This window comes from Triturus cristatus, chromosome 5_2, assembly GCF_964204655.1.
Source record: "Triturus cristatus chromosome 5_2, aTriCri1.1, whole genome shotgun sequence".
NCBI classification, from domain to species: domain Eukaryota; kingdom Metazoa; phylum Chordata; class Amphibia; order Caudata; family Salamandridae; genus Triturus; species Triturus cristatus.
This window is the reverse complement of record NC_140588.1, coordinates 344,901,315-344,973,403: the sequence shown is the minus strand read 5'-3', so window position 1 is coordinate 344,973,403 and position 72,089 is coordinate 344,901,315.

The window sequence follows — 72,089 nt, the reverse complement described above, 5'->3', positions numbered from 1 at the left end:
TTCACAAACTAAAAATATTCCTAAAAAATAGTCTGTATGACTTAAACACATTCTTTCAACTGTTTACAGGAGATGCACCAGTGCTGGATCCAGGATCCACCTCTGAGTAAGAAAAAGTAATGATAACACTACTTACCTGCTAAGTGAATTTTGTGCCATAGGATAACATTGGTGATTCTATGTGAAAACATTTCGAAGTGTCAAGTTTTAAAATACAATAATATTCCTTAAAAATCACTACTGTAACCAAAACGCTTTTACTCAACTGTTTACAGGAGATGTCCAAGGACTGAATCTAGGATCCAGTCCTATGGTTAGAAAAGTAATCCATAAAGTAACTAATTGCATTTCACTAGAAAATCACATTGAGCTCAATGTTACATTGTGTTTGAAATTGTGTTGCCCATTGCAACAACTGTAACTACTGTATTTAAAAGTCTATTGCCTATTTGCAAAGTATTTAAACTAAAGTAATTCATTCTGAGAAAGTATATTTTGTATTGCAATGTATAATGTAATTATAATGTAATTAAAAAAATAAAATATCTAAAAATAAATAGTTTAAAAAATGTAGTAAATCAGTATCAAAAAAGTCAGTATAACAATTAATACATTAAAAATTGTCATTTACAAAACCTTTGAAATTCACTGAACAAAACATAGGTTTCAGGCCTGATATAGTTAGGAATTAGCATTTAAAAAACCTTAGAAATTCTCAGAAAAAAACATAGGTTTTAGGGGTGTTATAGTTAGCTGGACATTTCACTCGAACAAAACCATTGAAATTCCTCCGATATAGTTAGTTGTACTAACTAAATCTCGCGCGCCCGCAATCCACTGCTGATGATGTCACATATTACATAATTCATGACATGGTCAGTGACATCACTGATGACATCTCAAATGACATCATGGATGACATCACAGATGACATCACTGATGACATCACTGATGACATCATCCACGTGACAATTAGATACACCTCATCATACACTAGTATATTTAAAACCATTGACACACCAATACAAGTTTCTAAACACCCACTCAGTGATTCCTAGATCTATACACACATCTAACACTTACCTATAGATTCACTCATACATGCTGTCAATTATCAATAGAACACTATCAAATATACTTATACACCTATATCGACATTACACACCAGCACACATCCTAATCACTTATGAAGTCATCCTACTCACTTATGCAAACAATGGATCATAACTACTTTTACTTAGCTATACACTTATAAAAACACCACTTCATCTATTCATATACATAATAACTCATACTTAGTGTGTTATAAAATCACTATTACAAGTATACAGTTATCCATACAATCACTCATACAATCACTGAGTCTTATGTATACTTATTTATATACAACAACTGACACATACACTGGCTTTTATTTTTCTAGTTTGTTGGACATGTACCATTGAGACATATATTTGCTCATCACCACACCCATAAAGATATTCACTCACCCAAACAACTGTTATAACATGTAGTTTTAACTTCATATACCTACTGAATCAACTATTCACACATCTTTGGGCTGTCAAACACCCTCCACGCAAACACACACACATTTACTCTCCCATACAAATACTCAATTAACTAATCAATAACTAATAGAGACTTTCACGTAGCTAGTAACCAACTGGTGCAGCAGTTTACACAACAACTGACAAAGTGATACAGATATTCACACAGTTTAGTCACTATCCAATATATTTAGTGAGACACTATAAATTAGTCAAGTAAACAGACAATCACACTGCTACTAAATCCTCTATCCAGATATTTATATTTATATATCCACTCATTCTTCAATGCAAATTGCTATATATATATATATAACACATATTTAAATAACGAACCAAACCACATTCACTGGATGATGTCATCAGTGATGTCATCAGTGATGTCATTTGAGATGTCATCAGTGATGTCACTGACCATGTCATGAATGATGTAATATGTGACATCATCAGCAGTGGATTGCGGGCGCGCGAGATGTAGTTAGTACAACTAACTATATCGGAAGAATTTCAATGGTTTTGTTCGAGTGAAATGTTCAGCTAACTATAACACCCCTAAAACCTATGGTTTTTTCAGTGAATTTCTAAGGTTTTTTAAATGCTAATTCCTAACTATATCAGGCCTGAAACCTATGTTTTTTCAGTGAATATCCTTGAATCTGTCTTTTGAAACTGTGAAGTGCAACATATCCACTGCCATCTCCAAAAAAGTGATATGTTCCTCTATGCCTTCTTCTCTTCATTTCTCTCCAGACTCCTGAACTAATTACATTGCACCTCAACCTAAGTTGCTTGTGTAAGATTAAACAACAAAATCTAGGCGCAAGCCAAATATTCTGACCATTCCACAATTTTGCGTTCTCTATCCACCAAAGTAAATCCTTCTCTGCATCTTGCATAATGACTGATGACCATACAAAAGACCCCTTAACTGACTCAAGTTCTTTAGATGTTGTGAAACCCTGTAACGTAAAGGCCCTTAAAACTCAATCCAATTCCCTCAAACTCACTTCTTTGTTTTTCCAACAAATATCATACCTCTCTCTCAATTATACTTTCTTTCCTTACAGCTGAAGCTGAACCCTTACAGTATCTATTGTGAAACCTAGAAACTTCAGTGTCTGAGAGGGTAGCATGAAAATAGATTTCTACTGATTCACAATGAACCCAAAGGTATCCAACAAGTCCTTCACCAAAACCAACTGTGATTTTAACATATCCACATTCTGAGTCATAATCAGAATATAATCCACATAAATTATCATTCTTATTTCTCTTAAATTGCCTACTTCAAAAAAAATGCAAATCCCAAAAAGTGAGTGCTGGTGGGCCCCACCAGCAACCACTGGCTCAAATTAAGTATGGGGAGGAATCTAACTCTATCACATATCCTGACACCTCCTCAATGACCCAAGGATCTTTTTTTTATTTTCCTCCATTCCTCTAAATAATGTCTCTGTCTGCCTCCCACTTCTCCATGGGAAAGAAACAGATATAATCTTTGTACTCACCATGTTCTCAAATTGAACTCTGCCCGTCCTCTTGAGGATCTGTTCCTTCTTCCACTGCTCCTCTGAGGAAAGAAACCTGCTGATTCTTTACTTCCTCTGTATGATCCTCTTTCTTATCCCTATTGGGATTTATAATATCCATGACCGAAAGGTTGCGCTCTCTTTCCAGCCCTGCTATATAAATTATTTACACCAAACACCTTTCGCATGGATGTCTGATATTTTTCTAGGGCAGTAAAAGTTTTTACATATTTTCTGAGGGATTTCACCATCCCTTCTCAAAATTACAGGCCTCTAGCTTCTTCAGTAGAATGCCAAGAGTTGGGCTTATGCGTATCAAAATTGCTTTGCACCTTTCTGATATGAGGCTCACATTAGCATATTAGAGAAAGCAAATTGCTCTCTGGCTCCAACCTCTTGGTAAATTTACATTTATTTCACTACCCTTTAAATAAGCATCCTCGGGGGGGAGGAGCCTAGCGCGCAACCAAGATGGACGCGTAGGCACAGGGCTCCCGAGACCCTCGCAGCCTCCCACGTCTATCCTGGCTATAATCCTGCTATCTTGAAGGAATACTACGGGTGAACCGAAGCTGAGGTGATTCCTGTTTTCGGAACTTAAATCGGACTTTGGGAACTCGACTTATTCTGCCCTCCAGAAAGAGGCCTACCCCGCTGCGCCACCCCGGACTCGGTTTGGCACTGTCCCCGAGCTCCAATCGAACAACAACGGTTCCAGAGTCTCGGGCGGGCCCGCCCCCCCTGGTTTCACTTTCGTTTTTGACTTTCCTCTACGAGTCTGGTGGCGGGCGCTCACAGTGGCTCTACAGTTGGACCGATCTGTTGCTGTCGAGTGGCATTGACAAAGGGGGCTGTCCATCACTGAGGTGGACTCCCCGGGGAGATCGATACGCCTCACAGGTATACTGGATCTGTTCTCCCTGCTGTGTAATGGCGGGCCGGCTGGACGGTGACAAGCAAAAGTCTAGAGCTACCCGGAGAGGTGGCTACGTGCAAACGAACAAAATGGACCGTTATGCCCAGCAGAAGGGATCTCCCGGTTCGAGTGGGCTTTCGGATGTGGTCAAGGAGGGCCCGTCACCCTCGACGGAATTGACACTGCAAGATGTCATGGGTGCCATCGACGCCATGAAGGCTTCGGTCGGCCAGCAATTCGACTCGCTGGCCCACAAGCTGGACACTGTGTTGAACGATGTCAACTTACTTAGGGCGGACCTGTCGAAAACCAGTGAAAAGGTCAAATCACTCGATCTCACGACTTCGGGCCTCAAGACAGATGTCTCTGAACTACAGACGGAGATCCGCAGTTTGCGGGCCCTCAACGACCTCTCTGTTAAGAGACTGGAGGATTTTGAAAGCAGGGCTCGGCGGAATAACGTGCGCATCATCGGTGTGCCGGAGAAGTCGGAGGATGGGTCGGTTGATCTCTTTGTGGAAGATCTGATCCTGAACAAACTAGTGCCGAAAGGCCTCAGCAAATTCTTTACGGTGGAGCGGGCACACAGAGTTCCGGGGGGCCGGCCGAGGCCGGGGGCCCCATCGCGACCTATCATTGCCAGGATCTTCAACTTCAGGGACCGTGACACAATCCTGCAGGCCTCCCGTGTGAATGGCCCGATGAAGTATGAAAATGTGGACATCAGTTTCTATCCTGATTTTACACAATCGGTACAAAAACAGCGAATGGGATTTATGACTGTCAAGCGGCGGCTGAGAGACATGGGATTGAAGTACTCTATGCTTTTTCCGGCCAAGCTACGTATTGAACTGGAGGAACGGACTTACTTTTTCGACCGGCCCGAGGCGGTTGAGGACTGGCTTGACACCTTGCACCGTCGGCGCGGCAGGGAGGAACGAGCCGAGGATGAGGGTGGTGGATCAGCGGATCAATTGTGAACGAATGACTGGTGGTTCCTAGACAACTTTGCGTTCACCTCCGACTCCTGTTTGATGTGTTTTTTTTTTTTTTTTTTAGGATTGTATCACCCTTCCTTCATCATTGGGAGGCTGCGGGGTATCTGGTGAGATTCTTCCTCCTCGGGGGGTTTTCTTTCTTTCCGTAGAGTAGGTTCATGTTGGGGCGACAGGCACACTGCGAGTTGGGGTGGCTGGATGGTCTTGTGCAGGGGTGCAGGGTGGGGGGGGTGTGACGGGAGTTGGGGGGGTGGCGGTAGGGGAGTTGTTTTTGGGTGGCGTTTGTTTTGTACCAGGCAACCAGTGTGCTGTTTTTTGCTCTCAACGTGGGTGGGGTGACCGTTGTGGTGGGAATGGGGGGTAGGGGATTGCGCATTTTACCATGGAATGTCAATGGTTTGGGGGACCGATTGAAGCGAGGGGTGGTGCTGCAATATCTGAAACGTCTCTCTCCTGATGTAGTTTTGTTGCAGGAGACGCATTTGGTGGGACACTCATACCATGCTATGAATAGAAGGGGCTACCGTTTGGTGGCCCACTCTGGTTTCACTACCGGATCCAGAGGGGTGGGCATTTTGGTTCGAGCCTCTCTCCCGCTGCAAATTGATGAGGTGATGCACTACGACCGGGGGCGTTACGTGGTGTTGGTGGGCCGGTGGGAAGGACAGACTTTGTGTTTTGTTTCAGTTTATGTCCCCCCTGGGTTGCAAACCACCACCTTTGCGGATTTGGGAGGGTTACTGCTTGGGCTCCCGGAGGGCCTCCTGCTGGTGGGTGGCGACTTCAATTCTGTAGTATCGGGTAGAGAGGATCGGCACCCTCCCAGAGACCTCCCCGGGGCGCACTCTTGGCTGGGTGGCTTTATCGACACTATGGGGCTTGTGGACTGTTGGAGATCGATGCATCCGGGGCTTGCCCAGTTTACATTTCACTCTGGCGCCCACGGCTCCTTATCTAGATTGGACTATGTGCTGATGCCGGCCGCCCAAGCTCAAATGATCGGGGAAGTCAGACATCTGGCTCGTGGCATTTCTGATCATTCCTCGGTGCTGCTACACTTAGATGTTGCCTTGGGGGCAGGGGGGAGGGTGGCACCGATTAATCCCTGGTATTTGCATGACCCCACAACTCGGGCCCTTTTGGTTAAGTCTCTTGACCGTTATTTTGTAGAAAATCAGGGTTCAGTCTCATCGGCCGTAACATTGTGGGAGGCTTTCAAGGTGGTCATCCGTGGGCAGGCCCTATCCTTGATCTCCCTTGCTAAGAGACGTAAAAACAAGGAGGTGGTACGCCTGGAATCTGACATAACTGACTTGGAAGAGGATCTCGGGCGGGGGGTCACACGGGATAAACTCCATGCCCTTTGCCTTAAACAGTCGGATTATAGGGCGTTGGTTACGGATGCGGCCAAGCTCACTAGTCGGGCACAACAGGGGCGCTTGTATGACGTTGGTGACAAGGCTGGAAAGTTGATTGCATGGCTGGAGAGGAGAGAGCGAGCGAGTCGTGTGGTCCCGGTGATTGTGCGTGCTGATGGTGTGAGTGTTCCGGGGGAGATTGTGCGCTGTTTTGCGGATCATTTGCGTGACGTCTACTCTCCGGTCTCGGAGAGGCCAGAAGACGACTCTCGTCAACTGCTACGAGATATTGCATTGCCGTGCCTCTCTGTCGACGATAAAGAATTGATGGATGCGGCGTTGACGAACGATGAGATAGCATCGGCGATTCGCTCGGTCCGTTCAGGAAAGGCCCTCGGCCCTAACGGTCTTCCGATCGAGCTTTACAAGCTTCGTCCAGATAGGCTGGCGCCTTATCTCCGCGAGATGTTTATTGCATCCAGAGAGGTCGGCTCCCTTCCACGTGATCAACGTCTTGCAACTATTGTGGTGATCCATAAAGAGGGCAAGCCGCGTGATTGCTGTGCGTCTTATAGGCCTATCTCACTCCTAAATGCTGAACCTAAGATTCTCGCTAAAGTGCTCGCTAATCGTCTGATTAAAGTCATTGGTGACCTGGTTCACCAGGACCAGTCTGGTTTTATTCCGCATCGCAACACCGCGCTGAACCTGCGGCGCCTCCACGGAGTCCTTGCGAGAGTTGATTCTATTCAGGAGCCCACCATTTTGGCGTCCTTAGACGCCACGATGGCGTTCGACATGTTGGAATGGTCGTATCTCTGGGCGGCACTGGCTAAGTTTGGTTTTGGACCCGGATTCATTGGATGGGTGAAGTTGTTATACGTGGAACCGCTGGCGCAGGTGGTGGTGAATGGTAGAGTGTCTACCCCCTTTGGGCTTGGGAGGGGCACGCGGCAGGGTTGCCCCCTATCCCCGCTTCTTTTCGCTCTCGCGTTGGAGCCCCTGGCGGCGTGGCTGCGGTGGGAACCCTCCATGACGGGTATTCGGTGGACACCGACGTTTGAGGATCGCGTGTCACTCTACGCAGATGATATTTTGCTCTATCTCACCTCCCCGCGGAAATCGTTGATAGTGTTATTTGATGTATTAAACTCCTTCGGTCGCAATTCCGGGCTTGTCATTAATTGGGTGAAATCCTGTGTTTATGTGCTGGTTGGCGACCCCCCTCTTCTCCCCCGTGGCTGTCCGATTCAGATTTCACATTCTGGATTTAAATACTTAGGTATCCACGTGTCCCTGAATCCGGCGGTCCGTTATGCTCTGAATCTGCTGCCCCCGCTCCAGCGGCTTCGGGCCGATGTTGCTCGATGGCAAAAGCTCCCGCTATCGCCGCTTGGCCGGGCAGCCTTATTCAAAATGATGTCTCTTCCACGCTTTTTGTATGCATTGCAGAATACGCTGGACGTGCTGCCCGCCCGATATTTTAGTGAGGTGGAGAGCCTACAGAGGCAACTAGTTTGGGATGGGAGATCGCGTATTGCTCTCGCTAAATTGACCCTTCCGTGGTATGACGGTGGCATAGCTCTTCCTGATATTATTAGGTATTATTGGGCGTCCCAGTTGGTGGCGGTGAACCATGGGACATATGGCCCGGCGGTGAACCCCGCGTACGAGATGGATAAGCTACTGTTGCCGGGCAGAGATTTCAATAGAGCGCTTTATTCTACGAAGGGAGGCACTAAATTGACAGGCCATACGAAAAATGCAGTGTTGCCTGGCACTGCGCCACCGCTGCTACGGGTTGGACGGGCCGTCTGTCTCGTGCGACTCCACTGTACGCGTCTGATGTGTTGGGTGGTTTATGACGTACTAAGGGCTTTGAGAAATGGGATTTGATTGGAATTAGTCGTGTGGGGGATCTCTGGGTGAAGGGCGCTTTTAAAACGTTTGAAGCTCTTCGGACGGAATATAAGCTGAGCGATAGGGAGTTCTTTCGCTATGCGCAGATTCGCCATGCGCTACTTTCCGCTTTCCCGAATCCTGCAGATATCCCTGAAGCCTCCCCGTTGGAAGATCGTTTACTTGATGGCTACCTGCCGGATAGTACTATTTCCCTGATCTACAAAAAACTAATCAATACTCGCGCGGACCTCCTCACACATTTGCGAGAGGTCTGGGTCGCCGATGGCCTAGAATTGGATGATGAGGACTGGGTCGCGGCCATAGCCTCACCGAGGGAGGTTGCCATACCGGCTCGCCTTCGATTTGTGCAGTTAAAGATATTACACAGGGTCTATGTCACCGGTCCCCGCTTGCTTCACATGGGTTACACAAGTGATGGTTTATGTCGGCGTGGTTGTGGCCTGCTTGGTACTTTTCTTCATATTCTGTGGGAGTGTCCGAAGGTGCTACGTTTCTGGACTGGTGTGCATGCAGTGATGGAGGAGGTTACGGGGGTGGCTCTGCTCCCTGAGGCTCGGCGATGTGTGTTGAATGTGTGGGAACCGACTGACTGCAATGTGGCACAAGAGCGCTGGGTGACTTTGGGCAACATGATCGCTAAAAGAGACATTGCACAACTCTAGTGTTCCGGTAGGCCTCCCACAGTTTCGAAGTGGAAAGAGAATATGGATTGGTGCATGTTCCGAGAGAAGACTGTTTACGTGGCCAGAGGCAAACCTAAGAAATGGAGTAAGATGTGGGGTCCGTGGAATTCCTACCGTGGGGATATATGCACTCCCCCCTTGGTGGTCACACCAGACGTAACGATGTCCCCTTGACTTTGATGTTCCTGGTCTTTCTCCCTTTCGCATTGCAGGATTGATGACTGATCTCTTCCCTGCCCCCCCCCCTGCCTTTCTTAACACGAGTTGATGTATAATGTGCTGCATTGTCGCTGTTGTCCCCCGCTCATGAGAGAGCAAGTCCCTGCTAATGGAGTTCCTATGCCTGGTCTAAGTTTCCTTTTGTTGTCTTTTTTTAAGAAAACAGTTAATAAGAAACCTTTTTGTAGTGTTGGGTTCAGTTGTGGGCGTCTGCAGCCGTTACACGTGCAGTTTGCTCCTGCTCTCATGACTGCTGTATTATTGTTGTCCTCCTTTTTCTATGTTAGCGGCCGGCCCAGGCGGTTGTAGGCCCATGACTGTGGATATTTGATGTGTAAATAAAGGTTTTTAAAAAAAAAAAAAAAAAATAAGCATCCTCAACTAGATCAAACATTCTAGCCAAAGGACCCAAAATAGCTCATCATTCCTTTAGCGACTGCTCCAAACCTTTCCTAGAATCCCTTCTTAATTGAAAAAGGTAAGTAATTCATTCTGGATGCAAGCTTGGTGTACTTGTTTCCTTTTCACCAATAACGGGTGAGAACACTCTCTCCTCATTACACTTCTCTCCTCTCTTTTCAAGGGTCTTCTTGTCCAAAACTTAATATACTCTGACACATTATCTAGTGGCCACTGGTCAGAACTTTGAGGGTGTCTTAAATCACTTAGATCAAAAATATTTAAGAACCATGGAGTCTTTTACTGTTTTATTTGTATCAGATTTAAGGTAATCACTGTCCCCAAATGTAGTACCCGAATAAATCTCATTATTCAAATTAAGAATATACTCCTCCATATCTTTATAGATATCAGTTTGTTCAAAGGTATGTTGGGAAAACCCTTTCCTTCACAGGGATATCCTGTAGTCTTTTTGTGTCTCCTACGACACCTACCCCCTGGGAGTCGCTTAGAACTCCAATCTCCTTAAAACTGAAACATTTGTTTCAAAAAATGTTTTCCCTTTTTACACACATTCCACACAGGCCTTTGTGTTAGACACTGAGTTATTGGTTGTGAAGGATGCGAGTCTTTCACAAGTAACAGGTCCACAATTGTCTGCTTACTGGAACCAAGTACCCCATTTTAGCATTTGAATCTCTCAAGGTGGCAAAGTAGGGCAGTACAAGGCCTACTCTGGGGAGATGGTGTGGACTAGCAATCACAATACGCTGGCATGCAATAACGTCACCACTCAATAAATGATTGTCCAGTCAGTTCCTTTACTTTTAAAAAGGAAAAGGACATTACATACACACTACTTAATACTACACAATAATTTACAAATATGTACATCAGGTAAATACCTCTGGTGGTACCCTCAGGAAATATTACGCCTCTAGTGGGTGCAGAGCCCCATAATCATAATGCCCCCCCCATACCAGACACGAGATCCCAATATAAGGGGGTGTAATTTTAAATATATGGAAGACCTATTGGCTTTCCGAAGAGGTTACCACATCATTACAAGGCAAGCCTATTGGCTTTGTCAGGGGCTCACCACATCACTATGTAAGGCAGGCCTATTGGCTTTTGTCAAAGGGTCATCACATTATTAAATCAATAAGCACCAATGATATCCTGAACCACATTCAAATGCATTGTTCTAGATGTAAACATTGCATTGTTCACCAATAATTTGACAATAGAGATTTTGTATTCATAACGACACCAAATTTGTCAGAATCTTGCTTTTACCCTCCACAGGCCACGTAATGTAGCCATAGCCCAAATTCAAGAGGTTGCCACCCTCAAGAAACAAGGAATAAACGCTCCAGCTCTCTGAGTACTTCAAAATGTGCCTACCTACCTTGTAAGGGTGTCATAATTTCAATGACCACAAACACTTATGGTGATTTGTAAAATATACTCCTGGGGACCCTGCACTCCCTCAGCCCCCACAACATAGTCAGCATTTGTTGATGGTGCCCCGCCACCCTCGGACTACCAGAAGCAGCAGCACATATGCAAATGAAGACCACCCAGAGCATTATGGGGCACACCAGGCTGGGACACATGAATAATTGATGGGTATCTTGCTCCACTCTGTTCTGCGGCCTCCACAGATTTTTCTTTTACTTTTTATATGCAAATTCCTGTAGCCCATGCCCACAGGACATCTGTGTGTTGTGCCACGTTGGGAGCAGGATGGGGACCGCAGTCCTGGCTACCCCAGCCAGCTCCCCACCTGGCTGGCGATGCTGGTTGCCGGCATCTCCATTATCCCAGCCTGATCCATGAGGGCAGGGTGTCGATGCTGCTGTGTGTGCCCCACTTCCCTGGGACTCAGGCACAGAGAGGGATGGCACACCTCCACTGGGGGGGCATGACAGTGCTTCCCACTCTCTAGAATTACTGGAGTATGGAGATGGGATCCAAAGCTCCAATTAATGCAATGCCAGACCTTCTCCAGGTATCGGGAATGGGGAGTCGTGGGCCCCTTCTTTGTTGCACCAGCTGCCAAGGAGATGGGAGCCTCCAAGGGGCAATCTAGAATTGTGGAGGACCCAATGCATGCCTGCTCCCCCAGGTAAAAATATTAAATATAGATGTATGGTCCTCTGGCCCTGGGGGGTATCTAGAGAATTAGTGAAGGATCGCCGTAGGCTTGTTTTCACCTTTTTCCTATTGTTAAAAGGTCAGATGTTTGCAGGACCATAATTCGGGCCCTCTTAGACGCATTTCAGTGCTGCCTGGTTCATTTTTCTCCTGGTGACTAGGGCTAGAAAGGAGATTTTCAACAGGCCTCCTGGCCTCTAGAAGGGCATGCTTTGCGGGGAGCTGCATCTTGTTACTACCATTGTTACCTTTCTCGATTGCCTGACTGCTGGTGCTCCTCTCCTGCTGGTGGGGCATCTTGCTCAACCTCTTTGGCACCAGCCAGCAGTACACCCTTCTCTCGCATACTGTCTTGCAGAGCACCTAGGGTGGCAGTGGAGGTCAGTCTTACACCAACTTCTCCACAGGAGGCATAAGCCCCTGGAGAGACCCATCCTAGTCCGGGGGGGGTCAGTTGGTGACAAAGCCCTTAGTCCATCTTGCAGTGCATCAGGTGGCTCCTGTTTCCAGCTAGTCATTCTTCCGAAGTTGTCGCTGCCCAGGTCAAGGACCTTCTTTACTGTCTCTACCGTGTGCAAAGCTTTTTAAGTGGAGTGGAAAGTTCTAGATACCAGGCACCTCGACCAATCCTAGGATGCCACATAATCCCTCTACCTCGGTCCCAACCCTCCTGCAAGCATTCTAGGACAATCCAAAATGGTGCAGTCAAGTTTCACTAAACAGAATTCCTCCGAGAGCCTCATCACCATCACTAGCTGACATCACTGCCATTTCACTTTGCACCAAAACTTCAAAGATGATCCCCTCCTGTGTTGGCAGTGGAACCAGCTAATTTTTCCCACACCCCTTTCCTCTCTCAGGAACTGAGTCAATCACTGATAATGGCTCCTTTTGAGTGAGGTGGCCTTTGTTCCATCTGCTGGGAAACAGAGTAATTAACTTGGCCCAGTAGTGAGACAAGGGCCTAGAATCGGATTATAAGTTAAGCCAGAGAAATACAGTGATTCTGGAAGTCCCATAAGATGTTGATGTGTATTATTGGGAACCTCAAATTCAAACTCAGTGTGCATGTTTCACCCCAGTTTGACTGGACTGTGAGGCCTAAGTGGAGCGAAACTGCACTTTAAGGCAGATTTGACCAATATATATAATACAGTGAAAGAACTCCACTTTTTCCAGTAAACCATACTGACCTATCTATTAATGCTGAATTATGTTATAAAGTCTACCCAAGGTCAGCACCAATCCTTACAGAGTCGCTTCTATGCCAGGCTACCTGTGCACAATTACCAGACTGAGCAAAATGGTAGTCTCACATGCGCGGCCCACACGAGTGCACACTTGTATTAACATGCAACCAGCCCACAGCCCCTATCTGCATCAAAGCAACCTTATCTTAAAAGCCAGACATTGGTTGTAAACACGCTAGAACAGATTGTCAGGAATTTACAGTGCTGAAAAGGAGGGGAGTACAATAATTCTCACAGGCGTAGAATGTCACCGCTAAACCAAATAGCGTCATCAATATAAAGACTCTACCAAGTGTATGCGGTGGAGTAAGCAGTCTAATGCCAATCACCGAGGCGAGTACGCCAGCACGTCCCATAGCGTTTCGGGATCTCAAAACGCTACGAGACGTGCTGGCGTACTCGCCTCGGTGATTGCCATTAGACGGCTTACTCCGCCGCCTTGTCCTGTGCAGTGGGCACTCAGATTCTGAGCGCCACAATAAGGGCCAGAAGTTATCTTTTAAGAGGCTCGGACCACACTTTATTTGAATCAGAGAATTGGAATTAATTTTATATGAGAACAAAAGACAGTTACATGCCCAACCGGGTTGGAATTATCACCGGTGGAGAGATTGGGAGCTCCGACTTACTGTGCAGAAAGCCCTGAAGAAGTCAAGGGGGTACTACCCACTGATGAAACACGCTATGGCTGGTTTATGCAAGAAAATCCATATTAAAGACAAACCGCAACGTTCCTAGGACTTGTCTCTCCTCTGTGAATTACAAGAACAGTGTTATATACCTTTTTTCACTCTGTTGCGTGGGCATAGGATCTGTTGTCTGCTATGAAGTTACTGTGAGATAGACTCTGGTAGTGAGACTCACCAACAGTAAAGGTTCAAAAACCGAGTAATTGAAAATAAAAAAAATCCTGATGGAACCCATTTACAACATTTGTCACCACCAGCTGAAACTAGAGGAAGAAATAGCCATTTCTCTGAGTAGTCTTAGGAAGTCAGCGGTAAAAAGTGCCAATGAGTTCTGACCAGACATACCAGTCCCCAGTTGTCCGCCACAATATAAATCTTACGCTGGCTTTCTTACCCCAAGACCACCCACTTAACTGAACCATTAGGCCACCTCTGCCCACAGGAAACCTAGACTGCAGTAAGAATTTACTTAGTCTATGTTGGATACATCCAGGACAACAAGTGCCTACATGGCCTAAGCACCTCTAGGCCCACTCCTGCCCTGGGGCCACTCAACTCTGCACCACCACATTTCCTTGCAACGGTTCAGTACCTTTAAACTGATAACATTACAATTCACAGGTCTAAAACCCATCTCACAAGTTGCTCACCTGCTGGAGTATACGCACCCCAGTACCGTCACTCATCTGGGTCAATACGCCCTAAAAATGTAGACATCGGCCCCTCATGTTTCCTCTGTGCCTGATCACCAGCAGTTATGCTGGGCTCTATAGCTTCCACCAAACCCTTTTAGGTTGACTGTCTCTCCTAAGGAACAGCTCACTCAACGTGGGGTACTCCACTGACAGGGAGTGACCACAGGTAGTCCCACCCATTAGAACCACCCTGGGAAACTTGGCCCACCAATCCTCCGCAAGAACAGGACCCATGTCCCCCACCCATGGACTGCCAAGCCCCACCGGGTCATTTCGTGGCCTCCAAGCAGTCAAGCTGGAGACCAACCTGGTACCCTAAAGATTCCCCTGTGAAATTTGATCGAACACCCTGCCGCATTCCACCTCACTCGGCTTAGGGACTGCCCACACCTGCTGAGTCCATGACTGATAAACCAGGGTTTCTAAGGGGCCTAAGGGCCACACCTCAAGGCTGGTACACCTACTGTACACCAGGTAGTAGTCTGCAAAGACAGAGCCTCTGCAGCCTGTCCTCCTGACAGCTCAGAGATTATCCCTAACAAAAGTGCACCACCTCCTACACCACCTTTCTCTCTTGGGCATCCACCCAGCACTGGTACACCCAATGTGCACCCACTAGAAGTCTTCCAGGCAGAGTTGCCTGCAACCTGGACTTCTGACAGCTCAGAGCGGCAATCCTCATCAGACATGTCTAGCACAAAACCAGACTGTTGCACAGGCTCCACCTCTTTCAGGTGTAGGCGCCACTTCCCACCTGGTTGTGCCACTGTCAGTGCACCTGCCTTCTGCACCATCATTTTGGGGGCCACACTAGTGCTTGGCTAGCAAGGACGTCAAGGGGCATTAGTGCCACACCCCAAGGCTGGTATACCTAAAGTGCACCAGGCAGAAGAGCAACAATCCCTAACTGACATGCTTCCCTGTACAGATTGATGCCCAAGGTCATCTCCCTCAGAGGCAGGCATTACCTGGCCACCTGAGTAGGTCACTGCTCTCACTCACCTCCTGCACACCCTCAATCTACATGCCGTCTGTCCCTTGTCCTGGGGTCAGACACCAAAGGACATATCTGATTGGACACCAAGCTGGGTTTTGCAACAGCCACCACCTCAGGTTCAGACGAAACAGCCTTTAGGATGATATCCTTCTCTGTACTTCAGCAGTCGCCTACCCTAACCTCACATCTTGGGATCCAGCACTAACCCATCTTGTAAATCTATGGAGTCCACCACCCCTCACAAATTTCCTGAAGGTCAGTAGTTAGGAATTGGGTTGTTGGTTAACTGGGGTGTGAGTCCTGGTCAAGCAACAGCCTCAATCCATTGCAGGGTGAACCACAAAAACTCATTAAATTAACCTGTGCTTAACCCTCTGTAGCTGTCACGGTTCACACCTGATTCATCACTGCAAGAGTATCATGGAAAAAGCGCAAACATCCCCACTCTCCTACCAGTGTCCAGCAGTTCACTCCAATATACCTAAGAACTAAAGGACACCCCAGAGGGAAAGAGGGAAAGGGGAAGAGAAACATATGCTGGCAGTTTAGCAGATTCTGATGTACCGCCAATTGTGGCTCATACATGACACCTCAGTGAACAACCTTGGAAGCTTTAACATATACACAAAATATAAGCTTTCTAATTAGAATCAGTTTAAATATTCAAATAAAGTTTAGAACATTTTGGCCCTATTTGAATGTCTGTCAGAATATTATATCTAGCTCAGCATGAGTTTCTCTGACATCTGATGTATTTAAATAACGCTCCTAAAAGATAAATAGCAAATATTAAGTATGCATAAATGCATTTTACCTTCAGTTTAGAGACGACTTTAGAACATGTTACAATAAATACTAACCTAGCACACAGGAGTGGCATCAGAAACAAACCATACCTTCATTGGTAATGAAGAGTTCATTTTTGAAAAAATAAGGAATCCAGATGAGAAAGGAAATGTTCCACAATTTCACTCAGAGCTAATTTAGCTCTATATAACTAAGTTATTTAAAGCCTTTGCCAGCATTCATTAGAGTTCTAGGAATAAAATTCTTCTTTCTGATAAGAAAAATAAAACAAAATGAAATGGTTTCACCTTCTTGAAGAATAATAAATCAGGAACACCTCAGCTAGCTTCAGTAACTTGTGTGTTTGGGAAACAACAAATGTTTGTCTCTGAGCTGCTTAAATATCTGGAAGTGGCAGAGGTGATGGAACTACATATTACATTTTCCTGGAAGATGGCTCATCAGTTTCCTTTTCACAGAGCACTGCGGACACCATGCAATTGTTTATTTAACTGAATAAGAGCAAGTTAAAGTTTGGAACTAAAATGAATATTTTGAAGCCAGCTCTGTGCCACAAACTGTAGGCTGGTGAACAAATATGTCTGGTGTGCAAATCTGTTAAATGCTGTAAAGCCTCCTCTTTTAACCTACTTAGCATTATTTTGCCATTTTTGCCTATTTCTTCCAGTGACACTATATTTTACAAAAGGCTTTTTTCTGTCCTCGTCTAGTGTATAGCAGGGCAGTGATGTAAATGTATCTATGATCGTGACAGTAGCTTGACTCAAAAAGCAGTCAGGCTTAACTTAGAGGCAATGTGTAAAGTATTTATGTAGCACACAAACAGTAATAAGGTGAAAACACAAAACAAGAAGAATTCCAAACCAATTTAGAAAAATAGAGTTCATTTTTATAAATTGACACCAAAATGACAAAAACACAATCAGTAGAACCAGAGTTATGAATTTTTAACATTTTTAGTAAAAAAACTAGCACCTAAAAGATTAAAGTGCCAACCGCCGACATCTAGTAACATGAGACTGCGTCAAAGTAAAAAAATATGGCCAACCACGATGGAGCGTGGTTCGTATAGAAGACACAGATTGGGCCCGGTAACCGCTCACCTTTGGACTTGAGAAAAAACTCTGAGAATTAGTGTCCGAGAAGGAAAAGTTCAGCAGGGCAAGGCTGCAGGAGGTGCCCAAGGAGGGAGCTTCATCATTGCATGGTCTTGAGTCGAAGCCACACTTAAGATTTCTATATTCAGACTTAGTCTCCGAAATGGAGACCGAAAACCTACAGAGGGACTAGGTAGCGGGCTGGAGCCGAGGACAGTTCCATGAAGTCAGACATCCCTTTCGCAACGGACCGCTGAAAAAGATTTGCTGCTGCAGAGAAAAATGTAGTGGGAGAAGCCATGAAGTCAATCCAACTGGTGATGCACCTTGGGCGTATAAGTGAGCAGGTTGGTCCCAGTCTCCTCCTGGTTCTCAGAGCAGGTATTAGCCAAAATATTTCCAATTCCTCAGTTTGGGAATTTTAGCTATCTGGGTACCTGTAGCATCATCAATGGTCCAGGGCTGGAGGGGCACAACTTGGAGGGTCAGGATTCACTCATGCTGGATCCAAGTGCGGGTTCAAGACAGAGGCTGACTTTTTCGTTCATGCTGTTATGAACAAGAGGCAAGCAAACTAGCCTTGTTAGTCACTGTGGAAGTCCTGGGACAGTTGAAGATCTAGTCCTTGTACCCAGGAAACATGAAAAAAACTAGCCCTTGTTACTCACTCTGGAGGTCCTGGGACAGTTGAAGATCCAGTCCTTGTACCCAGGAAGCAGTAAGCAGAGCAGCAGGGCAAACAGGGCAGCAATCCATGCAGGTCAGCAGTCTTGAAGAGCGGCAGTCCAGCAGAGTGGCAGTCCTTCAAGCAGCACAGCAGTCTTTGTTTCTGGTAGAGTATCCACAGGTCCAGAAGTATACTTAAGAGTGGGTCTGAAAGTCCTGTTATATTCTGGTGCCCTTTTTCTGGAAGGTGGGAGAAGCTTCTGTAAAGGTTTTTTGATGGTTGCAGGGACAATACAGGATGCACCATGACTCAAACAAGATAGATTTCTTGGATGTCCAGTTATATGTAGTCAATGATGTAGTCAGTGATGAAATACAGAGTAGACTATTTCGAAAAGAAACAGCCACAAACAATATTCTCAGAGCAGACAGTGCCAATCCGGCGGCAGTTATCAGGGGCATCCCATACGGAGAAATGATAAAAACCCATAGAAACTGCAGTAATGAAGAAGATTTAAGAACCAGGCTTAAGGATTTGAAAACGAGATTGTCAGCACATGGCTATTCAGTGCATAGTCTGGAGAAAGCAGAGACCAGGGTGCACAGACTCAATAGAGAGGAAACTTTGGTTCAGAAACCGAAAAGACAATCACTGGGTAGATTAGCCTTCATTTCCACCTACAGCACTGATCATAACAAGATTTTTAAGATGCTGAATAAGAATTAGAATCTCTGGAAGGGGGTACCGGGACTAACTAACAGCATCACCGATAAACCACTAGTAACATACAGAAAATGTTCCACGATTGGTAACAGGATTACAAGAAACTATTTGGAGCCCAAGAAAGATATAGTTTCCAGTTGGTTGCAGGGCACACCGAAGGGCTTTTACACATGTGGTTCATGTACAATGTGTGGGTTGGGACTAAATAACTTGAAAGAATTTCAATATAATACTGATAGATTCTATTGTGTTAAGGAATTTATCAACTGTAACAGCAGTTGTGTTATATATGTCATCAAGTGTGAATATGAGAAAATGTATATTGGTAGCACCAAGAGGGCATTGAAAACTATGATCCAAGAACATCGGAGATCCATAGTGAACAATGATAGCAGGTCCCCTATCTTACAACACACGAGGGAAAGTCACCCGGACAATACCAGTTTTAAATTTCATGGGATACAAAAAAATAGTCCTGAGTAAAAGAGGAGGAAACTGAGACTAAAACAGGAGGAGGCAAAATGGATAAGTAGATTGAGGATGGCACAATTGGGCCTCAATAGAGAAAATGAGTTTCATTACTTTCTGTGGCACCGTTACAAAAGCTATGGTAGTAGCCAAAGCAACATGCAGCAAGGAGTTTAGGCACACTTTCAGGTCATGCAGATGCATTTGAAGCTCTTGAACCTGCACTTGAGGAAAGTCGAATAACAAACCTGGTGGTATGTAGAGTAGTATGGGGGAATGTACAGGAAATATGCAGCATTGGAGGAAGGGAGGGTACTGCATTTCTCGAGGATGCACTTGGGCGCTAAGATGTGTAAGATTGGATTTTTGAATGAATGAAATTTGAAAACTTTCGAAGTAGTGTCAATTTGACAGTTGATGGACCACATCTTTTCCTAGGTTATACTGAAGAATATTATGGTTAAATGATTATCAGGACGTACATTAGGGGTGTCCAACCCCCAGACAGTAGTAGGGTAAGTGTAGAACCAGGTCTGACCAGAACACCGCTCTCTGGTAAAATCAGACATGAGGTTCCGAGCAGGGTGGTGGAGACTGACGTGTTGTCTGGGAACAGAAATGCAGATTCTTATTAAACTGACTCCGTCACATCCCTCGATTGGGGTTTAATATGAAGGAAGGGGTATCCTTTGGGGTTTGGCAGAATTGGTTAGATTGGGCCATGCTGACGGCCTATGCAACTGACTGGTAATAGTAAGGCATTGAGACTGGTGAGTGAACATTACCCACTAGGGTGCACAGGACTTTGTTCCCAGGCCTGCGGAGGCCGAATGTAGTGTGGTGATTGGTGAAACCATTGGCCCAATGGAGACTGCATGGTTCTCACTCCGGTCTGGGCCTCTTGTGATTGGTTGGAAAGACGGACCACGTACGGCAATGAGGCACGGTCGGAAATGTTTGTTGGCTGAGGAGCTCATACGGGACCTTGTTTCCGGTCCGTGTCTGAGAGTTAAAATATCCTTTTTGGCTGAAATGCCTAGGTATTTTGAAATAGACGGTTCCCCCTCCGGTCCAGCACATTTGGGGTTGGTCGGATTGACGAAAGCCCACTAGCAAGGGCGTAAGAAGGGGTTCAATGAACAGAGAAGATATTTTTAAACGAAAGTGACGGCAGGTGGATTATTGGAGCGATATAGTGTGGATTAGCATGGTAGGATGATATTTGAAGCCAAACGGCATAAAGAATGATTAAATGGACGCTCTGAAATATGAGGCAGGATTAAAGGTTTTGGCTCTGGAGTAGGAGGACCAGAGAGGGAACAAACATCAGGAAAGCTAATCCTGATTTGTGATTGGTGGGCTGTCTAGCATAAATAAGATAGGTCTGTGGAGTAAGCTGACAACCGTCAACCAGATGAATACAAGAGGAGGAGTAAGGTCATTACGGATATGGTGCGTGGACTGGATTGGCAGCAAGGTATAGGGAAGGAGGAGGAGATTATTATTTTTCGATGCGGAGGAATCATTGGACAGATCTAGGGGGGACTTGAAGGGTATTCGCTGATACGACTTTCTCATCAAGACTTTTTGGGTGTTCTAAGCTGCATGGATCGATTTGACAGCAATGTATTGGGAGAAGGAGAAGGATATTAGTATCCGTAGACATAGCGGCTATTTGAAGGGTATTTGCCATGATGATTGTTGATGAGAACCTTTTTGTTAAGAAAGGTAGCTAGATTGCTATGTTCATAGAGAGAAGTGATTGACTGTGTTCGTTCGTATATTCACTTAGGTAGGATGGTAGTTGAATGATTGAATGATAAACCAGGACTCAATAAGTTTGTTTTTATTATAGAAGAAAATGGGAACAGTAGGCCATTCTTTGGTATGAATTGTGCTGCATCCAGACAAACATAACTGACAAAAGAATAGAGTCTTCGGACCTAATTGGGATCTTGAGGTAATGATTACTTGATTTTGTTTAAGGATATTTACTCCCTAAAGGGGAGGGGGGCTGTTAGACCTGGCACCTTGGCGTGAGTTTCCCTTCCACTTTTTGCTGATGTGCCTCATTGTGTTTTGTTGGTGTTAGCTGCTCAGGGCACTGTGCCACTGCTAATCAGTGCCACAGTGCAAGTGCTCCCTTTTATAAAATGTATACATTGATTGGTGTCCATGTTTGGCTTATTTGGTTTAATATCAGCCTCTAGTAAAGTGGACCAGGAGTGCCAGGGCTTGTAAATACAAATGCTGCTGGCGGGCTTGCAGCACTGGTTGTGCCATCCACAGAAGCGGCCTAGTAAAATGTGTCTAAGGGCTGCCACTGCAGAACCTGTGTGCAGTCTGGTACTGTCGCGCTGACTGCGCAAGTGCACCCACTTGCCAGTCCTTAAACCTTCCCTTAACTACATATTAGTCACCCCTCTGGTAGGCCCAAGGGCAGGGTGCATTGTAGGCATAAGGTAGGACATGCCCTGATGTGTGTGGCATGTCTTAATAGTGAATTACAGCCATTTTCGTTTTTCACTATTGAAGGCTACCTGCTCTCCATAGGCCAGAATGGGCTTCTGGAATTACTACACGCTGTAATCCCAGTGGACTCATAGAGCATGGTAGAAACTCATATTTAGTATGCCTGAACTCAGAATAATAAAATACTTATTTTAGTAAAGTTTATTTTAATATCCTGTGTTTGTAAATACTACTTTTAGAAAGTTAGTATTTACTGACCTGGCCATTTCAGTCCGCCTCTGCTGTGTGTGTGTGAGTTCTGCCTAGTTACAGTGGGGAGCAGGGCTGGGGAATTCCAGGAGACAGGCTGGCTGCCAGGTGGTGGGTAGAGAGATCCCACCAGGATGGGTGGGAGGAGTACACCTTGACTCTGAATAGACCTGTGCTCTGCCACCACAATGCCGGCTCCGCCCCCTGTGGAGCGGCTGATGTCTCTGCCCTGCTGCTGAAAGGAAAGAGCAGAGTCACCACAACAAAGTGCTCCAAAACCGGACTGAGCCAGGCCCAGGCCCCCTGGCGACAAATAACAAAAGAATTACTGTATAAAAGAAGGAGCCCTGCTCCTAAGAAAGCAGATCCTGTTTGCGCCAAGAAGAAACTCTGCCTGAAGAGGAGGACCTGGGAAAGCTGCATGGAGGAGTACTGTCTCTAAGCCTGAGAGACTGGCCTGTGGTGGGTGCCTTGCTGCTAAAGGAGAGGAAAAGACTGAAGAAGAAACTTTGATTCAACTTGTGCTTATCAAACAATCTCCAAGGGCTTGCTTGTGAACTTACCCCCTGAACTGCGCCCCAGGTACAGTGGGCGCTACCTTTCCCCTGGAAGAAGAGAAGCTGCTGGAGGTGATTCTGCCAACGCTGACCCCAGAGAACCTGTGTGCCCCTCATCTGTCTGAGCACCGCGACTTCTGCCACCGGGGCTGCTGTGAGCACCGCAAAGGCCTGCCTACCTGGCCCGAGCACAGCAAGCAACTGCCCCCCGAGCCGTAGCTCGCACAGCAAAGAAGAGACTGATCCGGCTCCAAGCGCCAAGCCTCTGCGACCCCCCTGGCCGTGGAAGCTCCTGTAAGGACCTGCAACGCACTGTCCATCCCCTGAGCGAAGCCGACAGCGCTGCGACGCGCTAGATATCACCCCCGGCCGGCCCCTCCTTCTGCCGACCTAGTTGTGTGCCTTGGAACGTTCTGAAGTGCCCCACGAAACATCGCCGCCCACTGACCAGGAGGGACGACAACACGACGTGGGACACTCCTCTGTGGACCCCTGAGGCTGCGACGACCATCTCCCCCAAAGAACAAAGGTACTGTGAGCTGCGCACACTGGTACGACCCATCCGTTGCTTTGTTCGGGCCGTACTGGCGTTGCCGTACCACTACGCTGTTCCCGCGTGAAGCGTGAGCTTTGGCACCCTTCGTATCAGCTGTGGGAGGCGACCCGTGAAGGTACGGTCCGTACTCCATTGAAAATATAGGACGTTGCTCACGCAGGAAGCGTGAGGTTCTGCAAGAGGCGTACCGGACGTGTACGACGCATACCTACGAGGGTACGGTCCGTACGGCTCACGTCCAGCGTACGCGTGGTCACGCGAGAAGCGTGAGAAATGGCAAGACACATTCAAAACCTCGTACGAAGCGTACCAAAGGCGCTACGAACCGCACAGACACCAAAGAAGCCTATTTTAAGTGGAAAAGTGCCATCTTAAGAACTGTGGACTGCCTAAAAGCATTGAAAGTAACTGGAACCTCATTTAAGTGAAGAACTGTATTTTAACCTGCCTGCTTGAAGAAATCTTTTATATAAAGAACTTTATTTTTGCATAAATACAGTCTTGTGTCTCTGTGTGGTGGGGTGGTGATTATTGTGTGGGACATCTTGAACGCTTAACCTAATGCCCTCTGGAATCTAGCCTGACTGCTCGCGCCACGTTACCTAGAGGGTGAGCAGGGGTTATTTTTAAAGAGGTAATCCTTTGCCCTGACTTGGATGAAAAGGGTCCCTGCTTGTCGCAAGTGCAGACCTGCGCCAACCCGAGACCCCGGATTCTAACAGGGGCACACATTCCTTTTACACACACAGGATGGAAGGTCTAAATCACTAAGGGCCATATGTAGGTAAATGTGAAATACCGATTCGTTAATACAGATTTTTACCAATTCGGTATTAACGAATCAGTATTTGCGATGTACGTAAAGATTCGGAATAAATTACCGAATCGGTAAAATTCATTAAGAAATACCGAATCGGAATGAATCCAATAAAAAAAAAACGAATCCCCATTACCGAATAGTAAATACCGATTCGGTAAATACCGATTCGGTAATTTAAAAAAAATCGCAATTTGTGGAATCAGGCAATCCTGTGCATCCTCATTACCTCCCAAACAGGAAGTGGCCACACCCATGCAGCTGCACTGAACCTGGAGCTGACTGTGAGGCAGGGAGCAGAGGAGAGAAGCCAGGTGCAACTCCACAGACTTTGAGATCCAATTGCCATCCAAATGGAAAACCAGGAGAGCGAGAAAAAGGCACCAGAGAGGAAAAGAAAGCAGAAATTCAGTGGGAGAGAGCTGGAGGTCCTCATTGAAGATGTCACCAAGGACCATGACCGCTTATTTGGGAATCAGTCCCTGCAGGTGCCAGAGTCCCAAAAAAGACAGATCTGGCTTGCTATCCAGGACAAAATTAACGACATTAGAGTTACCCACTGCTCCATTGAAGACCTCAAGAAAAGGTGGTATGACCTGAGGAAGGCTGCAAAGGCGAGGCTTGCAGAGAGGCGGAAGCAGGCAGAGTGCACAGGTGGAGGGAGGAATACATCACCTGCACCAACTGCTCTGGATCTGCTGGTTGAGTCCACCCTCCAGCCGGAGAGTGTGAGTGGGGTCGGCGATGCAGACAGCTCAGCCAGAGCTGCCAACAAACAAGGTAAGATGCATTCACAGCATGCTGTGCACCCCCCTACCCCCAATCCCCATAGAGGCATAGGGACTCCCACTCCAGTTCATGTTTTAACCCTAACCTGCAATGCATCATGGGAGATGTAGTCAGAAGTAACACATGTCAGAACAGTCAGTCCAGCAAACCCAAAGGCATGTGACAGCAATTAGCAGGCAGAGGACAGTCAGTGTGGTTGGCAGGCATTACATTTATTACTATGCAAATGCTGCCAGAAAAGTGAGCATATGTACATTCTGTCTTCACAGGCAAGCCATCTCGCAGGGCAGCAGAGGGGAGCAGAGGAAGGGCACCCAGGCCAGAGAGGAAAGAGGAGGAGGACCAGTCGCCTGCAGGGCTCACCACCCCACCACCACCACAACACCCACCATCTACGCCGCCACCACCACCGCCACCATCACCACAGCTACCATCAACGCCACCACCACCAACACCAACGCCACAATCAACGCCACCACCACCGCCAGGCAGGAGGCATGCAGTGGCCACCCTCCAGCCGATGGAGGTGTCCGAGGAGGACAGCACGGGTGGACACAGTCTACAGTGGCTGAGGTTGACACCAGGGCAGGATCACAGTCCCCCACAGAGCACGCCCACACATCTTCCAGGCGCCGCCGGGCAAGGGCAGCCAGTTCTCGGGTCCAGACCGAAGATGACAGTGTGTTTGCTGGCCTCGAAGGACACATGCTGAAGGTCCAGCGCCTGCAAGGGAGGGCAATCAGGTCAGTGCAGTGGGAGATGGCACACATGAATGCCCACATGCACCGCATTGAGAAGGGCATCGGTGCCATAAACAACACCATGGCTAAGGGCATGAAGGACGTGGCGGAGGCTGTGAGGCTGCTGTGTAGCAAGTTAGACGAGGACCGTCTTTCAAGGCGCAGGGAGCGGCAGAAGCTGGACAATTACACCAAGGCGGTGAACCGCCTGTCCACTGCAACCTCTCTCATGTGCAGACGCTCTGTGGCCATGCAAGAGGAGATGGCACACTGCGGTCGTGATGTGGCTAGGGGGCTGGTCACAGTGACCACTGCACTTGAAGTGCTCAAGACAGACAAGGTGGCCACAACAGGTGATGGGGTGAAAGTGAGGAGGCTACTAGCCGTAGTAGCATCACGCCCCCTCCAACAGAGTCCAGGAGGCGCAGCGAACGCCACAGCGCTGGCTCTGGACAAACCTGCAGTGCGGACAGTGGGGCAAGGGAACGTGGCAATGCAGCGCGTGGGCGCAAGAAGTTGAGGCAGCCATGCTATGGTTGTACCGACATGGGTGACGTAACCCATGTTTGTGTGGACACTGCTTTTGATCTTGGTGGTGTGCTATGGTCACTAAACACCATCTCTAAAATACAGTAACTGGCTATGTCTCCTTACTCACTCAGAAGTAGTTGCGTGTTATATCAGCCCGTCTGTATCTCCCATCCGGTGCTGCTGCCACACCTGCTGCGCTGTGCTCTGGCTGTGGACAGTCCTCACCCTCGTCCTCACAGTCAGTTAGTTCCACTGCTGTTCCTTTCTTTGTGGCAAGGTTATGCAGCATTGCACATGTTGCTATTATTTTGCAGCAGGTGAAGGGGCGGTACTGACGTGCACCTCCACTTTTGTGGAGGCAACGGAACCTGCTTTTTAGTAGTCCAAAGGTGCGCTCCACAACGTTGTGCGTGCTTTTATGTGCCACATTGTATCTCCTCTCACTTGGGGTGGATGGATTGAGAAATGGAGTCAGGATAAATGACCGCACGGCATATGCGCTGTCACCTATATGGGAAAAAAAGTGCCATTAATCTGAGTTACCAATACATTCATTCAAGGTATACATCAGGGTGTGTCACATTGATTTACCTAGCAGGTATCCTTCTCCAAATTCTCCCCCATGTCAGATGTGTGTATATCCCACTGTTGCGGAATATGTAGCAGTCATGGGTGCTCCCAGGGAATTTTGCCACGATGTCGGTGATGATGTTGGCTGCATCGCAGATGACCTGCACGTTGAAGGAGTGGGTGGATTTTTTGTTGCGGTAGATGTACTCGGTGGCTGCAGGTGGGCAGATAGGTATGTGTGTCCCATCAATGCACCCTATGACATGCGGGAACTGTGCCTTTTGGTAGGAGTCTGTTTTTGCTTTCTGCAGTTCGGCCTGTGTGTTGGGGAAGCGTATGTAGTGATGCATCCTTTGCATCATGGCATCCAGGAAATTGTTAAGGAACCGAGACAGGCAGCTATGCGACACTCCACCTGCCGCAGCTATCACCCCCTGGTAACTTCCTGATGCTAATAGGTGGAGGCAACAGAGCACCTGGATATGTGGTGGTATGGCGTGCGTCCTTGGTGTAGGATGCTCCAGGAGTGGGTGCAGGTCCCGTATCAGGTCAAGGATAGTTTGGGGGTGTAGCCTGTACCTTTCATGTATTTCTGCCTCAGTGAGTTGGGATAGTGTGATGCGCCGTCTGTATATGCACTCCTCCCTTCTCCAGATCCTCATTCCTGCTGCCCGCAGTCGTAGCCGCCTTGCAATAACGTAGAGGACCGCCATTGTGTTGAGACTGTTGCATTTTGGGGTTGTTTAATGGTAATTACCGACTCTTAAATACTGAATTTCATGAAATTCGGTATTACCAATTTTTGGTACATCTCTTTTACCGTTTCCTATTTACCGATTCGGTATTTGGGGTTTTCGGTATCTCCGAGTCGGTAATAACGAATCGGTAACTGATTTTGCTTATTTTACCAATTCCTTATTACCGAATCCATTCGGTATTACTTACATTGCAATTGGCTAAATACCGGTCGGTAACGGTGATATTTACCAAATTTCACCATTACCGACTGGTATTTAGCCACCTACATCGGGCCCTAAGAGGTGGAATCGAACCACTGGGGTATTTATCCTTAAGAGTGACCCCTGTTACGTCTAGATACAATGAATATGGATCTTGGGGGACAGTATTATATAACGATCAATTTGGGGGGATTTTGAGATGAACCTGGATGTTTCTTATTTGGATTGTTGAGTAAACAATCGATTATGTCACTGATGTGTTTTCCTGACATTATGTCTATGATAGATTGTATAAAGGTAGGGAGTCTTGTGGGGGATATTGGGTAGTTCTTTGTATTAACTGGTAAAACTATGTACAGAGGCTGATATGAACATTGTAGAGTCAACATCACATGAATGATATGTATATTTTAAATTTACAGCCCTGATGATGTCAGCATGGGATGAAATGCATTGGCTGGATTAAGTTGACTGCTTCTGATGAAAAGCATTGATTGAAAAAATTTGAAATCAAAAAGAAATGTAAGACTCTTAAGTGACTATTTTTGGGGATCTAAATGAGCTATTGGATAAAAATTACTATTCTTAGAATCTCTGAAATAAAATTATAGGTTGATTTTTATACGCTCTTTTTTTTCTAAGGTTGGACAATACAGGATGATTAGACACTTTGTGTGAAAGCAAGAGCACAGGCTATTCAGTTGTAATTCGGGCTGTGCTCAGCTACACCGCTCATCCTGCCAGCAGATGGCCCATTGAGGTACACCTAATCCCATTATTGTGTGACTGTCTGGGAAGAACTCACAAAGTCTAACTGTCAACTACACCCAGTCACGTGGCTCAAGACAGGCTGCAGGCACAAAAGGGCTAAGGGCAGGAAAATGGCAACCTTTTAAAAGTGGCATTTTCGAAATTGTAAGGAAAAGTCAAACTTTACCGGTTTTTTTTTGTTTAAATTTTTTTATTAGGGTTTTGCATACAAATTAAGACAATGCATGGCAACCATATTACATGTGAATCCATTTTTGATTTGCATCAGTATGACTTATCGTTGCTTCGTTTTCCTAGGGTAGTTATATTGATTGTCGTGTCTCTGGGACTAGTTGTTAGTACTAAGTCCACCCGCCTCCCATCAGTTCGTCCCAGTAGACCGTCACTGAAGTCATCCCGGGGGCGTGGACGTGTCCCTGATTCTCCGCCGTCGATATGGTTTTCCCGCCGACTATCTGTGTAGCTTCTCCCTGATAACGAGTGTATTAAATTGCGTCAGTAACTAGGGTATCGGTATTTGAACTGCCGATGGGTTCAACTGTTAACCGTGGGGAGGGGGGAAGAGGCTGTGAGAAAAGAAGAGGAAACGTATAAGGGTAGTGTAGGGGGGGAAACCAGTGAAAGGATCAGGTGGGGGGTGGGAGGGAGCAGGGCGGGCTGGGACGGGCTGTCGCGGTAGCCTGCGCGCTGAGTAAAAGTAGGTGTGTCGGACTCATTCTAGGGGGAGCCAGTGGGGAAGAAAGAGGGTCGGTGTGTGGGCACATGAGAGGGGGCCGGGTCTCCGCTCGGCTCTCCTAACAAAGTCCTCTACGTGGTTAGTGTGCCTCCACTATCATCTCTGGGTCTCGAATGGCAGGGGGGGTGGGAGGAGCGCTGGGGTTAGGCTGTGTCGTGTTCTGTGCTTCTCCCTCCGTGCATTGTTGTTTGAACTGTATGAGGAGTTGGGCCCACTCCATAGATATGGGGTGCTTGCGGATGCCCCTCGCCTCTTCCTCTCTGATCGACTCCTCCTCCGCTGCGCCCCATTTTTGTAACGCTCCCTTCCATGCCGCTTCCGAGGGTCCCGCTGGGGCCCTCCAGTGCATAGCTATGTTCCTTTTTGCCAGGAGGAGAGCCAGAGATGCAAATTTCCATTGCACTTTTTCTGTTTTCTTTTTCGGGGAGAGCCCTAGAGCACATGCCTCCCACGTGGAGGCGACCGGGAGATCAGTCGTCGCTTGGAGCATGTGGTGCACTGTGCCCCAGTATCGTTGTATGAATGGGCAGGTCCAAAATATGTGCTTGAAGTCTGCGTCCAACAGTTGGCAGCGGGGGCAGCGAAACTGCGTATCGGGGTAGAATCGGTGTAGCTTGTCTGGCGTCAGGTACGCGCGATGTAGGATGTTGAATTGTATATTTTTGAACCGAGCGTTTCTGGACACCTTTTTTGGAAATTCCAGCGCTTTGCGCCACTCTGAGTCGTGGAACTCTCGACCCGCATCCTCCTCCCACGCGCCCCGGAGCCCGTCCAAGGAAACATCTGTCAGTTCTCGTATCGCTTTGTAGTGCCACGTGATGAGGTGACTGCCGGACCCCATGCGCAACAGGGTGTGCAGCACCGGATGTGTCGGGAGCTCACCCTCCCGCAGGTTCCAGAGTTGACCACCGCTTTCTATCACTTGTCTGTGACGCAGGAATTGTCCAGGAGGGAGATCGTGCCATTCGATCATTTGGGCAAACGTCTTCAGTTGCCCCTCCTGGAACAACGCCCCCATCTCTGTGATGTCGTGGGCAGTCCACACGTGAAGGGCTCCCGCGGTGTAGTATCCGCCGTTGCGGGGGAGTCCCACCAAGGGAAGCAGGGGGGAGTAGAGTGGTCGACCCTTGGACAAGCGATGGACTCGCATCATGCATCTGCGGGCTATGGCCACCTGTAGCGGGTGTGAGCGTACTGGCGTAGTACCTGGTAGGAGCAGTCGTCGGATTTGCGGGAGGGGTACTCTGCCTCTCTCCGTGATTGTCTCTCCGATTTGCCTCTCCGCTGTCCAGTGGGACAGCCACTGAAGCTGCGCCGCGAGGAAGTATGCCTCGAAGGACGGAGCTCCCAGGCCCCCGCCCGTCGTGGGTAGTCAGACTTTACCGTTAAAGATGATTTATCATTACAATTTCATAGGTACCAAACATGACATATCTACTTGTTCCCAATTAGGAATTACAGTTTATTAAATGCAATAGGTATCCCCAATGTTATTCTTTGGTAGGGGTGGCCTCACAGTAGTGAAAAAGGAATTTAGGAGTTTTTCACTTCCAGGACATGTAACATTTACAATACATGTCCAACATATTAATTACAAGGCAAGGGGGTTTAAATGTCAATTTGACATGGCAGTTTAAAGCTGTATTCAGGCTTCAATGGCAGGCGTGAGACATGTTTTAAGGGGCTACTTAAGTAGGTGGCACAATAAGTGCTGCAGGCCCACTGTTAGAATTTAATTTACAGGTTCTAAGTATAGCGTATACCACTCTACAAGTGACTTGTAAGTAAATTGAATATGCCAAGTTGGTATATTCCAATATAAACTATGTTTAGGGCATTGAGGGCAAGTACTTGAAGTGGTAAAGATGCACAAAGTTCTATGACCTACAAAAATTAATTTCAGAAAATATTGGAGGTAAATAGGGAAAGGTTTTGGGGGAAAACCTCCCTAGGGCTGGCAGGTCTAACATCAGTCACTAGCCCACCTGGGGAAACTAGGACATTCACTACTACACTACCATGTCTCCTCAGGGCTACCACTATAACTCCTTCCTCAGGAACATCCCCTTACTGGAAAACTCAACGCCAATGCACTCTACGCCAGTAAACTCTATGCCAATCTAATCTACTGTGCGCCACTACTGTACTCTGACACTGCACTCCACGCCTCTTTACTGTACCGCCAGTGCACTCTAACCCACTCTGCTATGCACCACTGCACTATACACGACTCCAGTGTAGGCCACTCCACTCTGCACCACTCCAGTTTACGCCACTCCACAACACTGCACTCTGTGCCAATGCACTCTATGCCACTAAGCTATACCACTCCACTCTACCCTGCACCACTCCACTCTACTCTGAAACAATCTACTCTATGCCACTGCACACTCGGCCACTCTGCGCCACTCCACTCTACACCACTGCCCTCTACGCTGCGTCACTCTACTCTAAACCACTGCATTTTTTTACCACTTTACTCAAACTAATGCACTGTACCCCACTGCACTGACGCCAATTACTTTGCAACTCTGCACTTTATGCCACTGTACTCTATAACATTCTACTCTCTGCCACTGCACTCTATGGCACTGTACGCTACTGCACTCTACACCATTGTGCTCAACGTCACGGCACTCTACATTTCACACTTGGACAGCTCCCCCTCCCAAACAAAATGACCTATGGGGATCATGGGCACTATGACTTTTTCACGTGCCCCACCCTCCACACCTTGGGAAAAGTTCTTGGGGACCCCCCCACCCTACTTACGGGAATCCCAAGGGTATCTCTAACTTCTGGGTACTCTACCGCTCCACTCTTCTAGAGGTTGTTGGCCAGTGCCAATGGCGGCAAAATCTTTGCTATAAGAATGACTCAATGAGGTCTCCCTTGTGAGAAATCTGCCTTGCCCCTGACATGAACCAGAATTTCTTGGAGCCCTCCAATCAGCTCCAATAACCCAAAAAGCAGGGCCCACCTCTTCACCTAATCTATGGTGTTGGTAACTGTCTCAGTACCTAAACCTATAGAGAAGTTCCCTCCTCACACAGGCCACAAGTGTATACTGTTGAGGTTCAAAGGACACTATGGCCTGGAGACACTCTAAATGGAAACACTCTGATACTCACCTCACAATCACATCATTTAAAAAATGCAAACATGTCACTTAAAACAGTTAATACATCAATCATCAATATGTTCACATGGAATATGTGTGTGAGGGTTTTCTTTTCCCACATCTTGAGTTCAGATAACCAAATCTTAGAACCCGTCTCACAGCCTAGTGCTCTGACATTAATGCATAGGTATAATGTGGCAAAATTGAACTTATCAAATGGTATCAATGTGTGCAGGAAATGGATACTATTGATCCCTTCGTTGAACACCATTGTAAGAAATTGGGTTATTGCGAAGGATAAGAGTCCTTCCCAATAGGCCCACAATTGTCTTCTCACTGGGAACCAAGTACCCATTGTACCACTAGACTTTCTCAGGGTAGTAAAGCAGAGCAGTTCAAGGCCTTCTCAAGGGAGGTGGTGTGGGCTGGCAATCCCAGTTTGTTGGTACATATCAACAACAAAACAACATTAGACAAAATATACTGTTCCTTTTTTTTTTCAAAAAGGAACAGTACATTGATTATACACACTATTAAATACTTCGCATTCATTTTCAAATATGTACACCAGGTACTTGGAAATAACTTCGGTGACACCCTCATTACACCCTTATTGTGTGCAGAGCCACATAATAACAGTGTCCTCCTCCTCCTATACCAGATACAACATCACAATAGAAGGGGGTGCCATTTTAAATAGTGTATTCCTATTGGCTTTGCGAAGGGGTCACCACATCAAAAATATTAGGTAGGCCTACTGGCTTCGTCAAAGGGTCACCACAGTATTAAAAGAGTAAACGATTGTACGGATTCACCATTTAGGCCAATGGGGTCAAGAAACATATTCGAATGCATTGCTGTAGACATAATTTTGCAATGTTTATCAATACAATTGTAAATAAAGCTTTTGCATTCCTAACCCCAATAAACATGTGTAAGAATCTTACTTTATCCTCTTTAGGCCACACAATGCAGGCATAGGATCAACCTCAAGGAATCCCCGCACTCCAGAGGCAAACAGCAAAAACTCTTGCTCTAGCACTACTTAAAAATGTGGTTACATTGTCTGGGGGTGAGAACTGCAGTGATCCCAGACATTTATTGTCATTTTTAGGTTGCAGTCTACCAGACAGGCAGCTGTCTCCTTTGCTAAAGACATCTTAAGGACATTCAGAAAATTGACCTAGGAATGCATTTAGCCTGTTGCTTAACATTGGCTTTGTAACACATTTTCTGGCTTTATTTGTTTTAAGCTGTCCAGCTTGAGTTCGTCCCTCCAATTGTCCAAACCTTTGTTACTGTATTCTTCCATGAACTCGCTTTCTGTAAACATGCCTTTAAATCTTGTTCTTATCTGGCCACATTTGCTGTGCATTCAAAGACAGAGGTGAAATGGCAGGGTGTGTGTTCAAGGGAATCTTGGACTTCAAAGTGAGAGGATTTATGTGACAATCATGCTGGCTACTAGGGGTCTAATTGAGGAAGGTTGTACAATGTTATTGTTTTTTCTAGCACACAACAAAATTGAAATGTCTGTAAATCAACTGTGCTGAGGATCAAATCAATACACTGGGTGATGACGTTTCCACACATTATTATTTGTGCGCTGTATGCTTTTATCAGTAAAACTGTATGTGAGTGTAAATGTAATGGTCATTTCAACTAAAGATGTGTTGTCTGTAATAGCAGTATGCTATCATACCATGCATACTCCAAGTTACCCCACTCTACTCTATTCTGCACCACTCCACACCACTGCACTCTACTCTGCACCACTCCATTCTATGCCTCTCTGTTCTACACCACCCCACTCTACGCCAATGCACTCTATTCCATACTACTCTACTCTGCACTCTATTCCACTGCACTCTTCTCAGTACCACTCCACTGTACACCAGTGCACTCTATTCCGATCCTCTCTACGCCACTCTAATCTACTCTGCACCACTGCACTCTACTCTAAAACATTCAACACTACACCACTGCACTCAGCGCCAATCCACTCTTCTCTGCACCACTCTACGCCACTGCGCTCATGCCAATGCACTCTACACAACTTTACCCAAACCAATGCATTCTCCGCCAATCTACTCTGCACCACTATACTCTACACCACTGTACTCTATGCCATTGTATTGTCACTAAACTCTATGCCACCCTATACTACTCTGCATCACTGCACTCTATTCCACTTCTCTCTATGCCACTCTTCTCTGCGCCGCTGTACTCTACCCCAATGCACTCCACACCACACCACTATACACCACTGCACTCTACGACAGTATACGCTGCAGCACTGCACTCTCTGCCACTCTACTTTATGCCCCTGAACTTTACGCCCCTGAAATCTACATCGCTCCACTCTACGCCAATCCACTCTAATCTACTCTGCACCACTACACTCTACGCCACTTCACTCTACTCTGAAACAATTGACTGTATGCTACTGCAGTTTTCACCACTCTTTTCCACTCTGCGCCACTCCACAAAACGCCACTCTATTCTACACCGCTACACTCTACACCAATGCACTCTACACCAATGTGCACTACACCACTTCAATCAAACCAATACACTGTACACTACTGCACTCTTTGCCAGTTTACTCTGCACTGTACGCCACTATACTCTACACCATTGTACTCTATGTCACTTCACTCTGCACAACTCTACACCACTGCACTCTACACCGATGCACTCTATACCACTGCACTCTATGCCACTTTACTCTGCAGCACTGCACTCTGTGCCACTGCGTCCTACTCTGCCCCACTCAACTATATGCAACTCTACTGCACTCTGCACCACAGCACTCTATGTCACTGCACCACTCTACTCTGCATTACTCCACTCTATGGTACTGCACGCTACTCTACTCTGTACCACTCCACTCTATGCCAGTGTAGTGCTAGAGGCACTCTTATGGTTTGAGACCCTGTGAGGACCTTTGACTTCCATTATTTTAACTGACTTTAGTGTGTTATTTCATCCTAGCCTGGATGTACGAGATGGTCCTGCATATGCCTGGCTTCTCTTCTTTCTTGTAATCTTGCTGTCTTTCAGTGGGAGCTGTCACGGAGTAGAACAGTCTTGCCAAGAGCAGAGCGTGTGGGATGTGCATTTGAAAGCATGAAAGAGAGAGAGAGTTGTGGAATGTACTCTTTGGTCTCGAAGTGCAGTGTTGTGGGAATTATGAAGTGCTTACTATTGGCTTTGCGATGGCTTCATGGCATCCTTTTTCTTGACTTTGCCTTGCTTCTGCTTCTCTGCGTGCACAGCAGCGCTTGCAAGTTGTTTGGGTTATGAGAATTATGAAGTGCTTACTATTGGCTTTGACATGGCCTCATGTCAGCTGTTTTCCCTGGCTTTGCCTTGCTCCAGCTTTTCCGTGTGCACAGCAGTGCTTGCAAGTTGCTTGGGTTATTCACGTTCAAGGTCTTTCTGTTTTTGTGAGGGATTGTTTATGTACTCTGAAAGGCTTTTGTAAGTTTCGTCAAGATAGAGGCTGGAACATGCAAGATTTGAAGAAGGGGACGTGAGAGCTCCTTTCTGCTGTGGGAATGCTTGCTTGGAACCTGGCCAGTTCTGGTACGATTCCTCTGGCCCAGGGGGAGGTCTTTCTCGAACCTTCTAGTGTGTTTAAATCTGAGGGTTGTGGACTTAGAAACCGGGAGTTTGAAATCTGAGTGGGGGCGGATGCATCTACATCAGAGTGAACCTTAGTTGCTGAGGCTCTCAAGCACAGCTGTTTACTTCCCCAGTCTGAGATGCAGTATTTTTGCACCAGGTGATGTATTGAGTTTTGGTTATTGCCATTGTGATGTGAGCCAGTGGCTGTGAACATTTGATGTGTGAGTGAGTATGTTTTCTTTATGATGTGTGAGTGAGTCAAGGTGCACCTCCAAAGTACTCATTTGATGTATATATAGCTTTCTGATCTCTTGTCGGACGTCCAGTATATTTGCTTGAGTCTTATTTCATATTATTTGTGGCTTGTTTATTCATCAGTATTATTCATGCATTATATTTATCAAGTGTGTTATTATTGCTTGCATATAAACATATATATATATATATATATATATATATATATATATATATATATATTCACTTAAAAAACCATAAGTTTCACACATGTTATAGTTAGCTGGACATTTCACTCGTAAAAACCATTGAAATTCCCCCGTTATAGTTAGTTCAGATAACTATAACTCGCGCGACCGCAATCCACTGCTCATGACGTCACATATTACATCACTCATGACATGGTCAGTGGCATCACTCATGACATCACTGATGACATCATCCTTGTGATAGAGTGGCGGTCGCGCGAGTTATAGTTATCTGAACTAACTATAATGGGGGAATTTCAATGGTTTTTTACGAGTGAAATGTCCAGCTAACTGTAACATGTGTGAAACCTATGGTTTTTTAAGTGAATTTGCATGGTTTTTTAAATGCTAATTCCTAACTATAACGTGTGTGAAACCTATGTTTCTTTAAGGGAATTTGTAAGGTTTTTTAAATGCTAAGTTATGTATGTTTTATTATATTTTTTATATATATATATATATTTGTAAGGTTTTTCACCATGCGCGCACCGTGCGCGCACCCCGTGTTTTTAAAAAAAGAAAAAAAATGTTTTTTTCACCCTTCGGGGTCCTTCAGGGACCCCCTGACAAAGGCTAAGAGGTCAGGAACTCTCTACCCTGCCCCCTTTTCACGTTCTCCACCTTTCTTTTTCCCTGTCACACACACAACACACAAAATGGCGGCCGACACTTCCTGATTTCGACCGATTCGAACGTTGACTGACATGAAACCACCAATCAGAATTCCGCTTGCGCACGTTAAGGTGCGCGCACGGTGTGCGCACGGTGCGCGCTTATAGATATTTATGTGCTTTTAACTGCAATTTTCTCAGAAACTACTGAGCAGATTGACTCCATATATGCAAAAGGCACATCCCTGACCTGAGGACTACCTCTTTGCCAAATTTCAAGTAATTCTGTTCAGCCGTTCGGGCTGTACCTTCGACTAAAGGTCCTATGGGAAAATGCATGGGGAAAAAGCGTTTTGGGACCCCCTTTTTTCTCAGCCCCCGCTTGACGAATCACCCCGAGACTTTCAGGGTAGGAGCTGAGCGGAGCGCCCCATTAGTTTTGAAAATTTCGCAAGGATTCGTCAACCGGCGCCATAGTTATTCAAAATAGAATTTTCAGATTTCCTATGGAAACTCGGTCCTAACTATAACTATCTACTGGCGACCGCCAGTAGATAATATATATCGCTTTGTATATTTGAATCATTTGCATTTGGCATCTGGGAAAGCTTTTGAGAGCCTTGTGAAATAATAAAACCCCAAGCCTTATTCTGAAGAGAGAGTCCTTGCATTTTGAAAAATAAAGCCCTTTTCTAAAGGTGTTGTGTTAAAGTTTTGCCTGCGCCGGGTGTTGGGCTACCGTGTGGAAGATTGTGAGATTATCTGATACGCGCAATCAAGACAGCCAGTTCACTCTACATGACTCTAATCTGCAACAATGCTCTCTCCGCCACTGAATTCTACTTCACTGTACATGGCTCCACTTTACGCCACTGTACACCAGGTCAATCCACTCTAAGCCACTCTATTCTACACCGCTGCACTCTATGCCACTGCACTCAACTCAAATGCTCCCACCTCTTTACTCAAACCAAATACACTCTATGCTAATGCACTCTATGCCAATCTACTCTGCACCACTTCACTGTACGCCATTATGCTCTACACTGCACCACTCTACACCTATGCAGTCTACTCGATGCCATTGTACTCTAAACCATTGCACTCTACACCACTTTATTCAAACCAATGCACCATATGCCACTGCACTTATGCCAACAAATTTCAACATTGCACTTTACGCCACTATACTCTATAACATCCTACTTTATGCCTCTGCACTCTACGCCACTGCACACTACACACTACGTCACTCTACATCATTGCACTCTACATCACTGCACTCTTCGCCACTCTTTCTACTCTGCGCCAATGTACTCCACATCACTGATCTCTATACAACTCTACTCTGCACCAATCTACGCCGCTGCACTCTACTCTGCACCATTCCACACTACTGCATTCTACAACACTGCACTCTACGCCACTACACTATACGCCACTGCTCTCGACGCCACTACTCTCTACGCCACTACTCTCTACGCCACTACTCTCTACGCCACTACTCTCTACGCCACTCCACTCCACGCCACTACACTCCACGCCACTACACTCCACGCCACTACACTCCACGCCACTATACTTCATGGCATTCCTTTCCACTGCACTCTATGGTACTGCACTCTAAAGCACTGCACGCTACGTCACTCTACACCATTCTGCTCTATGTCACTACACTCTATGCCACTCAGAACCCTTGTACTCTTTGTCACTACTCTGCGCCACTATTCACCAGTGCACTCTATGCCACTGCACTGAACGACAATGCACTTTATGCCCCTGCACTCTACTCTGCACCACTCAACAGTATGCCACTGTACTGCACTCAACGTCACTGCATCCAATGCCACTGCACTTTACACCACTCAACTCAAATAGAATCTACGCCACTCTACTTTGCATCACTCCACTCTATGCCACTGCACTCTAGGCCAATCCACTCTAAGCCACTCTGTACCACTGCACATTACTCTATGCCACTGCAGTCTACGTCACTCCACTCTATGCCACTTCAAACTATGTCACTCTATTCTACACCACTGCATTCTATGCCACTGCACTCTACACCACTTTTCTCAACACCAATACACTCCACCACTGCACTCTACGCCACAAAATTTCACTCTGTCACTTTACTCTGCACCACACTACGCCACTGCACTCTACACCAATGCACTCCATGCCACTCTACCCTACATCACTGCACTCTGCAATACTCTACTCTGGGGCACTGCACTCTACGCCACTTCACTCTCTGCCACTGTACTCCACTCTGCACCACTCTACACTACTCTACTGCACTCTACAACACTCTAATTACTGTGCCCTGCTGCACCCCATGACACTGTACTCTATGCCTCTTCGTTCTACGCCTTTCTACTCTACTCTGCACCACTCAGCTCTATGCCAGTGCACTCTACCCCACTCTACTATGCACCACTGCGCTCCTCGCCACTGCCCTCTACACCACTCCAGGTCTAGGCCACTCCACTTTGCACCAATCCACTCTAAGCCAATTCATTCAATGCCACTACTCTATACCACTCCACTCCACTTTGCCCTGCACAACTCTATGCCATTTCACTCTACTCTGAAACAATATACTCTTCGTCACCTCTATGTGCCAATGCATTCTACCATGCACCGCTATACTCTACCCTGCACCACTCCACTCTACTCTGAAACAATCTACTCTATGCCACTGCGCACTACACTGTGCCACTCTACACATCTGCAGTCTAGGTAATGCCACTTTACTCTAAACCACTACACTCTATACCACTTTACTCAAAACCAATGCACCCTATGCCACTGCACCTATGAAAACTACTTTCACCAATGCAGTATATGCCACTATATTCTAGAACATTCTAATCTATGCCTCTGTACTCTACGCCACTGCACGCTACTTCACTCTACACCACTGCACTCTATGTCACTGCCCTCCACGCTACTCTATTCCACTCTTCACCATTCTGAGCCCCTGCACTCTACTCTGTACCACTCCACTGTACAGCACTCTACAACACTGCACTGTTCACCACTACACTCTACACCAGTACACTCCACGTCATTGCACTCCACGCCACTCTACTGTACACCTCTGCACTCTACCCTGCACCCCTCCACTCTATACCATTTCACTCTCGCCCCTGTACTCCATTCTGCACCACTCTACTCTATGCCACTGCAATCTACTCTGCACTGCTCTGCTTTACGCCACTGCACTCTACTCCAGGGTTCTCCACAGTCAGTCCTGGAGGGCCAGATCCATGCCAGATTTTAAAGATATCTACATTTATCTAAGTGGGTATATGCTAAAAATCTGGCATGGTTCCGGCCCACCAGGACCGACTTTGGAGAATCCTGCTCTACGCCAATCTTCTCTGCTCTACTCTAATTTACACCACTTCACTCTAGGCCACTCTACTCTTCACCACTCTAAGACACTCCACTCAATGATACTCCACTCTGTGATGCTTTAATCCTATGAACTGTGATCCACTGCCACTACTCCACCCTATGCCGCTCCACAGCACTCTACTTCACTCTATGCCCGTCTACGACACTACTCCACTTGACAACGCTCTAGCAACTCGCTCTATACCACTCCATGCCACTTTACTCCACTCTATTCTGTGACACACTACTTTACCCTATGCCACTCCACTCTGACATTCTATGCCACTCTGCACTATGACACTCAATGCCAATCCACGTCATTCAACTCTACAATGCTATACCCTGTACTCCACTCTACACATCTCAACTCTATGCCCTTCCGCTACATGACGCTTTACTCCCTCCACGACACTCCACAACATTGTACGAAACTCCATGGCACTCCACTACACTACACTCCTCTTCACGCCACTCCACACCACACTACACCACTCCATAACACTCCACTCTACTCCTCTTTACGACACTCCACTCAATACCGCACCACTCTCCTTTACCCCACTAACCTTTAGCCATGCTGAATTGCAGCTACTGTGGTGTACAATATAGCTAAAACATATTGATATAGCCAATAGCTCTTGCATAGGTGTGATTAATTGGCATTGCCAGTTTGCTTGTTTTTAATATATTTCTGAGAGGCTAGTGCTCTCCCTGCAGCCCCCATAACACCCCTGCCATCTCATTGGCGGTGCCCCTGCCATCCTGGGCCCACCATAAGCAGCAGCATATGCAAATAAAGCCCATGCAGGGCATTATGAGGCGCTCCAGGCCAGGAAACACGGATACATCATTAGTGGCTCACTCTGCTCTGTTGTGCAGTCATGGGCCGCAGACCTTGCTTTTTTAATCTGCAAATCCCGGGTGCCCATCTCCACAGGACACCTGGGTGCATAGCCATGTTGGGGGCAACAGAGGGAGCCACTTCCAGCTGCCCCTGCCAGCTACCCGCTTGGCCAATGCTGGTTGCCAATGTAAGAACCGGCATCTTCATTCTCCCTGCCCACTCTATGCGTGCAGGGTGTCAATGCTGCTGTGTGTGCCGCATTTCCCCAGGACATAGGCAAATGGAGCAAACGTGGCACACCTCCACCGGAGGGGGTCATGGCAGAGCTCCCTTTGTCTCTCTCTACTCTCATCAGGCGCCTTGTGTTGGGTCCAAGGCCCCAATTAATACTTTGCGAGCCCTCCTCCAAGTATCGGAGACCAGGGATGGGGGCCCAGGCCACATTCAATGTGACACTGCCCCCTGGACAGATGGGAACCCAACAGGAGCAATCTAGAGTCAGGGGAGGATGGGGCCCATAAATGTTCACTCACCCAGGTAAAAATATTAAATAAAGTTGCACTGACCCCCAGGCCCTGCCCCACCCCAGGGGTAGCGAGAGATAGGCTGCCTTTTCACTGTTCTTGTGTTAAAAGGAAATATATTTGCAGTGCCATATCTCGGTGCCCGTTGGGCTGATTTGCATGAGGTCTTACTAATTTTGGTCCTGGTGGCCAGGGCTAGCCATCAGGGATATTACCAACAAGAGTAGCCTGGCTTCTAAAAGGGCACACTTCCGGGGAGCTGGATCTTCTGGCTCCTTGTGCCAGCTTTCTCTTCTGCCTGACTCCTGGTGCTGCTCTCCTGCCGGTGGGGGCATCTTGTGCAGCCACTTCACCACCAACCAGCATAGCATCCTCACTCTCCTGCACAACATCTGGGGTGCAAACTGATCCTCAGGTGGCATAAAGGGGCCAGCGCCACTGTCCCTTGTTAGACTCATCCTAGTCCTGGTGGTCAACCGGTGACAGAGTACTTACAGCATCTTGCAGGTCATCAGATGGTTCCTGCTTCCAGCTAGCTATTCTTCCGCTGTCATCACTGACCAGGCGCAGGATCCACTTCACTGGCTTTCCCGAGTGCAGGGGTTTATAAGTGAGGGTGGAAAGTTCTACATGTTAGGCACCTCTTGCCAATCCTAAGATGCCACACCATCTCTTCACCCCTGTTCCACCTCTCCTGCACAACATTCTGGGACATTTCAAAATGGTACCGTCAATTTTCTCTGAACAGAGCTCCTCTCTGGGCCCCAGCTCTTATCCAGCTGAGATCACTGGCAGATCCCATCCCACCAAAACGTCAAAGAGAAGTCCCTCCTCTGCGAGCTCCAGATGTCTGAGCTTCCTCTTCTGTTCAGTCGGGCTTGGCTTTCCAGCTCAGGTGCAGTGTGACAAGCTAATTGGATGCAGATTATCCCCAAATCCTTTCCTCTCCCAGGAACTCGGTCAATCACTGCCAATGGCTTCTTTTGTGTAGGGAGGTCTTTGTTCTCTCTGCTTGGGAGCAGAGTAATTAACTTGTCCCAGCAAGTGGGACAAAGGCCTGGAATCTGATTAAGAGCTGAACTAGAGAAATATGGCAATTCTGGAAGTCCCTCAAGATATGAATGTGTCATTGGAAACTGCATAATTAAACTTGGCATGCACGTTCATCCATAGCTTAAAAGGTTGCTAGACTGTGTAGACCTAAGTGGAGTTAAGCTGCACTTTAAAGTATTTGTCACCTATAGGTAGAACACAGTGAAAGATTTACAGACTTTCCAGTAAACCCTACTGATCTAGCTATGAATGCCCATTAATATTTTAATGCCTACCCCGTATCAGCACCAAACTGTGCAGAATCCCTTCTGCAGCAGGCTACCTGTCAAAATTACAGTAGAGAGCACAACAGTAGTTTCACACACACAGCGCACACAGGTGTGCATCCGTGTTCACAAGTAACCAACCCAGGGCCTCTTACCCTAGTTGCGTCGCAGGAGCCTTATCTTAAAAGATAGACACTGGCACCATACACGCTCAGTTCAATTACCGTGAATTTACTGTGGGACTCGGGTAGTGATTGTAGGATCTGCTTCTTCAGGTTACCCCTACTTTTTGCTTGATGTTACACTATTTTGTACTAGTCTGACTGGGGTCCTGCTAATCAGGACCCCAGTCTATTTGCTTTCTCCTTAAAATGTTATGCATGTACTTAGGTACACCCCAGATTGGATACTGGTGTACCCTTGTCAGTCCCTTATATATGGTACACATGTACCCAGGGCATAGGTACCCCAGAGGCCTCCCATGGGCTGAAGCATGTATTATGCCACCCATGAGAGGGTATGCAAAATGGAACTACAGGCCTGCCATTGCAGCCTGTGTAAGATGGTGCTTGCACCACTTACTTTAGATATAGGTTTACTATATCTATAGGTCACTACACTTAAAACCTATAAGTCACCCCATAGCAGGCCTTGACAATCCTGAAGGCAGGGTGCTGGGTTTTACGTGAGATGGTGCCCCTGCATGAGCAGAGCCCCTCTGCAGCCTTCGGAGACCATTCTCCCGGGTTTTCGGTGACGCAGCCAGACATATAGGTAGAGGTGCATTATATGCTCGCTTAAAATGCAATCTCGAAAACGGCTGCAACAAAACATGTTCTGTTTGGTATCAAACACCTCGGAATCATACCTCCACTCCGGTAACTGGTGTGGGAGGTATGATTCCACCCTTCTGATGCGAGCTTCGTGGGGTCACTGGTCTTCCCGGTATCAGCCTTCTCAACCTGGACAGCACAAAATGATTGCTGCCGACCAGGGATACATTTCTGCTCTCCTGTTGCTGAGCCAAGCTTGAGCAGGGGCAGGCAGGACAATAGGTATCCTGTCACAGGGAGTTGTGACTACCTCCCAGACAGGATTTAGTGTATTGGGGTTGGGTGGGTGCACTTCCAAAGTGCCTGAAAGTCTGCATCTGGGGCACACTTGGTGTCCCAGTGCATAGTCCAGGGCACACCAGTTCTGGGAGCCGTTGGCTCCTGCTCTAGCACGAAACTGGACAAAGGACATTGGATTATCCTCCCAGTGTCCTCACCCTCCCCTGGGAGGGTCCCCTGAATCTGTCCAACTCTCTCCCGTGGGTACAAAAGGGCTTACCTGGCTGTAGGACCCTAGATTTGATGTGGACAAGATTCTTATTAAGAAACAACTGAACTTCAATCGTCTGAACTTCCCTGGACTTCGACTGCGCGGGACTTAGTCTCCCTCTCCGTCTAAAGCATCGTCTGTGCCCGTGCACCACACAGGCTCTGTGCACGACCTGTGGAGCATCAAGGACATCTGAAGTATCTCCCTTGGGTGAAGGAGTCCCTCTCTAAGCCTGCCCTGACTCCCCTTGCTGTGGTGAGTCTCCTGGTCCTTGCTGGGCCAGACAGTGACCTTCCTCAACCTTCTTTGTGGGTAGCCACTGCCAAGGCTTGTTGGTGTTCCCGCCGGACACAGCCCCCCTCAGCACTCAACATCCTTTGTGGGACAGCTCGTATCCGGCTCCTGGTCATCCTCAACGTCTCCTGGTCCCCGTGGCTGCAGAGTCAAGGTCTCCCTCTTCACACCTGAAGCACCAGACATTGGTGGCCATTCGTCTATCGAGCCCCTGGTCACTCCTGAGTGACCCAGACTCTGTACCCTCTGCTTTCAGGTTCCTTCCTTCAAGCACCCACCTGTGGGTTCCACCGGACACTTTTCTTCTTTCCAGCAGTAGCATTTCTTTGAAGACTGCCATTGAGAACGATGGCGGTTTCTGACACCACTTCGACCCTATGCACCGGGCTTCTCTGGGATAGGTAACTCTGGTTCTTCAGTATCCACGGGTGGGGTGGCTCTCCAACCTTCTATGTTCTAAAGGGTTTCTTCGTTATCCACTAGGAAGGGTCCTTAAACACTAAAACTGCAACCGCAACTCTCCAATTGAATTGTACGTAACACACGGTCGTGTTCTCACACTGCACCCATCCTCCGTGGGGTCCCTACTTACTCACCTTGGGTGGTTCCTTGGGGTCCCAGCGATTCTACAACCGCTAGACACTGTCTTGACTTGTGTCGTGGACCTTATACAGTATATGGTTTGGTCTCTCCCCAGAGCCCATTGTGTATTAGTGCTACTTCAATATTTATCTGTGCTAAAGTACTGTCTGCTTTGTGTTTATCTGCATGTAGCAGATACTTTGAGGTATTTAAGGTGTGTGTTATAATAATAAATACATATTTTTATAACTACTGGGTGGTTCTCCTTTCATTTAAACAATACATTATGGTTACATTCTAGTAAAACAAGCTGCTTAACTTTACTTCAAGTCTAAGCCTGAAGGCTGCTCTCTAAGGTTATCTTTGACCTCTTTAATCACCATAAGGGTTGCTTGGACTGGTGCAAGGTGCCTACTTTAATTAGTGGACATCATATACCAGGCAAGCTTCTCACAGTGATACTCACCAACAGTAAAGGCGGTAGCTTAAATGGGCAGAACTCATTTGCAAAACCCTTTTAGCCCTTTATTCCTCTGCTGACAGTGACCACAATTATTTATCCTCTTTCCTTTTATCTTCTTTTAACAGTGATCTTACTCTTTCCTAAATAGTATCCTGTAATTCTTTGCCAGTTTAAAAAAAAAACTTATTTTATTGAGTTTACATGGTACCATCCGGGCAACCCAGTATAATCACAGTGAAACATTGGATAATTCAAGAGTACCAGATTTGTGTACAGAATAAGCAACAGTAAAGTATAAAAGAATACAAACTTTAAGCAGACAATCCGGTTACCCTTATAGTGTAGTAAATATGTTAGAGTTCCTGCATCACTGAAGTATGGTGTTGAGTGGGGTCTATCATGGTCCAAGACGCACGGGGAAGCACACATATCAGGGCGACTGGGAAGGGAGAGGGGGATGATTGATGCCCCTATACGTTGCCCATTGGGACCATATTTTCCTGTGCTTCACGGGACTCTAGCCTGGAAGACCGCAATCTCTGCTCCCATGCATTTATCTAGTTCTGTTCTCCATTTGCCTAGCATGGCGGGGAGAGGGGGAGTTCCCTTCCACAATAGAGCAATAGTGCGCTTAGCTATAGTGAGGGCCAGAAATAGTAGGTGTTGTTTATACCGGTTTCCCCCTATACCCTCAGTGCTATGTAGTAAAAATTATTTGGGGTCATATGGAAGATATCAGGACAGCACTTCAGCCAGGCAGGCCGAGACCCCACGCCGGAAGGGCTGAAGTACGGTACAGTCCCAAACTGAGTACATAAATGTTCCCTCGTCCCTGTCACAACACAGGCACTGGGGGGATTGGATGACCCCCATCTTCCAGAGACGGATTCGGGTATAATATACACGTGTATATATTTAAATTGAATGAGGCGGAATCGAGAGGACACGGTCGCACTCCGAGGGCTAGCCAAGGCCTCGGCCCAGTCGTCATCAGTTAACTCCGGAATATCCGCTTCCCACGCCTCTTTGGTTTTATGTAGGGTTGTTTTGGCATGTGTCGTCAGGGTCAGATATATCTGTCTAATTTTATGGGTTTCTAAATACCTCATGAGGAGGTGGCCCTCCAGGGGGTGAAACTCTGGAAAGGTATCCAGAGTGTGAATTATGGGAGTGAGAGCATGGCGTAACTATAGGTACTTATAGAATTGTGTTTTATGTAGGTGAAAAACGGTCTGTAACTACTAGAATGCCTTCCGTGTAGTGCCCTTCATCAAATCGCCCAGAGTGAAAATACCTATCAGGTCCCATTTGTGAAATCCCACCAAGGCCACTGTCGCAGAGCCGGATCGCTGTGCTGCTGGCATGCGGAAGGAAATCCTACAGTACAGTAACTGGAGGAGAAGGACCCCCTCCATCGACCCGCGTTCTAAGGCGAACGCGTCATCTAAGGTAGTACTACACCACCATTCATTGATGATTAAAAGGTGAGAGGCAGCATTGTACGCGTAAACATCCACAGCTGCAATTTCCCCACAATATGTAGATTGTGCACAAGGTTGCAGCGCCACCCGAACAGCCCCTCCATTCCACAAGAACTTATTATGTATTGCATCAATTTGCGCAAACCAGGACTGCGGTATGTGATACGGAAAGTTCTGCAGCCGGTATAGCATTCTAGGGAGAGAGACCGTAAAAATCGCTGAGCGCCCATACAACGAAAGGGGAAGGGATGACCAAATATTAGACTCGTTGCGGAGGCCAGCTAGAAGTATATTTATGTTATGTGCCCATGAAGTCTTTGGGCAGGGGGACATGAAGATCCCTAAATACGTAAAGCCCTCTGTCAAATGTGTCAGTTGGGCCGGCCATGTATTCCTCCCCTGGTTACTGCAGACAGGGAACAATACCGATTTGGAGGGGTTGGTGTGTAGCCCCGAGGTTTTGCGGAATACCCGAAGGATCTGTAGGATCCGTGGCCCCGAGATCCACAGGTTTGCCATATAGAAAAGGACATTGTCCGCATATAGTGAGATCCAATCAGGTGCGACCATGGCCACTCAAATCCACGGAGCACAGGACCTCCACGAACCCATACCACTAAGGGCTCAATCACCAGGGCGAACAACAGAGGAGATAGAGGCAGCCCTGTCTCATGCCCCGACAGACAGGGAAGAGGGCCGAACTGTGTCCCGGAGTGCGCACTGAAGCAGTTGGTTCAGTATACAGTAGGCGGGTCTACGCTAAAAAACACGGGCCGAAATTGACTGCCTCGAGAAGTTGAAAAAGATACTCCCAACTAAGGGAGTCAAACATCTTATCGATGTCGGCGAGGAGTATGGCTGCAAGGTGTCCCAGCTCTGGGGCCAGCGCCATAGCGTTGTTGACCCGGCGAATGTTGTGGTGGGTGGCCCGGTATGGCATGAAGCCAGATTGGTCCAAATGAAACAGGTCTTGTATACAGGCCCGCAGACGATCGGCTAACACCTTGCCCAGGAGTTTGGGTTCAAAATTAATCAGGGAGATGGGGCGATATGAGGAGGGGTCTTCTGGTGGACGACCCGGTTTTAATAAGAGAACAATCTCTACTTACCGCCATTTCTGGGGCAGTATTTGCCGTTCAAGAGCTTCCTGAATGGCCTCTAATAGGTATGGTCCTAATGTGGTTATGTGTGACCGTAGGAATTCCATAGGAATCCATTAGGGCCCGAGCCCTTCCTGGGTGCATTGCTACCAGTGCTGCATTTAATTCCTCCAACGTGATGGGGGCCTCGAGGTGTTCTCTCATCTGATCGGTTAATCTGGGGGGAGGGGATACCTCGAAGGAACTCTGCAATGAGAGTCTCTGAGAGCTGATCTTGCTGCGCATATAAGGACGAAAACTAGCACGCAAATTCCGTGGCTACTGCCCCGGGAGATGAGTGTAAGACCCCATCGGAGCCACTGATGATCGGAACAGCAGCCGGAGACTGTGCATTGACAAAACCTATGTAGCATTTTTCTAGATTTGTCACCCCATTGATAGATCCCGTGTTGTGACGACAACCAGATGTCTTTTGCCTCCTCTATGAGATATTGCTGCAACTGTTGTTGGGCGTGATGGACATTGCGTCGAAGGGAAGGGCTGGGGTCGCTATTATATTGTGCCTCAAGGGACGCATGATGGGCCTCCAGTTTCGCTCATTGGGCGGAGTGTTCACATTTCTTATGTGTACGGCAGCTGATAAGAACCCCCCCCCCCCCTCCCCCGAGTATGGGTTTTAGGGCCTCCCAGAGTGTAACCCTGGATGGGGCAGAAGCAACATTCAAATCGATGTAATCCTGGATTGCCCGTGTAAACATCTCTTGATAGTCAAAGTCTCAGAGGTGCCAAGGGGACATTCGCCACCTAAAGGGGGGTTTTTGAAAGTGCATAATAAGTTTAACACTGACCGGAGAGTGGTTTGATAGCCCCCGAGGGAGATGAGTAACCTGGGAAAATTTGTGGGTGTACCTACGGGGTGTAAACAAATAGTCCAACCGGGATAAAGAGCCATGAACGGTGGATATAAAGGCATAGCCTACCTCTGCCGGATGATATTCCAGTCATACGTCTGACCATCCCGCGTGCTTGCTAGCTGAGACAATTTCGAGGTTTCTGCTGTGGGACCCCAGCCAGATCCGCGCCTCCTATCCAGTGGTGACATTATATCATTCCAGTCGCCGCCCAGTAGGATTAAACCATCCGGGAGTTCGCTCCACAATCGGGTGATTGTGTTGATGAAAGAGGGGCCCAAGGGAGGGGGGCATAGATACTACCAATGCTAATGTGTTCTCCATACAATGTGCCTGATATGATGATATATTTCCCCCAAAGATCTCCCTAATGTTTCTCACAAATAAAAGGGATGCGACGGTGAATGAGAATGGCTGTCCCCCAAGAGCCCCTCGTGAACCCAGCATGATAAATCAAGTGGTATCCGAACCTAGCCAAGCAGTGAGCCTTGGTGCCCAGCAAATGGGTCTCCTGTAGGAGAAGGATATTGGCCGTATATCTCTTGGCCGGACGGAGCCTGGCGCCCGCTTCATTTTATTAAGTAAGCTCCTGATGTTCCATGATACCACTATCAGATCTCCCAAAGGGGGAGTATTAACCAGGGTGGTCATCGATTGCATGTATAGGAATACCAGGCATCTTGCAAGAACCGAAATTGGGCTTTGTGACTGCGTGTGTGTGAAAACTTAAAAGTAAAATAGGCAAATGCTCATATCCCCCAACATCGCCCCCTGACACTGCCAAGAACAAGGAGCATCTGTCGCTGCAGGAGTCACACCCGACCCCCAACAGGGGAGCCAAGAGTCCCCCCTCCAATGGTTCCCAACCATCCCCAGAACTTTAACATGGGGTACAAATGTCTGGGGCTGGACAGGCACGTTGCGTGTCGTCCGTGCTTACTCAGACTGCCAAAGAAAGCACGCATAAATATCAGTCCATTGGCGGGGACCAGAACCCAAGGCACCCAGCGACAAAGGAGTTCAGGATGCCCGTTCTGCGCTGGAGGAGCGTCGGTCGGAGCCTGACCTATGTCTTCTCTTTGATTTTGTCCTTCTGGGTCGATTTCGCTGCGAGCCACGGGATGAATCAGACCCCAGAGGCGGCGGAGAGCGAGGTTTTAGGTGGGTACGTTCATCGGACCAGGCAAACACCGCTTCAGGCATGTCAAAGAAGAGGGACTTAGAGTTATATACAACTCGTAGCCTGGCAGGATAGAGGATATTGAGTATTGAGCTCTCGCAACCTCCTCTTTGCTACCAGAAACGATTGACGTTACTGCTGTACCAGGCGGGTATAATCTGGGAATATCAGTTTTGGTCGAGAGTCAAAGATGAGTTTGTCCTTATGTAGTCTAGCATACTGCAACACAGCATCTCTGTCAGCATAATTAAGCAGTGACTGGCCTTGCGTTTTCCCCGGGAGGAGGTTCCTTCATAAATGCCAGGTGGGCTCTCTCAACCACAAAGCAAGATGATAGCATGTCGTCTGGTAGGAGATCTTTGAGCCACTGTGAGGAAGCGGTTCATGGAAGTTCCCTAGCAGCCCTCCGGAAAACCCACGGAGCAAAGATTGTTGCGTCGGGCACAGCCCTCCGCGTCTTCAATCCGGGATGCCAGTTCCTGCGAGATAACCGTGCGTTTATTGGATTGACCTGCTGTTGCAAATTAGTCACAGTATCCTCAACGGACGAGACCCATGTTTCCGCTTCAGTGATGCGATTCACTGCCTTCCTTAGGTCTTGGCGGAGAAATGAAACCTCACATCCAACAGCGCCGATTTTTGCGCCCAGTGTATCTCTGGCCTCAGTGATGGCTGCTAGGAGCGTCGCGTTGTCTGGAATTGTGCCGCTCGTGGCTGCCCGCCCGTCACCGTGGTATACTGGTCGAGGGTTTCCTGCTTCGTGGCCATATCCCCAGGCTTGTCTTTCCCCATATTTTAATCGAGAATGGGGAATCGCTGATATCCACTGGAGGACACTGGACACTCCAGCGAGGGGCGCACCATACTATGGCGCACCACGGGTCCACCGTCCAGGGGAGAAGCACCGCGGGTCAGTCCTCACGGAAACCGACCGCCCGAGCCGCAAGCCGCACCAAGCCTAGCTCGGCTGCTTCTGCAGCCCGGAATGACCAGCCAAGTAGGCCCCCCTACCGGGACCAGACTCTCCGGACCACCAGCCCGCCGCAGCCCCCCACCACCGCGAGATGCAACCTCAGGTCCTGTGACTGCCCATGGCACCCCAACGCACTCAGCACACCGTCGTGGCCTGTAGGAGCTTCCAGGGTGGCCTGCGACTGATGTACCGGCTACCTGCAGAAGACGGCTTTGAAAGAATGGGGGGGGCCCACCACACGTCACAACCCCGCGCATGGCACCATGACTCACCAGGGCCTAACCGGCACCAAGCGAAGCGATGGGGCACCCGGCCTAATCACAAGTGGGCGGCGAGGGCCCAGGGAACTCCAATTCAGGCTTACAAGCACACCACCGTGCCCAATCAGGTTTGTAAGCCTCTGCCCCCAGCAACAGGATCCAACTCGGCGGTGGTTCCACGGCAGGGGGCTCCCTCGCAGAAACAGCTCCTCGTGTGGAGCAGCAACAGGCAGGCGCTAACAGGGGCGCCCTCACCCAAGCGGGCCGTGTTTTGAAATCAAGAGGCCAGCCCCAACCGAGAGCCGACCCACACTTGCGGTTCCCGCCAGGCCCAACACCTGCCTCCGCGCCGCGAGCCCGCAGGTGGGCCCAAAGAAGGAGCCCTGCTTGTAATCCACAGTCAGCGGCGCCGGTGCCATATAATGCTCCTCACCTCCGGGGTCTGATCCGACCCCACGGTCTCTCGCCGCACTACGTCCAAAGCCCGGGAGTAGGATGGGACCAGCATATCCGGCCCTTCCCAGATGCCGGGAGGCCTCAGGGCGCAAAACACGCTCCGCCACAGGCGATCCGCACCACGGCCCACAGGTGCCGATGCCGATTGGGTTCCGGTCTTCCCACACCCAGCGAGTTGCACTGGGTAGGATTATTCGTCAGGATCAAGTAGGATTTTTGGTCGCGGACATGCGGAGCTCGTTTAATCCGCGTCCGCCATGTTGGCTGTCTAAGCCATGCCCCTTGCCAGTCATTTTTTAAATAATTTTCTCCTGTTTATCCATGGGCAGAATACTTATTTCTTCTGCCATGTTTCAGTTTTATTTATATTTATTTCTCAAAAAGAATTTCTGCCCAAATAAATGGCAACAATGTCGAATAGGTAAAACTCTTAAATTAAATATAGGCACTGCTGACATGCTGAAACTATCAACTTACTGAAACTCCAAACACAAACACCTTTACCTGATCTGCAGTGAAAACAATTGTGTGTCTCTTAGTGACGCGTTGAACGTGCCCAATCAGCCCTCGAAAACAACAACGTCATAACGTTATATCGTCATGCATTGACAATATTAAAGATGGACACCCAACAAGCTTTTCTTTTCTTTTATTAATTTTTTTTCACAGAGTTTTATATAGTGCGAACTTGACGCGAAGGTATCGGGTGTGAGAGCACTTTACATAGCACGAGTTGTGTTACATGAGGACACATTCATTTTTGTTAGGCACGGGGAATGCTTTATGCCCTCACTAAAGCAAAGGCTTATGCATGAGATACGCATTTGAAAAAGCTCAGGCGCTCGTCAGAAGAAGAAAAGGCCCATTTGAATTTAACTAATTGAAAGCATGTAAAAGCTCTTCAAAATTATAAATCTGTTTCGTATTAAAGCAACCAATGTAAAAAGCTATTTGTACACACGTTTAAAAAAAGATTATATAGATAATTAACCCCCTTTAATAAAAATAATCTTAAACATGCAAACACTGACATTCTAAATCTATAAATTGGGATATACATTAATCAAGCCCCAACTTCTCCACATTCCTAAATGTACTCCTACTCTGATAAAATACTTATGATAAAATTAAGAAAGTGCAGTTATCTGCTCAGAAGCAGCAAACAGGAGGAAGACGGTGTTGCACAGGGGCTTACATGGGACTAGAGTTCTATTTTCTTTATGTGTTAATTCAATGTCCTAATTCTTAGAACTTTGAAGCGTTGAATAAAAGATTATTGCATACTACTATCCCCCTGTCTTGCTATAAAATGTATACATTCCAAGAACAAAGTGACCACACCAAAATTGGCAGATATCTAGAGAGAAACAATACGAATTGTCAAATGCTATTTGTAACGATGATTCACTACTAGTGATTAATTTGTTCAATAGATCATTAAGTGATGAATAAAGAAGGGTGTAATCTTATGATGTGTCATTCTGCCTTAATAGTGATATTGAAATTCACCTGCAGGCTATGAATGAAAAAATGTTTCTCTTCCAGGCCATCATTTATTGACTCACCTAAAAGTGTACAACTTGCAAGTAATCTTATTTTCAATGTTGGAGCTACTTTATTTGAGTTGCATGATTTAGAACATGGGACTTCAGAATAGTACAAGTCATTGGAGGCAATTAATGATTTGGATGCATTTGGTATTACCTATGCCCCAGTAACCAGTAATTTCAAAACCAAATCTTTTTGTCCTAAAGTTGAAAACTCATTTGTAAATATGCCAGCAGACCATTCTTAAGGAAGGCATAATTTAACTGTATCAAAATGTACTAGAGATCATAGTATTGTAATTGAACCCTCTGACAAGGAGGGCAAACTTGTTATGTCTAGGGAGCAGCATATTCAAGAGGGTTACAGACCATTAGGGGACAAGTCAGTGATATATCAGATGAAATCGAGATTCAACTTTAACTCTACAGACCAGAATGGAAAGCTTTGATTGTTAAATAATTGGAACTGGGAATTACTGAGTTGATGAGTGAAAACACTTTTGCCCTAGATATCCTAGAGTACCAAAATTATATTTCCTCTGAAGACATCAATAAACATCTGCCACAGGGATTGCCAATAGTAATGGGAGCCTCACTGAATGTCTTAATATATTGACAAATTTTGTGCAACTTTATGTAACTTTGTTATTTACATATGTGAAGGAATCTATTTATGTAACATGAAAACGTGAAGGTCTTTCACTTAAAGATGATTCGTTACGAACAAACATTAAATGTGTGTTCTTTATATGCCTACGTAGAGCACCATGCTCCCCTGTGGCCTGCTGTGCGGGGGTGGTAGTCCCAGGGACTGACTTGCTGCTGTCGTAGCCTGCACTCTTTTTCTGTTCCCCTCCTCTTGCCCACCCGTGCCGGCGGTTGGATGCGCCCCTCTCTGGGTGTTGGAGTGAGGATGGTTGGTCTTGGAGATGGATGGGCTTAAAAGGAGGGCCCTTGACTATAGATATGACTGCCAACTGCTCATGCTGCCCCCTCCTTCTGGGCTACCTCCCTCTTGCTTTCTTGACTGCTGGGGGCACTTAGGGGTCCAGCATCCTCTCTTCTGGCGCCCGCCATAACCTCTTCCTACCCTGCTCTACAGTGAAGGTTTGCCTGGCTGCTCCCCCCCTCCCTGAGCCTTAACAGTGAAGCAAGGGGGTCAGGATTGGAGGGATTTGTCGTCCCCCCCTCCTTCCAGTGTCATCATTGCAGGGTGAGGCCTGGAAGACCTTGAAGGGTAAGGACAAGGGCCCTGCAGCGCAATCCAAGATGGATACATTTACCACGTACATTGCGGGTGCCGCCCTGACACAGAAATCAGCCGAACCCCCAGATAGAAAGGCTATTCTACAGGCTAGCCAGGCATCATGGAAGGCATAGAGACCCAGGCAGGCAAAGTGCATATAGATGTTACTCTGCTTCGCCAAGATCTCCGTAATGTAGCCAACCGGGTCACTGAGTCAAAATCCCAGTCTCTACAATGGAGGCTGAGGTTCACACATTTAAATCCTCCGTCTCCAGACTCCTCTCTGCCACCAAACACCATGAGTCACAAACTGAGAACAGATCAAGATGAAACATTCTATGATTTGTGGGCTTCCCTGAAGTGGCCAAAGCTGGCGACACCAATAGACTTCTGGAGAATTGGATTAGGTCCTGGGTGCTAGCAGAGGCCCTGTTCCAGTTGTCTGTCCTGAAGCAGGCCCACAGATCCCTGGCCCCCAAGACCACTCATCACTCGGGTCCCACCCTACCGAGACAGAGATGCAATTCTTTGCGAGGCTCCGAGACTCAGCAATCTTCTCTTTGATGGCTTCCAGATCACATTTCCGGAATACACCAAAGCAGTACAGACTAAATGCCAATCATTTACTGAGATCAAGCAGCAACTTAGGGTGCTCAGTATTCGTTTCATGCTGATCTTCCCAGCCACCTTAAAAGTGATACATGGATCCCATCCTCATTTTTTAGATTCTCTGGAAGAGGCCTATGAGGGGGAGGCACAGCGGAAGCTCCTGTCACTGGATGGGCCGGAGGCATCTTCACCAGGTGGGCTCGGGCCCCTGTTGGGCTGTCCTTGCCTGGAGGACTCCCCGTAGAAGGACCTATTCCAGGAGGAATTGGGGGCACCGCACTCGCTCCTCAGACACGTCTGACACAGATCTTGGAGCGCCGTAACCAAACCTTCCGCCACTTGCTCGGAACAACAACTTGCCAGGGGTCATCTAGACAATTGGCCAGGGTCCTAAGAAGCCCTCATCTTCCTGCTTTTGATGTTTCTGATGGGTATGGGGAGATTTCTGCTGGGGCCAGCCCCATGCTTCACGCAGATCTCCTTTGTTCACTGGGGTCCACTCCTAGTGGCGGCTCAGATAACATCCTCCTTGACTAGTCAGAGAGGCCACTGAACACACCCCTATCAGTTATGATCTTTTTGTGCTTCTGAGGTGGGGGGCGTATGGAATGGGAGAGTCATGGATGAGGTGTATTTACTTCTGGGGTATGAGTTCTTGTTTAACATGTTCTGTTCTTGTCACATATGCTCTCACACCTACACCGCCACCACTCGCCTGCATCTCCCTGTTCAAGGAGGCTTTCTCCGAAACTGTCTACATGTGCATGGCCCGCCTTGTAGGGGCTGGGTCTCTGCAAATCCCCTGGTCTACCCAAAGAATTATATTACATTGACCCCTCTACTGGAATCTCAACAGACTCCTGGACTGCATTAAGGGGATGGCAGTCATTCGGTATGCCAAGTGAGCGGCACCGGCAGTTCTTATGCTCCAAGAAATTCACCTCATAGGAACCCAGTGTGCATTCCTGTGCAGCTATGGCTATGATAGAGTGTATCACACTGGCTTTGCTCGAGAGGAGTAGCTCTCCTCATAAAAAAGAACTTCCCCCTGGTGATCACGGATACCCACCTATGCCCTCTGGGCAGATGTGTGGGCTTGGAGGGGCAACTGGAGAGAACATAATTTAACTTTCTCAGTCTCTGTGTGCCACCACAGGCACCTCGAAGTATAATGTTAACGCTTCGCTCTGTAAGAGTGGGTTTCCCCAAGGGCATTACAGTTATTACCTGGGATTTTCCTGCAGTGCACTTTGATACGATGGCGAAGCAGACACACTACAGATTGCACAGCACAAAATTGTTTCAGGCTTGGACCAAGACGTTGGGCATCTGTGACTGGCACCTCATGTTAGGGAATACACCCAAACCTCTGCCATCCATAAGACCCGTATTGATCTGTTCCTCCTTGTGGTCCCGAGCATCTTGCGCTTAACTACTATAAATATTCTTCCCCAACGTATCTCTGACTATTTGCCCGTCCACATTCGCCTGGGTTGCCCTCTGCGGCTCGACGATCGATGTGGTACCTTAATGCCTGGTATCAGACAGACCAGAGTGTCCGAATTATCAGGCCTCGAAACTTGCGGCTTACTACAAACATAATTTAGGCAGGGTTCCCACTGCAGTCACACTGTGGCAGACTGGGAAGGCCACTGTTAGAGGCCTAGCAAAAGCCCATGTCCATAGTGAAGAACGGGGGACCAGACTCTCCAGTCTGAGATGCAATGCCCTGCGCTCGAGAAACAGTATGCCTATGACCCCGCCCCAAATGTGCTCGGCCAACTGGTGCTGAACAAAAGCTCCCTCTGGTAGCTGGCACTAGATGAGGCACACTAATGTTGGAGGGCATGTACCCAACGGGTGGATTAATATGGGGACGAAACAGGCAAACTTCTCTTCTGGATGGCCATCTCAGAGCTGTCATCCAGGATTATTCTGAAGTTTTGAATGACATGGGACAGCAATAGACCTCAGCGGTAAATATCGCAGAAACATTTGCATATCATTACTGCTCCTTAAATGCCCGAGCCCCCAGACCCATGTGGAGTGACTAAATATGATCCTCTCCAAAATCCCCTTACCCAGGATTGCGGAGGCTCACTGGGCTGAATTGGAAGCCCTGCTGACCCTGGAGAAGGTTAGTGATGCCCTATTAGACTTGACTACTGGAAAAACCCAGAGTCTGGATTGGTTACCAGTGGAATTTTTCACACGTTTTGAGATTCTCTGACTCTCCACCTGCACAGCCTAAATTCGGAAGTGCTGACCCAAAGTAGATTGAGCTGGACTCAGCCATGATAGTTTTTATTCATAAACCGGGGAAGTTACGTGATCGATCCTCTGCCTATAGACCCATTTCGTTAATCAATACCAAGAGGAAGCTGCGCTAAGATCATTGCCCACCACGGTACTCCCTACCCCTGATCATGCAGACCAGTGTGGCTTTATGCTATCTCGTAGCACCCACCACTGTATCCGGCATCTGCACCTGGCCTTGGCCTGCAGACATGAGCTTTTGGGTCAGGGAACGCTGCTCTTGGTCAACTTAGAGAGAGCATTTGACACTGTAGACTGCACATACTTAGACGCGGTGTTGGTTAAAATGGGTTTTGGTCTGCACTTCCGATGCTTCATAGGACATTTATTCTCCTCCCAAGCTGACCATGTCTGTGTTAATGGGGTGCTGTCAGAGCCCTTTCTTATGTGAAGGGGAATGAGACCGAATTGTCCTCAGTCTGCCCTCCTCTTTGCCTTGGCCATTGAGCATCTGGCCTGCCTAGTCTGCTGTGATGCCCAGCTATGGGGCTAGAGCTGGCGGATGGGGCGTGAATAGAAGATCGCTTTAAATGTGAACGACGTTCTCCTCTACCTTACTCACCCCCAAGATTTTAGTCCGTGAGCACTTTGCATCCTTGACTTAATTGGAGGCGCTCCTGGCCTCTGACCCAACTGGTCCAAATCCTTTGTGATCCATATGGATGAGGGTGCGGAGGTGGATTCCTGGCGGACCAACATCCCTATAAGTCTGGAGTCCACCTTGACTTGGAACCTAAATCTGAAACTGTTGGTGGCGCATATGAAAGAGGACTTTCAATGTTGGGCGACCCTTCCGTTAAAGATTCTTGGGTGGGTTGCTCCTTTTAAGATGACGAACCTCCCCTGCTATTTGTATGCTTTACAAAATTTTCCCTTTCCCATTCCACCCGATTGGTTCACCAGCCTGACCACGGCCATAAGGGCCTTTCTCTGGGCGAATAGTCACCCCCGCATAGCCTTTGATAAATGCTATCAGTCAGCCGACGACGGGGGCTGGGCATGGCGGATATTAAGTTATACTACTGGGATGCCTAACTATTGGTGATCAAAAACTGGCTTAACAGGGGTGAGGGAACCCGGATTATGAAGCCAACGCCCTCTCTCTTAGATTTGGACAATATCTTACAGCTGCTGTACAGGGGATCAATCTTGAATGATCTCCCCCTTCCAACAAAAGTAATCCTCAAGACATGGAAGAGGGCGTCTCGGATGGTGGGTTAGAATGGGAGACCCACCTGGCTCACACCACTCTGGAGAGGACAAATGGCACACGGATCGGTCAGGCCACACGGCTGGAGGGGTTTGCCAAGTGGGATAGGATGAGAATATCGCAGTTGGAAGATGCGTGGCAGGGTTTGTCAATGAAGTTCTTTCAGGAGATTAAATCAAAGTTCTCCTTACCCAACACACGATTCCATAAATATCTACAACTGTGGCATGCACTGGCCGTTCACTCCCCCTTACTACAGGCTCTCCCGGACTTCAGCCCTTTAGAAGCCAAGCTCCTACTGGGCCCAAACTTACAAATCTTTGATCCTTAACAGACCAGACAGGTTTCCCCACCGTAAACTCAAGTGGGAGGGGTGGATGGGCAACCTTGACAATGTGGACTAGAGAGATGCCCGGAGGGTCCCCTGCACACTAGCCATTTTCTCATGGCTCCGCATCATGTAACTGAGCTACCTCCATACCACATATTACATGCCCCGCAGGCTTTGGCATGTGGGCAACCTTTTATCTCCCAGCTGTCACCAATGTACTTCCCCACATGGCGACTTCTGTCTTGTGGTATGGTCTTGCTCTGTAATTGCATCTTATTGATGATCCATCAAATGAGAGCTTGCTGGGCTTCCTGTGGCTCCTCTTGACCTGACAACCCCATGGTGACCCTTCTGGGGATTCTGGAAGAAAAAGGGACCACATGAGCGGAACCCACAACATAGCACATCACTGGACACAAACAATCACCCACACTCTCGGAGTGCAGGAGGGCGATGGACTGGTGCACCAAGATGGATGAGCAGATCTACAGAGCTAGGGGTTGTCCACTTAAACATGCAAAGATTTGGGGGGCTTGGTGGGACTATTCAGGGTTGATGGGAAAGTGCAGGAATTTATATTGGATTTGTTCTGTCTTATTATCCTGTGGGGTGATCTGCTTGGCCTCGATGGTCTGAGATGGGTGTTGGGCTCTGACGAGTTGCTTTGCCATGCCATAAAATTCAATAAGGTTGGTTATAACAAAAAAATGAATTTCTCAGGCCCCACCCTGCATATTCTGGGAGGTTTAGAGGAGTCATCTCTGCCCATTCAGGTCAGCCTATTGTTAACTACTGGGAGGCATTTCACACCTATTGAATTGCTAACTACTGGCTGGCTGAAGTAGGAGAGCAAATGCAAATTTAGCCATCAGGAACTTCACGCAGGAAATGGTAACTTTCTTAAAAGTTACCTCTTAATATTAAGATAATTTTTCTAGCTAGTCCCATTCCCAAGATTCAATATTAGTATGTTCATCTGTTCTCTATTTTTCTACATAGGACAGCTAAGCCTGCCACAGTGAAAAACAGCTTTTGGGTGCTAGTCACTGCAAGGAAATGTTAACATTACATTTCAACATGGTCTGCTTTTAAATGCCATGCCCCTACCTTGGGGATTAAAAGGCCTACAAAGGGGTGACTTATTAATAATTAAAAGCGAGGTTTTGACCTGTCAAAATCGCTTAATTGGACATGTCGAATTGCAGTTTTTACACTGTTACAGTCAGGCTACACAGGGAGGCCTGAAGCTATGGTTTTACGCTACCACTGTAGTGGATGGTACAATGGATGCTGCAGTCCACTTGTGGCAATTACTACATGGGTCATGGGTACATCTTGGTACCATGTACTAGGGTGTTACATGTAAGTTAAACATTCCAATTAGGATTATGCCAATTTGACCATGTTTAAAATGGAGCAAGGGTGCTTTATCATTGGTTAGCACATTTAAAGTGCACCGAGTTCCAACACCAGCAAAAATATAGGGTCCAGCAAGAGGCAAAAATACAGTGTGACCACCCAGGAAAAGGCAGATGTCCTACAATTTCCCACTGTCTGCGGGACAATCCCCCACAAATGACACCACAAAGAGCTGCACACTCACACATCCACTTACTGTGTGGCAATTAGCTATCATTTGATTAACATCAATGCGTATCTAACAGTATCTTTTGAGATAAGATCCCTTACTAGAGTTAGGAACCAATAGAAAATATTCAAATAACACATGTTCTGTTCATTTCATCAGATGACATTGTCACACTGGGTCCTTTGCTAATCTTTGGGGCATCAAATCAGTTAAGCAGTTCTTCAGCACATGTGTGTCACATGACAATGACAATCCTTATCTCAATGCTGAGAACTATCAGGACATATTTTGTAACCATCCTTATGGCCACCAACACATTCATTATTCAAGATGTCAGTGTGGACTCTTCGAAATTAGTAAGACCACTAATGGACACATCATGTAGATAGCTAAGAAAATGGGTTTGTTTCTATAATGATTGTAGATATGATTCATTCTTATTTTCAGGATCCAGAGTTGTTACCAACAGATTTGGTTATGTGCCATAAAGCCATATATTCACCTCAGTTCCTAGAGTTCTTTTTCAGAGTAGCAAATACAGAGATACTACTATTCCAGTGTATAGTACTTTGGCTACACAATCATGGCATATGAGGTTTCTGGCATGTTATTTCCTGGATGTTTTTACCCCAAGGAATTTATTATCCTCAATGACACTATTAAACATGCAATGTGTGTTGAAATGTCTTCCATTAAGGACTTGCAGACTTCTCTGACTCCTAAAGATAATACACATTTTCCAGATTGAAAATAGGGAAGGACTCTTACTACTTATGAAATGAATACACTGGTTGAGAATTGCACCTCCAAGATGCCATCATATACGATTAAAGGTAAATCCAAATGAATGAATATGCTCTTTGATCATTATCCAGGATGTCTGGTCTGTTAGCTAACAGACCCAATTGAAGGTATTCGCTTCTAAACATTACTTCTCACAGTGCTAGTAATGTGGTTTCAAATGTGGTTGTCAGCATTTAACCTTCATTCTGTTAACATGCATTTGGAAATGATTCATGATGATATTAATCGAATACATATTGTTCTAGGTCCAGCTCCTGCTAGGAAGAGTAGGGACCATACTTTTTTTTATTTTTCAAAAACCTTAATTGACAAAATTGCATAGACAGATTACATTCTTGCACCGAATCAAAGCACCATATACATGAGCACAATTGAAATTAGCGATGTAGACCAATAGTACAGAACATCAGAAAGCGAAAACATGGCAGCTGTTATGTAGGCATGTCTGGACAGTGAACAATCATTGATGGTAGGTGCACATGCTGCGGGAGAAGGGACAGACCCAACTGAAAAGGAAGGGGGAGACCGCTTACTAACCTACACCGGCGGCTGCTGCGGGCGAAGTGCCGGCGGGGAGCGCGGGAGAGGTAGCCGGGCACTGGGGGTTATGAGCCAGGGGGCATGACACTAGGGGGGTCCATATGTCAAGTGGGCGAGATCTAGCTGGCATAAGGTCCCAGAATTCAGACAATAGGGTTTGGCAGCGCGATGCGTCCTCGAGCCATTGAGCGAATTTAGGTGCAGGTTTGTGACCCCAACACATGGAAACCCTACGCTGTGCAAGGACAAGCAACATGGCAAACAAGCGTCGGGAAGCGTCCGGGCAGAATTTAACAAAACCTAGAAGGCAGAGCAGTGGGTCAGGCTGAACCGGCGAGGAGGTGATCTCTGAAATAGCAGTACAGACCTCGCACCAGTAAGCGGAGACCTTGGGACATGACCAGGCAAGATGAGAGAAGTCCGCCGCAGGAGCAGAACAGCACAGGCATCTGTCACTGGGCATGAGTCCTAACTTGTGCAGCTGAACTGGATTGCGGTACAGCCTATGCAAGTATTTAAAATGGATAAGGTGCAGGCGATAATTTGGGGACAATCGCTTAGTCTGGTTGCAACAATAAAGCGAATCAGCTTGGGAAATGTCGACCAACGAGCGCAGTCAGTAGAGATGGAGGTGGCCACCAGCGTGAGGCCGTAAAGTTTGGTTACCAACTTCCAAGAAGAAGAAGACTAATACAGGAAATCAAGAGCGGTCATCGAGGGAGGAGGCAGGGGGAACGCAGGATGCAGCTCCGTGCAGATTGCCCATAGCTGATAAAAAAGCAAAGTGTCCATGGGACCGGAAGCATCAGCGAGAGAGTAGAATGTGTTCCCCGGATAGAGATCTGCTACCGTAGTCAACCCCAGACGGGTGGCATGTTTAGCCATACCGGAGGGCTGGAGAGGAGGAAAAGCCGGATGCCGAACGATTGGCATCGAATTTGCCGAAAGCATGGGGGCACCGGAAAAGCGGCGAAGTCCCTTCCAGGCCCAACGCAAGGTCTCGACCGTGTCTATTTCAGTGCGTGGGAGTTTGGCCGGGCAAACAGAGCTGTGGTGAGTGGCCACGGGGCAGCGAGATCCGCCTCAACCGCCACGTGTGGCTGGAAAGGAGTGGGGGGAAGCCAAAAGTGCAAAAAACTGGCCTGAGCACACAGTGCATAGAGTTTAAAGTTAGGGGCGCGGAGGCCTCCACACGACATCGGAAGGGTGAGAGTGTCATACGCGATCCTAGGCTGCCTTCCAGCCCAGATAAGAGAGATGATCAACGAGCGGAACCTGCGAAAAAGTGAGCAGTGAGGGGAACAGGTACGTTCAGGAATAAATATAAAAATTTCGGGAGGACTACCATTTTGGCAATTGCTATCCGACCAGCTAACGACAGGGGCAGCCGGCTCCAAAAGGGAATCTTGGACTCGAGCCAGTCCACTGCGCGAACTAAGTTAGCCCTCCAGAGTTCGTCCACGTCCCTGCTCAGCGAGATACCTAAATAGCGAGTGGGGCCTGATGCCCACACAAAAGGATAGTCCGGGGTAAAGGGCGTGGTGGCGTCAGTGAGAGGGAAGAGGACTGACTTGTTCCAGTTCACCTGTATGCCTGAATAGCTGCCAAACCGTATGATCTCATTTTTCTGGGGGTTGCGGACATATAAAGTGATGTCGTCCGCGTACATGGAGACCAAGAGAGCGCGGGTTGCAAATCCGAATCCCCTATGGGTGTGGTGTTGTCGGGGTCTAGCCGCCAGTGGTTCCATCGCGATAGCGAATAGCATAGGTGAGAGCGGGCACCCCTGACGGGTGCCACGTCCGATAGGGATGGGATCAGATATTAGGCCATTGATCCAGAGACGGGCAGCGGGGAGAGTGTACAGGAGTAAGATTTTGCGTATAAAACCTGGACTGAAGCCGAGATATGGAAGGAGAAAGAAAAGAAAGGGCCATTCCAGGGTATCGAAAGCTTTGGTGGCGTCAAGCAGGGTAGCCCCTGCAGGGAGAGCTGGGTTGATTTGGTGGAGGACGGAGAAGATGGTCCTGAGATTGTGGAAGGTTGCGCGGCCAGGAATGAAGCCAGACTGATCTGGGCGGACAATGTGCGGCATGAGATGGAGAAGACGTGAAGCAAGCAGTTTGGCGAAGATTTTGTTATCAGTATTAATGAGGGACAGGGGGCGATAGAAATCACGCAATTCGAGAGCTTTGTCCGGTTTGAGGAGAAGAGTCAGCATAGCCTCGCAGAGCGAAGGTGGAAATTGACCGCTCTCGAAAGACTCATTGTACATTGCGGCCAGATGCTGCACCAAAAGTGGGGCGAAGGTCTTGTGGAAAGAGACGGGCAAGCCATCCAGACCAGGGGCCTTGTCACCAGGCATACCATTGATGGCGGCAAGTATTTCCTCTTTAGAAAAGGGCTTGTCAAGGAATTTTTGGTGACAGTTTTCGAGCCATAAGAGCTCAAGGGTATCAAAATACTGTACAAAGACCTCACGTGGGGGGGGGGATCCCAATGTGTATAATTGCGTGTAAAAATCCATGAATCGCGCTTTGATTTCTTTAGGGGAGGTGGTCCGAACTGGGCCACCATCCTGAAGCACTGTAATATAGGATGCAGCGCGAGGTGGACGGAGGAGTTTTGCCAAGGTTTTACCAGGCCGGTCACCCTCGCCGAAACGACGTGCCCGGGCCTTCCTAAACGAGAGCTCCCTGTTGGCCTCCTCGGCGAATTCAGTATGTTTCTCGTGGAGATGAGCGAGTGTGTCGGGGCTAGGATCAAGAGCATGGGAGGAGTCTAAAGATTTAATTTCTGATTCCAGTTTATCGAGAGTGCTGCGAATGGAGCATAAGACCCCAGACTGTTTAGAGATACATTAGCCACGAATGGCGACTTTGAATCCCTCCCAGAGAGTGGAGGGAGAGTCCACAGAACCCTCATTAAGCTCAAAGTAGTTAGTGATCGCGGTCTGGATCTCGTCACAAAAGACGGAGTCTCGCAGCGCGTAAGATGGAAGCCGCCAGGAGAATGCGTGCTGAGGGGACTGAGGAAGATGGAGACTAAGCTGAACTGGCGCGTGATCTGAAAGAGTGCACGCCATGTGATCAACAGTGATGAGCCAGGAGAAGATATCTGGAGAAGAGATCCAGACGGGACCAACAACCTCGAGTGCCAGTGACGCAAGTGCTCTCAGGGGCATCAGGGCGCGTGTGACGCCAAGCATCATACAGGGAGTTCTCAGCGAGAATGGAGCTTAGGGGTGCCACGGGTGGGAGGCATGGGGGCCAGAGCGATCCAAGACCGTGGACAGTGTGACATTAAATTCCCTCCCAGTGGAGCACAGCAGGGCCAAGGGATGAAATGTGATGCCAAACCTGTGCAAAGAAGTCTGGGTCGTCATTATTAGGGCCGTAGATTGCAGCAATTGTAAAGGGTTGGGCCTGAAGGGAGCCATGGAGAATAAAGCGCCCAGCGGGGTCAGTGATTACATGGGAAGTTTCCCAAGGGAGTCACCTTCGTATAAGGATAGATACCCCCCGAGAGTAGTTGGAATAGAAAGAGGAGTGTGATTCTCCCCAGTGCCGGGAGTGTAGTCTGGCAGCAGATGCAGGGAGCAGGTGGGTCTCCTGTAGCAGACAGACTTCCACCTTGTGCCGAAGGAGATGTGCGTGTAGTAGTCGAGCCTTATGGTGGTCGTTGAGACCACGAATGTTCCATGTCCAAAAGACAGTGTGTCATACAGTCATATTGTGTGGAATAATAATACGAGGTGTGGAGAGTATGGCCTGGACCCTCGTGCGGGTTTATATGGTGGTGCAAACCAATTGAGGAAAAGATGAGCAGTGCAGCAACATAGGAGATACAAGAGGACAACCAAGAGCTTGCCGTGACAGATAGCTGGGCTGCGAGGGGGAGCCATAAGCCCCAAACCCAGGAGGAGGGATGCCGATAAGTGGCTTGCCCAGGAACAAGACCTTAGGAAAGTGCGCAAAGTGAATCGGCATGACATAACAGAGCAAATGTGGAACAGCATTGTCAGGCAAGCAGTAGGACAACAAAATACAAAATGACAAAATCAAATACGCCTCAGAGGGAGGCCACAAATCCCCCAAAACCCCCCACTCCCCACCCACACCAACCCCCCACGCCCACCCCAGGGAACCCCAACTTGGAAAGCGAGAGTCTATGTCCGAAGTGGGAATCATCCCGCAGGGGCATGGCGATGCTCGGCGTACACCCCTGCTGGAGAATGGTTTCACAGGCAGGAACTTGCGGTGGGCCGCCTGCACCGCCAGGGTATAGTCTGGATAGAAGGACAAGGAGTTTCCCTGGTGGCGGATCTCACCTTTGTCCCTGGCTGACCAGAGGATTGCATCATGGTCCCGGAAATTGAGGATTTTAGCTATTATTGGGCGAGCCGGCAATCCGGGGCCTGGGCGAGGGCCGAGGGATCGGTGGGCTCTCTCCACAATGAAAACCAGAGAGAGCACATCGCCAAACAGTTCACGCATTAGATTCTCCACAAAGTCTTCCATGCACGTGATGTTGGTGGACTCAGGCACCCCCGTGATGCGGAGATTGCTCCTACGGGAGCGTGCTTCCAAATCCTCGTTTTTGGTGCGTATCAGTTCCAGGATTTTGTCCATTTGAAGGAGTTTCTGACGATCCTGGGTGGCAGCGTCTTCAACATCAGAGACCCTCGATTCGACATGCAGCAGGCGATTGTCGTGTGAGTCTACTCACGACTTGACCATATCCAGGCACGAAGACAACTGGTCCTGTTGGGCAACTATGCCAGAGACGGCGGATTTAACCTCCAACATGATGGCCTTGTGGTCGTCCTCTCGGGAGGCGGCCATCTCCGCGGGGGCAGTGGAGCCACCTCCGTCCGCGACCATGCCGTTCTGGCGCGTCTGACGGCGCTGGTCGAAGGTGAGCCGGGGTTGCTTGGAGTTAGCCTTACCCATGTCAGGCAACGACTATGGGGAGAGTAGACGAAAAAGCACAACTGGATATTGGAGTGGCAGTGCCCACAGCTGCGAGAAAGCTGATCGAGCAAAAGTGGAGATGAGGCAGAGGGCCGTGCCTGGAGGGGTGTCGGGAGCCAAGAAGCGGTGTTTGACTCGGCAGCCTCCTACTACTGAGGGCACCCGCAGGGACCCCCAGGACAGTCAGGTGAGTGTTGCTGAGGGGTGCGTCCCCACGCCGGCGGGCCCAGCCCGAAGGAGTGAATCGCAGGCAGGACTTCAAGCCACCCAGCAGGGAACAATCTCCATGGTGGCTGTGTAGGTGCAGCGCTTGGAAGAGGGGTGCAGCCGCTGGAGGCAGGGCAGCGGGGATGCACGGAGGGAGCGCGGCCTACCACATGGGGCTGGGAATCACAGGGCCAGAGGGCGATGCAACGGATGCGGCATTTTAAAACTGAGGCGGGGGCCCCGTGATGTGGCGTGCGCTCCCTCAACCCAGCCGCGACAGCCCTTCGCAGTAATTGCACCTACCCCTATCAGCAAAGTGCTGGCATCAGGTGAGTTGCAGTGGTTGCTAAATGGCGCAGACTGGCAGGTGGGGTATCAAGAGGGGACGAGGAGAGCTGTAGGGTGGAGCTGCAGCATGCGGAGGCCCCCGTCGATGTCCGGTGGATGACAGCGCTGCACCAGGAGGAGGGCTGGAGCAGGGTCCGGCGTGACACTGGACGATGAGCGCCACGCAGACAAGCTCGTATGCCGCGTCTGGGGCAGCTGGGCTGCCACGCCGTGCCGGAGTAGGGTCCTGGCGAGGCGGGCTACTGAAGGGGCCGGGCCCGCCGTGCACTGGTGGCCGGTCCGGGAGACTGCATCCGGGCTTCAGATGGGCCCGGGCACTGTGGCACTAGGAGTTGGGTGGCAGCGGGGATTCACGGGGGCAGGTCGCCTGCGCCGCACGGCCTGGGTGAGGAAGAGGCAGTCACAACGGGCGCTGGATTGCAACAAGGCGGCGCCCATATGAAGAGATGGGCAAAGGCCGGGCGGTGCGGCACACAAGCCCCCAACCCCACCACCCAGAGCCCCCAGTGGTCGCGGCACTCACCGGTGTCCCCAAGCGGTGAAGGAGGGCAAACCCCGGGTTGGCGCTCCAGGTGCGGCAGAGCGGGAGCAAGTAGGCCATCCGGCAGCAGCGGGAAGGCCCAGCCTCGAGGAGCAGGCCTGGGGACAAATCTCAGCCCACGAGTGTCGAAGAGGGTCATAGAAGATATCAGGCAGCACCCCTGGATGTGGTGAGTGCAGATGGGCCGGAGCTGGGCAGATTTATCGCTATTGTCTGCAGGATTCTGGCGGATTCTGAGCTTGGCCGGCAGAGCCCACTTACAGTGCGGCCATCTTGCAGCTGGCTAAGCCACGCCCCCCGAGAAGGGACCATACTTGATTTCTAATAAAGGTTTTACTTCAACAGAAGGAAGCCCATGTGGAGAAGAAAAGCTGCTACAAGTATGAGAGAACTAGATAGTGAAGTCATTGAAACAAACCTTCTCCCTTAAAGAAAATATGTACTAACATTGTCCAAACAAACATATTACATCAACAGATCTCAAAATACGGAAAGTTTCATCATACCTGCCATAAGCAAGTTTAGACACGTGCACTCACCCATAATCACTAGCTCTTTACAGCCTCCATAATCACACATGTTGCCCTGGACCCTCTTCAATGAGGTAGTGTTAAGATGCGGCCCGGGACACGCTGATCTCTGCACACTAGTCCTGCACCATATCCTATTCTGAATCTTGTGAACATGCATGTCTTTAGGAGAAGAGGATAGTGAGATGCTCAAACTGTGGGTGCTGCTTAGGCAGAAGTCTTATATCTCAGAGGAACATGCTACATTAAACACTTGAATGAAAGCATTGGGCCACAGTACTCCCACAAGTCGTGCAAGTAGTGGCAGCCATCTTGAATGGATATATGAAGGAACAACAAGGGCATTCACCATGAATGCCTTTACAACGAAGCTGGAACCATGACAGTGTCTTTACAATGAAAGTCTTTACAACAACTTTTTTACCATGAGTATGCCTTTACCACGAAAATATAACTATTTTACAGGTAAGTATAAACCATATATATATATTGCCTACTGGCAGTTGCCAGCAGGTATAGTTAGGACCATGTTTCAATAGGAAAAGCATTTGTTTTGCCAATAACTTTGGCGCCGCTCGACGAATCTTGACGACTTTTTCACAACTTTTCCCCTTTTTGTTTCAGCTGATGTGTTGAAAGTTTCGGGGTGATCCGTCTAGTGGGGGCCCGAGAAAAAAGGGGTTCCCAAAACACCTTTTCCCCATGCATTTTCCCATAGGGATTTTTCACGACTACAGCCTGAACCACTGAACAGAATTACACCAAATTTGGCAGAAAGCTAGATGTTGGTCAAGAAAGCGTGCATTTTGTGATTTGGTGTACATCTATTCAGTAATTTAGGAGACATTTAAGTGAAGAAAAATATAGATATCTGGTGACGCAAGTTCTTGCAGTGGATTCGCGAATCCTACTGAAATTTGATTGGCTGCCAACACTTCAGTCAGGAAGTGTTGGCAGCCATCTTGGGACCCGGCTTTAAGCGAGTCCCCCCAAATATTTTTTAAAACAAAACAAAAAGGGGCAGGGTAGGAATACCCTGACCCCACAGATATGGTGTGGGGTCCCCCAGGGACCCTGCCGGGGGTTAAGAGCATTTTTAAAATTAAATTTTGTTGTGAAATCGCGTGTGGACCCGCAGATTCATGGCAAAATTGGAAGAAAAATAAAAGACGCATAGGCTCCTGTGCTTCTTTTTCATGAAGCCCCGGGAGGGGGCAAATCTCTGGGACAGTGTTTTCTAATTATACGGGGGTGCCAATGTGGCACCCCTGTGTCCTGGGGACCGCCACCTCTCCAGGGTAAATAATACAATGATGCTTGAGCCCACATGGCCCCCCGCAGCTCCAGGGACTGTCACCTCCCCAGGGCTATTTGTAAAATGAGTGCGGGGAGGCCTGTACTGTCTCCCCCGCAGCCCTAGGGACCGCCACATCCCCAGGGCACTCAACTATAGAAATGCATGGGGGCCCACACAGACCTCTGCAGCCTCGGGGATTGCCACCTACTTGGTGCAATCAATTATAGAACTGCGGGGGACCAGCGTTGCCGCACCGGGGACTGCCACCTCCTCAGTGAAATTAACTTAAAGAAATGCAGAGGGGCCTGCGCCCACCCCCAGGGACCACCACCTTCCCAGGGCTCAAATAATATAATGGAGGGGTTCCGTTGCAGACCCCCGGGGACCACCACCTCACTGGGGCTAAGGTAAAGATTGGAGGGGGGCCACGTGGCCCCCCCCTCCTGGAGCCATTCATGGCTGTGGGGACCACCGCCCCCCAGTGCCAGCTGCTGGTATGTCCCAGGGTGCCCACCCCCAGGACATAGCTGTTTGCTATGGCTTGGCAGGAGCTTTACCGCCCTTGCCAAGCCATAGCAAACTGTGCTCCACATTTTGCTCTTGCTTGCTCAAAGCTGAGCACAATTGCTTTTACATAGAGGGAGTTGCATGTTAGCAGCTCCCTCTCTGTAAAAGCAATGCTGGCTCCTGCAGGAGATGGGGAGCTAGAAGTGACCAAGGGGGGGGGGGGTGCCCTGGGTGGGATGTGGTCCCCAGGCCCAAAATAAAACAAGGCGGGGGCCACAGGGTCCTCTCCCCTTATTTATAATAAATAAATAAAAGAGGCCGGGTGCCTGGGGAATGGGGTCCATGGGGCCAAAAAGTGCCTGGGAGGGCGGTCACGCAGCCCCCATTCCAGAATAATATATATATATTTTTTTTTAAAGGCCAGGAAATCACCAGGGGCCTGCTCCTTTCTACATCATTCTGCAAATGTGCCACCTGGCGCACTACTGGTTGGGGGATGAAGTCCCCTTGGGTCCTTGGGGGCCAACAAGACCTCCAGTTTGTCCCACACAGTCTGATTGCTGAGAGAACTTCGGAAGCCATGCCCCCTTTCTCCACCACTCTGCAAACGCACCTCCTGGTGCACTGCTGGTTGAGGATGAAGTCCTCTTGGATCCTGAAGGGCCTTGGGGGCCAACATGCCCTCCTGTTACCTCCAGTAAGTTTCAAACAGCAAGATTCCTGAGAGGTTGTCGGAGGCCATGCCCCCTTTCTCCACTTCTCTGGAAACGCACCTCTTGGTGCACTACTGGTTGGGGGATGAAGTCTCCTTTGCTGCTGAGGGTCTGTGGGGGCCAACAGGCCCTCCTCTTACCTCCAGTACATCCCACACAGCGGAATTACTGAAAGGTCCGAGTAGCCCACATCCCCTTTCTCTACCACTCTGCAAACCCCACTTATGGCGCACTACTCATAAGGGGATGAAGTCCTCTTGGAAGCTGAGGTTCCTTAGAGGCCAAGAAGCCCTCCTGTTACCTCTAGTAAGTGTGACACAGTGGGATTTGTGAGAGCTCATCTGAGAACCCATTCTCTTTCTTCACCACTCTACAAACGAAATTACTAGTTAAAAAACCCATAGAACTTCACTGTAAAAAACAAAGGTTACAGGGACGTTATAGTTAAACTCGTACAAAACCAGAGAAATTCAGCCGTTATAGTTAGCTCAGCTTAGCTAACTATAACTTATGACCCTGCTATGCACTGCTTATGACCTCACATATTACATCACTCATGACATGGTCAGTGACATCAGTCATGCCATCACTGATGACATCTCAAATACCATCACTGATGATGTCAATTTAGAAATGAAAGAGAGCAGGTGCTCAAATGAGAATTTTTTTTTTAGTATCTTTATGATTGTTTTTTACCCATTGTTCAAGGATGAAACTTAATACACTACATTGATTATGATGTACAAGTACAAAAGCTGAGAACAGTAAAAAAGGGGAAAAGAAAATGCTTTACTATAGTGCAAAATACTATTACAACATAAGAAATGTCTACTGTTGGATTTATCGTATGAATTTAAGCATTGCAGAAACAAAATGTATATCGTGGAATTTTGAAAAAAGTACTACTAACTTATATCTATGTTCTTTATGTTTTTAAACAGATGAATGACACCA